The sequence below is a fragment of the Amphibalanus amphitrite genome, unplaced genomic scaffold, assembly GCF_019059575.1.
Source record: "Amphibalanus amphitrite isolate SeventyFive unplaced genomic scaffold, NRLGWU_Aamphi_draft 001623F_arrow, whole genome shotgun sequence".
NCBI classification, from domain to species: domain Eukaryota; kingdom Metazoa; phylum Arthropoda; class Thecostraca; order Balanomorpha; family Balanidae; genus Amphibalanus; species Amphibalanus amphitrite.
In genome coordinates this window covers 25505-97593 of record NW_024883116.1, presented here as the reverse complement: position 1 = coordinate 97593, position 72089 = coordinate 25505, and the positions used below count along the sequence as shown (strand labels likewise).

General features: G+C 47.0%; 1 protein-coding gene and 1 long non-coding RNA gene across 2 annotated transcripts; both read left to right on the top strand.

Annotated features, from left to right (window-relative positions):
• The first annotated feature begins 21801 nt into the window (after nucleotides 1–21801).
• On the top strand, nucleotides 21802–28892 carry LOC122374236. Its single transcript, XR_006255178.1, has 4 exons — nucleotides 21802–21971; nucleotides 23481–23577; nucleotides 25509–25641; nucleotides 28422–28892. It is a non-coding gene; the product is annotated as an uncharacterized LOC122374236 (long non-coding RNA).
• Nucleotides 28893–39641: 10749 nt separating this feature from the next.
• LOC122374235 lies at nucleotides 39642–66913 on the top strand. Its single transcript, XM_043352855.1, has 8 exons — nucleotides 39642–39728; nucleotides 39992–40154; nucleotides 55212–55406; nucleotides 57093–57224; nucleotides 64283–64598; nucleotides 64854–64958; nucleotides 65172–65423; nucleotides 65766–66913. The coding sequence occupies exons 2-8, from the start codon at nucleotides 40026–40028 to the stop codon at nucleotides 65870–65872; spliced, it is 1236 nt and encodes a 411-aa protein (XP_043208790.1). The 5' UTR covers nucleotides 39642–39728; nucleotides 39992–40025; the 3' UTR covers nucleotides 65873–66913.
• Nucleotides 66914–72089: the final 5176 nt, after the last annotated feature.

The window sequence follows — 72089 nt, the reverse complement described above, 5'->3', positions numbered from 1 at the left end:
ACTCGACCAAGGTCAGGTCGGGTCATCAGCGGGGAGCCCGGAGCACGGTACTAATGGTCTCCGCACACCACGCGACTCTCCGCTGTTCGAAGGTCACGGGGATATTTGACCTCCCCAGATCCAGATCGGTGGCCGAAGCCTGGCGAGCGGCAACACGTTGCTATAATTTCCGCGTTGTGCAGGGTTCAGCGGAAAGTCGCATGTCCCGAATGGACCAGGTGTGTGGAGACCTTAACCCAGAGTTGCGCCAGCTCGCAGATCTGCTCCGGAGAACAAACTAAACATATAGACGCAGTGGCGTCGCCACGGATTTTCGACTAGGGGATCTGGTCGGACGGTCAGTCAAAGTAATCCCCACCAAATACTGAAAACTCCTCGGATTTAGACAATTTTATTTTGAGAATGCACCAAAATCGTTTTTAAAATATTTTATTTTATTCTTGATCGATTTTCGTGGCCAAAAGTGTGTGTGTGCGTGGGGGGGAGGGGGGGGGGGCGTCGGACCGGCATATTTTCAAGAATGTGTGTGTGTGTGGGGGGGGGGGGGGTCCGGACCCCTCCGAGCCCCCCCCCCCCCCCGTCGGCGACGCCCCTGCATCGACCAGCGGTCCCCCATTCATTCGGAATCGTACCCCAACCCGAGGATCCATGCTTCCGGCGGATCCTCGGGCCACAAGTGCAACGCCACAAACCCGTCCGTTCGCAAACGGCCTAGGCCATTCGCGAATGGCCGGCCATTCGCAAACGGACTAGTCCGTTTGCGAACGGACCGCCATTCGCAAACGGCCTAGTCCATTCGCGAATGGACTAGTCCGTTCGCAAACGGACTAGCCTTCGCACTTGGCCCGTAACATATATATATATATATATATATATATATATATATATATATATATATATATATATATATATATATATATATATATATATATATATATATATATATATATATATATATATATATTTATATATATATATATATATATATATATATATATATATATATATATATATATATATATAGTTTATAGTATTTTTTTTCCTTGTCATTGCTTCAGTGTTATGCTAGTATCGTATATTAGAGTAGACATATTGTGGTATGACAGTTTGACGTTTGCAAATAATTTGCTCTGCTCTACCTATTTCGTCTCCGTTTTGTATTTTGTGTGTTTTATTTATATATTTGCACACTGACGAAGTAATATCGAAACCGGTTTGTGCAATATATGTGTTCACATTATCGCTTTTCACACATTAGAGTAGACAGTTTGAGGCATTCTACATGATTTGCACTGTCTGAAATGTCACAACTACTCTATCAGCGTACCCACCCGCAACGTTATAACCCCCTTTTTCTAATATAGTTGCATGCTGTAACCTAATTCCCTTAACCCGCGCACCGACGGGGGTCTGTGCCAACTTAGTACCGACGGGGGGGGGCGGATGACCGCCCCCCCCTGAGATCTCGAGAACGAAGCAAGATAGCGACAAGCGGTAAACGGCATCGGATACGCACGGTCAAGATCTACAATTTTTACTAAGGTCATTTTCAGGTCAGGTCAATGATGACGTCACAGGGGTCGAAAAAGTCAAAATGGCGGCGCTAAATATGGAGAGAGTTTTTCTCGAATAACTTTCGAATTAGTCAAGATAGGAACAAACTAAGGGCATCATTGTGATCCTCTCGTCAATCCGCATCGAATGATATATATGTTGACCTCGAAAGGTCAAGGTCAAAGGTTGACCTCAGGTCACGTGACCTCGAGGTCATCATGTATATCATTCGATGCGTCTTGACGAGCTGAACACAATGAGACCATCCACGCGTCTGTATCTTGTTCCTGTACGGAGTTATTGGCCAAAAACCTTTGGTGACCTTTGATGACGTCACATGACCTCACAGCTGCTCAACAGCAAAACAGACCTCAAGGTAGTGAAGGTTGATCGTATATGAAGTCATGTATGGTATATGGGGCCATTCCGACCCGTTTTAGTGGTAAAAACAGGGAGTTGATTTTTCCCCCATTGACTTATAATGGGGAGGTCGCGAAATTGACCTGACCTTAGGTCACCGATATCAAAATTCCGAGATATACAAATTGTAGCTACTAATGACCTAATAACATCCTGCGACTTTCAAAGGCCTCCGACATCTACTGTAGCTCTGGCACGGTGACAAAGTTGCAAAAAAGTGACTTGAGGTTGGGTCATTCAAAGTGACCTGGTGACCTGACCTTTAAAGGTAGGAGGTTCAAACTTGCACACCATGTGTAAAATTGATAAGGGAATAGTCATACCAAATTTCGCGGCGCTACGCGCCGCGGTTTTTCCGCTATTCGCGAAAAACCTCAGGGGGGGCGGATATCCGCCCCCCCCCGTCGGTGCGCGGGTTAATTTCACGAGCGGCCATATATCCCTCATTTAGAACAGCAATCCGACCTCCACTGCAGAATTGCCGCCCACTACACTGACGTGGGCTACCTGGCCCGAAATTGGCCATCGATCCGGACACGATGGGTCCGTTTCCACGTTTCCCGGTCCATTCTGGTGTTCAGTGCTCTGCTGGGAGGCCGGCGGTGGCGGCGCGACTCAAACAGCCCACTCACATCCCTGCCGGCGCGCCACGCGGTGATTCTACGAACCCGCAGCACCGTATCGACTCTGCGGCGGCCCCTCAACGACGCAAGTCCGACCGGCCGCGGCGAATCAGCCCGGAAAACGGTCCGCCGGCTCAGCGCGACACGGCCGCCGCCCTCAGAGCCTGACCGCCGCGCTGAGTGTCCCGCAGAGGAAGGGGGGAGAGAGGCTCGCTGGACTGCAGAGGTTACTGGCGCGAGGGTTTTTGTTGGTGACTCAGAGCTCGGAGAAATGGTAATGGGTGAAACACTTCATATTGCTGATCATGTCTGCCTATAACTCTATAAAACATGCATTTTACTGTGATCTTAAATTTTGCAGATTTTGCGTGGTCGATGTTGTGCTAAAAAAAGTTTTAGTGCAAACACTCGTTTTGATGTTTCCGAAGTCTTGATTCTATGTAGTATATTTGTTGGAAAAAGCTACATCGTACTTTGACCATTGCACATTTGATGAGCATCATTCGAGCAACTGAGCATTCCCTTGCCGTCGATAGACTTTCCCGTACTATTATCCCAGCCATCACTCACGCTTTTGCCGGTTCTGGCCTGCAAACCGCGGCGCTCATCACCGGTTAGTGATCAGCGCTGCAGAGAGAGTGTTCCCGTTCGGCCGGCCATCGCCACTGCTCAAAGTTCCCTGGGCCGGGCCGATGGGAACATTAGGTCGACGAACTGGTGACGACTCTCCTGCCGAGCCGATGACTAGTTCAGAGTGGCAGTGTACCGGTCCCCGACAGATGGTAATTGGCCTCCCGGGTGCCGTCAGACTCGTTTGGATCATCGTTCTCGTAGCTGGCGCAGCTGCAGTTAAAAAGCCGAGCGCTGCTGAGAGACAGATGAAGTTGGAACACATGATCGATGGGAATGTGATTTTGAACTCTGTTCGAGAGCGATGTGTCGAGAAAGCTGCAACGTTGTTTTAGGATGTGATGTTGAAATGCACAGAATATGGAGAGCATACGTGCAACTGTGCATGCACTTCCCGAGGGTAAATGTGGCTCGCATATTAGGTACTGCGCAGTTCTATATTACCCATACAGCTAGTACGTCATTAAATGTAGTTAGGTGCAGAAGCAGGATAAAAATGGCATAGTAGAGTTCATTCTTTATCGGCAATAGTTACATTTTGTAAACAAGCTAACTCGCGGCGGTAAACTGATTTTAACAGTTCAAGAAGCAGTAGGTAAAAAGTTCCGCTCTAACTCGAGTGTGAGGATATATATAGACAAGTGGCGAGCGTTCGTATTTTCCATTAGTTAGTTGCTCTGATCCATTGCACTATAAAATTCAACGGCACAAGATGTAGGGGCGCTCATCGCTACACCGAAGCACAGTGTGCCATTCGACGTCTCTTGCACAGCGCAGCAGTACCCAAACACTGCACTGGATAGGCCATGGTTCACGACACAAAAGCAGGATTTGGTGCGGACTCACACAGTTGCTTCCAATCTATATACGATTAGGCGCACTGACGCCACTGGATGTAGGTATCGTCAGTTCGTCAGTTCGCATCGTCAGTTCGCATGAAGTCTTGCTGTGTTCTCAGAACAGATATGTCGACAATCGTACTTACTTACCAACAACTGGAAGGGACCAGCCTGAACGAACGCTAAGGAATGTATGAATGCTTGTATTTTGCTAATATCTGCAAACCTTAGACTGATTTAGACTAATATGAAGGGACTGGTATGGTGTCAAATTTGGATGCTAGGAAGAGTACTCATATTCAGTCATATGTTCAATCAAGGCTTTGACAAGTCATGCTTACAAATAGGTCGTGTGACGTCAGCCGTGCTTTTACCATAACTAAAAAGGGCCGAATATAAAGTAAAACAAACGGTCCTGGAGCAAACGCTAGACGCTGTTCATTTGTGCAACATCATAAATTCAAAACATGGGCACAATTTCGATACCACTTCATATAAGATATATTACAGATTTTCCATAGATCCTAAAGTGAGAGTAACTAAGTCAAGTTACAAAATTGCGAGCATCCTTCGCATACCAAGAGCAAGCCCATCCAACTTGGTGAACTTGCCAATGTCTGTAATGTGCCTCACGGATTATATCATCACATGGGATTAAAAGGAGGCTTATCATAGCGAAACTAATTATGCTGTGAGTTAGCATCAGCAAGGTTACTTAAGCTATGGAAGCGTGCATTAGCCATTGATGTGTGTCTGTAGACGTTGATCATTTACAATCCAAGCGTAAGGCGAAACGGCTCGGCTGTCTGTGTCAGCAGAGGCTGAGTCTGGAAAACAGTCGCTGCAGCCAATGACCGCCAGGCGTCTCTGCGGGCAGCCGGTTGGGGCGAGTAGGTGACGCTGCCAACAGCCAAAGCTCTGTCGGCGATGGGTTACGGACAAAAGTACGTATCGCTAAAGTACGTAGGACAAAAGTACGTAGGACAAAAGTACGTAAGCAAAAGTACGTAGGATTAAAGTACGTATCACAGAAGTACGTACAGTATAAAGTACGTATGGACAAAAGTACGTCAGGGACAAAAGTACGTATCGCAGAAGTACGTAGGGTATAAAGTACGTATGGACAAAAGTACGTCACGGACAAAAGTACGTATAGCTAATGTACGTAGGGTAAAAAGTACGTATGGACAAAAGTACGTCACGGACAAAAGTACGTATCGCAGAAGTACGTAGGGTATAAAGTACGTATGGACAAAAGTACGTCACGTACAAAAGCCTTCGTATAGCAAATGTACGTACTACGTAGGGTATAAAGTAGGGTAGCCTTGGGCAAGACGCCCCAGATAATTTATTTCGCTACATAGGTACCTTCTTTTGTCTCACATCACCTGGAAGGCCAAATTTGTGCTCAATGTGTTCTTTGGACATTTTACTTTAAATTCCATCCCTCAAATTCATTCACTTATGATCGGACTCCCAGCTAGGAAGTGCTTTGTGAAGCAACTGCAAATGGGGCATTTTGCCCCAACCCCAGGGCAAAACGCCCCAGGCCTGAGGCAAGAAGCCCCATACACTAGATTAACCCTCGCGGGCCCGGGGGGGGCGAAAAAACGCCCCCCCTCCTGGCGAATATTTGCGATAGCTCCCGAACGCATAGGGATAGGAAAGCGAAATTTTCAGTACCTTTTCTTCCATCAATTTGGCATCTTCTGAAATAAAAAAAATGGACCTAGCCCCATTGATGACGTCACAAAGTCGATTTTTCTAGAGCCCTGCACGGCAAACTTCGGTGTCACAGACGCGAACTTCAAATAGCTGCTAAAAATAGAGTTTTAAAGATAAAGACAAATTACGAGCACGGTTGTGTAGCATTTGACCTAGACAAAAATACAAAAATAGTTTTAGTGACCTGAGATCAGAGGTCAGGTCAACGACCCCGAGCTGTGGTTTTAGTTTTTCGCAAATAACTTCGACAAAAATGGTCCTAGAGCTACGGCAGTCACAAAGTCGATTTTTCTAGACCCCTGCACGGCAAACTTCGGTGTCACAGACGCGAACTTCAAATAGCTGCTAAAAATAGAGTTTTAAAGATAAAGACAAATTACGAGCACGGTTGTGTAGCATTTGACCTAGACAAAAATACAAAAATAGTTTTAGTGACCTGAGATCAGAGGTCAGATCAACGACCCCGAGCTGTGGTTTTAGTTTTTCGCAAATAACTTCGACAAAAATGGTCCTAGAGCTACGGCAGTGGTACCATCGCATTTGTCTTGTCAAGCCGCGTCGAATGATATATATTTTGTTTGGAAAAGGGCAAGTTTTATGTTGACCTCATGTGACCTCGAATGACCTTTGGTTGACCTTGACACATCAAAAGTCGCTTATGATGGATTCGTACCCGCTGATCACGAATCTGGCATCTATTTTCCTCTAAGCCTTTATTTAGAGCCTCCGGATGGCAAAATTGTCTTATTTAGTATTACTAACTTGAATCAGTGAAATAGTCTCTAGCAAGGACTCTCTTCTGTGACCTTGACCTTTGAGCAGCCTTGTATCGTAAGATGAACCACAAATAGGGACCTGATAAGCCTCAAAACATTTCAAAACACCTTGGAAGTTGACACACAAGATGTACGAAAAAGTGTAAGTTTGAGGTCAATTTTGAGCATGACCTTGACCTTGACCTTTGATGTTGAGTACATTTTCGGAATTCTCAGATTCTCTTCTTTCGTTTGACACCCAATTTTACCGGTTTTATGCATCCTGCCGTCCTCTAGAACGCTCACTTTGAGATCACTACACATGTGCCGGTTTTCCCCTTGACCTTGACCTCTGACCTTGAAAATTGATCTGAGGTCAAAAATTTTGGGTGCTTTAGAAGCGTCTCGTAAGGACCTTTCGTTTGGTATTGCTTTTGTTTGCGTAGCTCTCTTATTTACGGAGTTAGACAGGGGGCGAAAAACGCCCCTCCCCGGGCTGCGGTGGTTGGAATTACCCCCCGGGCCCGGCCGGGTTAACAGAAGAGAGGATCTTTTCCCAGAACCCTGCCAGTTCCGAGAAACATCGATGAGGCGTTTTACCTCGGCGGGGAGACTTGCCCCGGTCTACCCTACGTGTGGACAAAAGTACGTCACGGACAAAAGTACGTATAGCAAATGTACGTAGGGTATTAAGTACGTACCCCACCCTTGGGTTAAGTTGATCAATGTGTAATACCTTTCTTATTCTTTATTTAATGAGCATTTGTTACAAGGCATAACAAAATTTTTCGATGAGTAAATGGGCGAAATGGAAAGCTATATCATGGATGAGATAATAATGGATTGGTGTCTTCGCAGTTTTTGGCGACATTGAGCTCAGGCCTGCCATCTAGCGGGAGAATTATCGTAAGTTAGGAGCAAGCCGAGTGAACGCCGCTGATTAGCATTGTGACACACGGGAGTGTGGTGTAGTAGCGGGCTTGTTGTGCAATTTTTTCAAAAGGTTACGTCTATATATGTCAGTAAAAGCGAAGAAATTAATAGATTTATGTGCAGCGTCAGTATAAGTAAAGTAATCTTGGCGTCAGTAATAAGATAAGCAGTCCCATGTTATTTCCTCATTAAATCGTGAAACAGGGAGTTATTGGAGACTTCGCCAGCACGTGTCGTTTTCGCTTTTTTTCACGTGAGTCTTTACTTGGCCTAAATCAAACAAATTGCCCGATCAAAGAAAAAAAAAACGAACGTTAAGTACTATCAGTATCTATAAGTCTAATGAAAAAGTTGAACGGAATTGCTAACGTCATTGCCGCTCAATATGTCATTCAAGACGCTCTTTGAAAAGGACCCAACCAGTGCTGCGTAGTCGATGAAATTTCAGTAACTTTGGCTCCAACTTCGATTCCGGTATCAAAATATCGACTCTGACTCCTCCGGGCAGAACTGTCGATTCACACAGACTCCGACTCTGACTCCGACTCTGCAGCCCTGGTAAGTCTGTGGAGTCGATAACTTTTCGGTGACGTTCGACTCATACGATCCGACTACAGCTTTTAAAAATCAACCGACTCCGAGTCGGAACTGAACCGCTGGCTCTGACAACAACTCCGCAGCCCTGGCCCAAGATAGCCGCCTAAAACAACTTTGATGAATGATGTGTGATCTTCTTCGTACGTACATTGTTAATGTTATTTTAAATAAGGGGTGGAAAAAGGAGACGAAGCCTTCACAAACAAGGATCTTCTGTTGCGGATCAATCAGCTGCTGGAACAGAATGGCATAAACACCACGCATCTCATTTCCTCGTTTTCTTTACGACTCTGCACCAATGTAAGCACTGATCAATGCAGTGCGAGCATCGATGTGACATTTGTGTACAAAGTTTGAGTGTTATCCGCCCAGCCGTTCTTGAGATATGGAAGCGGCACCCCACACGTGCGCACGTGCAGTAGCACCCCCATAGTGACACATGGAAATGCATTTGCCACTGGCCCTGGGTGCCTAACTATTGACGAAATTTTACTGTAATGGGCCCAGCCATTGCGGAGTTACTTCATGTGGAACAATTTCGACACCCCTAAGTTGGCACGTGGCACGTGCCGTAACATTAACTAAGATGAAGAAAATCGGGCGAAATTCGGAGAAGGAATAAGCCTACCAAATATGTATGACATATTGTCAAACTGCTGTACCATTGTGAGTAAATGGCCATATAAAAGCTCGTACAAGCCAATGGGACTGGGCGTTTCAATGCACACCGTCTTACGCATTTTATTTTTGTTATTAAGTAAAGGCTGCTTGACGTTTTTGGCTTTCAAGCATTTAAGACATTTTTTGTCGTCTCAGGTCCAGTTAGATTACCTCCAACTCTTGGGAATATGCACTTCGAGCCAACTAACACACCACACCCACGTGTGTCATAATGCTGAGAGATGGCGTTTACTCGGCTTGCTCCTAACTTACGATAATTCTCTCGCTAGATGGCAGGCCTGATCCCAATGTCGCGGATCCCAATGTTAATTTCCACGAGACACCAATCCAGTGTTATATCATCCATGGCTATATTATTTGGTATATGAATTTATCATGAGTTCCCTCTAGTATGGCAACAGAGCAGCAATAAAGAAAAAGTGGCTCAACTTACACTACTATACCCTACTTCTAGCATACGAACTTTATACACTACGTACTTTGGCATACGAACCGTACGTACTTTTGGCATACGTACTTTTTACACTACGTACTTTTGCATACGAACTTTTGCGTACGAACATTTGCGTACGTACTTTTGGTATACGTACTTTATACACTGCGTACTTTTGCATACGTACTTTTGCGTACGAACATTTGCGTACGTACTTTTGGCATACGTACTTTATACACTACGTACTTTTGCATACGAACTTTTTCGTACGAACATTTGCGTACGTACTTTTTTCATACGTACATTTTACACTACGTACTTTTGCATACGTACTTTTGCGTACGAACATTTGCGTACGTACTTTTAGCATACGAACTTTATCCTTCGCCCCAGTGGGGGGGGGGGCATATGTTACCACCCTGTCGCGTTTTTTTCGTATAAATAAAAAACCGCGGCGCGTAGCGCCGCGCCGCTTGGGGTAGCTTTTGGTACATCAATTTTGGACAATGTGTGAAATTTTTGACCCCAGGTCATGTCAGGTCAGGTCACTAGGTCAAGTTAACTGACCAAGCCTAAAAAAAAGTTTGCAATCATGTCCAGCCTGCAGTGTTTGTCAGAGAGGTTTCAAACCTGGTGGATTACATGATGTTATGGGTGCCTACAATTTGTATATCTATGATTTTTTATATGCGTGACCTAAGGTCAGGTCAGTGGCGTGACCTTTCCATTATAAGTCAATGGAGAAAAACGAAAATGCCTCTAGATCCGTGTGTACGCATAGGAACAGTCCAAATATTTCAGGATAACAATGATTTGGACCACCCGTGACGACCAAGATGTCTTTTTTGCTGATAGCCTCTTGAAAGGTCATCCGAGGTCATTTGACGCTACAAACAGTTTTTTGCCAATAACTCTCGATTGGAAAGAGATAGAACGCTGGGGTTGGCAGTCATTGTGTTTGTCTTGCCGAGACGCATCGACTGATATGCAACATGACCTTTTCCGGTCAGGTCATGACCTTGACCTGAGGTCAAATTTTGAAGTTGACCTTTCAAGGTCAAATTATAGTTCATTCGACGCGTCTTGGCGAGAGAAACACGATTCTGGCATTAGAAATGACCTAGCTTTTTTTTAGTCAAAAGTTATTGTCGAAAAACACTTTTCTTAAAAACAGCTATTTTTGGAGTTTTTGCCCTCTGGAGGCTAAACCGTTGACCTGAGGTCATTTTTGATGATGACCTTATCAAAAGAAGAGTTCAAAAGCTATCGATTGCTTTTCCCAGTGTTTTTCTAGCTATCATAGTTCCTGAGATAATGGCATGTTTTCTGAAAAATAAAATGACAATTCGCAAATTTTGACCTTTGATGACCTCTGGTGACCCCAATATTGCTCTAAGATGAAAAATGACCGAAATACTTTCAAACGTACGCATCAAGAGCTATCGACTGCTTTTCACCGCGTCTTTCTAGCCCTCTTAGTTTTTGAGTTAGAGGTGGGTGGTAACATATGCCCCCCCTCACTGGGGCGAAGTTGGCGGAGACCGCCACTGGGGCGCGGGATTTATGCACTACGTACTTTTCCATACGTACTTTTGCGTACGAACATTTGCGTACGTACTTTTGACATACGTATTTTATGCACTACGTACTTTTGCATACGTACTTTTGCGTACGAACATTTGCGTACGTACTTTTGGCATACGAACTTTATCGCCTACGTATATTTGCGTACGAACATTTGCATACGTACTTTTGTCCTACGTACTTTAGTCCTAAAATCGTCGGCGATGACACCGAGGTCAGATGCAACGCATTACAGTCTTACAGACAGGTTACGTTTGCATTAGGTAAGTAATCTGTCTGAAAGCCAATTAGTTGATTCTAGATTCCTTCTCAGTCTATAAATAGTGTAAGAACTTCAAATGAGCAACAGTTTTATTTTTCAATCGATGTTGAAGCTCCAATAGCTTTGAGTCGACTTCTTCAATAATTCGTTGTAACTTTGCCGTTCTGATTTCTCACCGCACCCAAAAATAATTTAAGTTCTCCAATGTTTACACTCTTTCGAAAACTACACTAACCGCTTATCGAAACATGACACGGCCCAGGGGTGAAGTTGGACGTGGGCGCAAAAACGCCCTCCTGACTCTACGTGGGACCCGGACTACCGTTACAGTGCTTTTATATCCGTTAGGTAGGATCTCATTTACCTCCTCTGCCAAAAACGACGCTGACAATTGGAATTACAGTGTGTTGTGATTACTGATAAAAGTGGACTGTATTTGTTACATTTACGTCTTTCGATCAGAACGATGGTGACGACACCAACCGAACGATTTACCTTGATTTTCAAATAACAAGAAATTAACTCAAGTGGATCTGTATTGCATATACAACTGAGCAAACAGATATGACGAGGCTCACAATATGCCTAATTGAAGCGACCCAAACGATGCAAACTAAACCAGCGGACCTTACATCGAGATCAATACAACGTAATATTCAAGTGGGGACATTGATAGTTTAAGTTATTTGCCAGTGTTTAATTTCGCCGACACCGGGGTGCAGTGGACCGGTAGCTAAACCGATTCCGCCCGGAGCCCGAGTTGATACGCCGGCCCTTGCCTCACAGACCGGGGCGGTATCAGTACCGTACCCGCTCGCGAGGAGGTCCAGAGATCAACTGGCCGGCGCTACCTGGCCGGCCCTGACATAAGCTCGGGTCACCGCCCCGGGCCATAGACACAGCACACGGCCCACGGCCCGTACGCGTGCACCCACCGCGCCGGCCGTTCGCCGGCCGGCTGACCGCTACCGCTGAGCGCGTAACAAACTGAACGGCGCTAGGCACAAATCACGACACAGTGCTTCAAATGTCTCTCATATATCTTGCATTATAAGTCTCTACAAAAAATCACTTTATGATCCATGATCTCATTCCTGAATATCTGAACATAAATAAATGATAAAATTGTCATATAACTCCAAGCAATGCTTCGAAAATTTGAATCTGTATCCCGAGGTCCATAAGCTCAGAAATGAAGCTCTCGGATTCATTTCATTCAAATTCATGCACCAATTGCACACTGCACATATCTGCTCTGAGCAGCGTATCCGTTATACTTATTCAGGCTACTGCATTGCGTTGAAATTAGGTCGGCGACCCAGCTAACTACACAGAATGTACGTCGTCAATTAACATGTCGGAATCTCACAAGGAAAGCCGGGCCCGTCCAACAACCAATAAAGTCAACCGCTTCATTGCTACCAGCTCAGCGGGTGGCAGCTCTGAACCAGAAATACAGCGGCAGGCGCCCTAAATGCAGCACATTCCTCAGACACCCTGCGCCGCTGTAATCGCCCTTCCTCAGGAAACGACAGACATACCGGGTGGCCCAGAAAAAACGTTCCCAACTTTAAATCCATATTTCTCAGAAAGTGATAAAGATACAACATTGAAACTTCGAGTAGTCAATGCGGCACACATTTTCAGTAAATTGTGCGATTTTCATGGGGTTCGGTAAATTACTTTTTAAACGGTTCGTGTTTCAAGCATGCCATGTAAAAATTACTTTTTTGCTCCGATGCTTACTAAAAAATGTGAGTGAGCGGGTCACTTTCACCCCGCGGCACCGCGGCCTAGAGCCATGACTTCTACTGGCAGCTAGTCTCATTGATGGTTCGGGTCTCAGGATGACACATTCCCTCAGGCAACCACGATGGCTCTCTGCCAGCGGCATCGGAAGAAGTTTCCAGTTTTCTAACCGTCTTGTGGCTCAAATGCTTTCCTGGCTGACATTCCTGGGAAAAGGTAGCTTTTCAACCAGTTTTTGTTGTCATCTGCTGGCAATGTTGTTTTTCATAAGCTATTCTGTGGTCTTCTGGCACAGGAACCAGTCTGCTTTAGTTTGTTTTCCTTATCTGGTCGATTTACTATTTGATCCACTGAAAGGAGGGTAATCAGCAGTAATCCATGCACCGTGCCACTCCTGCTCGAAACATAATTTGGTGTTGAAACGAATAGCATCCATGAGCACCATTTTGGCTCAGTATTTGAATATTTGGCACATAAGTGTGACAAAAATATTTAAGATAAGAACATACGTGTTGGTTTCATTCACGTGCTCTATTTTTTTATTCTTTTTGTAACATGGGACGTCTAACCCTATTATCACTATCGTTTGGCATGGCAAAAAATGCAAAAACGTCTTCCTTAATTCAACTCAAGATTCCCAGCTTGAAAATGATGGTATAGTGTTATAATTTGGCATACCAATGCGCAAAGAAATGACGCAAACTTGATGAAAATTTTGGCTCGATATTTGTACTCGAATTTGATATATAGGCCTCCAAAGTTCGGAACGTTTTTTCTGGGCCACCCGGTATACCTCCGGCGGTGACCCAACCGTAGCTGACGCAGGATGTTGATGACGTCATAACGCTTATGCATGGACAATTGGTGGCGGTTTGGGAAGCGGCGACCTACTGTGTATGTGCAACATTGGTCTGCAACTGATGCGCGATAAGGTGGGAACTGAGTCGCTGTTTGACCTAGTCTGACCTTTAGCCTGAGACGGTGTGGCCAGGTCTAACCAGGCCATCGCTAATTATACAACTAGGCCATGGGGCAGAGCCGCGGATACCTACCAACCCAAGCAACGGTGCTTTCTGCAATGGCCTTTTAGTGGTAAATAGAGCCACCTTCGGTCAAGAAAGACTATAGCTAAATGTAACCGACGTGACATACTGTGTTGTCATCTTGCCGCCACAGACAGTCACTATGAATCAATCCGTGGGTCTCGGGCGGGTCGCACTCTCCCCCACGAGCCATTTAGTTAGGGCGGTGCCCCCGAGAGCCAGGTGAGCATTGTTTGTCTGCCTCAGCGGGGGACTGCCAGAGGTGGGGGAGGCGGGGCAACCGTCCCCCACCGACTGACGGGCACGGCGTACACACTTCGACTACCGTGCCCTTGTCGTGACCCGGTGACCGCGATCACGGAAGGTGACGGCTGACGGAGGCATGTGTCACGCCAGAGGTCATATGCAGCAGCGAGGTCACCTGGGTCGCAAAGGGGCCACCCTTATAAATTCAGACCACACTACATACAACCTGTTTTGCGTTTGGAAGTAATTGGACAGAGAGCTGCGACAAATCTCACCACTCAAGGTGCCTGATTTGAGACCTCGTGAGTGATATATACTTACCCACATCCGGCATCGTGAAGCTCCACTTAGTTCTGCGGCTTCTGAAGGCTCCATGACAGCTCCCGAAGCTTCAAGAACATCAGCGTCACATGAGCTGCATTACAGTTTGAATGACTTGCAACGTTTTTTAGCATGATTATAATGATGATTGTATAGCAAGAATGAATAACTTTTGCTTTTAACTAAAGGAACCCAAAAATAAATCCAATATATACCTATTTTCGGGGTGGTCCTTCTTCAGTGGAATATAGGGGCGTGGAAGGAGAGCGACAACCGAAGGGGCCGAGAGAATCAACGAAGGGAGTCGGTACCACAATACACACCTAGGGCGAGTACAGTAGCACCCGCCGATGACAGGTGGTGCAGCTATGCCAACTTGGTGTGTGTTTACGCCTCGACTCCCACGCCCCGAACTGCGGGTTTCGTCACCGGATTGTTACAGTATGGATGAGCGCCGCTCCTGAGGAGACCCGCCCGTCTTCGCACACGGAATGGCTGCACCCGAAGCAGTCCGCCCCCAACGCCTGCCTTTCACTTATGAGGACTGGCTAAATATGATGGTGTTTGATGACGTATCAGCTACTTTAGGTCATTGTTATGTGTACTGGTGCTCGATAATATCTGAAGGATAGCTAAAATGCATTCGTAGCGGAATTAGACGTAGTTCTTTGATGAAGACATTCCGAATCAGGTGCAGTCGACCAGCGTTGTTTGTAAACATGAAGCAGTAGTTAGTTGACAAGATCTTTGGAAGATTTTCTCCGCTACTTGTAACAAGAGGTGACTTTTCAGGGAATGGGGACGAAGCTAATTGTGTTTCTATGAACAAGTGATGCCACCCATCAGGCTCATTCATATGTCCAAATCCAATGGCACGCTCGTGCCATAGATGTCTATCGCGCTATTTTAACAGCATACAGATGCGCTGTGCAGTGGCACACCCCCACCATACACAGTCAAGTTAGGCTAATAATCGGACTGAAAAATGTTTACGAAATTGAATACCTCATCTGGACGCACCTACATTGCATGCATGCATTGCACAGACAGCTGAATTCCAACACCGTAAGAGCTCTATTGAACAGCGTTACTTTTCCCTGTGCTATAAAATGGGTCACGTATAGGGTAGTGGGATGCGTCAGTTTCTATATACTGTTTATTGCATAGTTTTTTTTTAACAGGATCTTTTCACTGAGAAAATGTTTTAAACGTATATAAAACATTTTTCTAACAACACATCAACCGAAACAGTTTGTTGTTCGTTCTACATAATAGATGTGAAATAGACTGATTCAAAACCACCAATAAGTTATCGCACTGTGCTTTCTGTGCAATGTGCATTTTGCATCATTGTATCTTGCAGCTAAGCGTCGAGCGCGCTTGCTAGCTTCACAGTTCACTGGATACCAGCTACATCCAATTAGTACTCCCCAAATGGAGAGGCGTGTGGGATGGAATCGAAGCACCTTCGAATGATGGCGAGATAACGGCTGTTCTGATTGGTCGTGACAGCTGGAGTCAAGAGCACCCAGTGTGTCTGATGAACCAATTAGCAGCTGCCTTTTATGGTGAGCTGGTGACGTGACGAATAGGGACAACATTTAACCAGGCAGTGACACAGGGGTGGAGAGTAGGCAAGGAACGAGGGCACCGGGAAACGCGCCCCCTTGAATTTTCGTTGGAGGGTAAGCGTGTATCTAGATCACGAGAAGTGATATCACTGTTGTTATGCCCAGAGTTGTCCCTCTGTTGTAATAGGAAGGAAGAGGCCAGCGTTTGAGAGGCAACTAAAAGCTTACCACTGTTTTATGAGGGTAAAAGACGATGCAAAATGTTTCTCTAGCTGTGAAGGGAGTTGAACAAACTATAAAAGCATTGTGAAAACGGTGTGTTTGTTTCAGATGTCATTCAGCACTCTCCCCTCACATTTTCTCAGTTTCACAAGTTCATCAGCGAGCTGGCGGAAGTCTAAATTAGACGGCTGGAGAGAGATCGACCTACACACGACTGTGGCGGCGCTAATGCGAAGCTTACACGTATGACACCGCACAGCTGACAGTGCGCACACGAAAATAAATAATCATAATTAGAGCGAGTTGCTGTCATTTTCGCACCTACCATTCAGCGGCGATTGCTGACTGAGTCATGGCGTCAGATCTCTAACGGGTGACTAATGCAAATGTGTCGGATTCGGAGCAGAAGCATTTTATCCTTTCCTATGATATGTAGGGTTTTTCGGCTAACGGATAATAATTGCAATGAACTGGCCAATACTTTTTTTACTTTTTACTGACTACATAGATAACCTGAAGTGTGGTAAGTGAAGAGCGTCACATGCCGGGACAGAATTGGGAGAAGCTAGCAAACTGGCTGGGCTAAAGATTTGGTCTAATCTTCAGTGAAACACATCACCGAATTTATACATTTTTAATTATCTGCTCTTGTCAGATCTTTTAAAACTCTAGTTTCATTTCAGAATGGATTTCTTTATCCTCACTCTATTCAGAAATATCAAACATTTTCAAATTTTACTGATTACTGCGACTTTCACTTGCTCAAACCCAATGCTGTTTCCCACCGCCGTCCACCATGGTGCCGATCTTCATTCAAGCAGTCATTGACACTGTCCTTGTACTGGACGCTCCGCTCCTCAGCTGGACCACAGCTGTCGCAGCCGCTGGAGCCTCGACAGCTCACCACTAAGGCCCAATCAGGCTGCCTTCCACTCTGGTGGAGGTCTCCAACACTGTGGATGTGCTCTCATCAGGCGTCGTATACAGCGCAGGGCGGATGAACTGTACCGCTTAGGCGAGAAACCGGCCGGTGAAATTGTCACCCACCGCACGAAACTGTAGCGGCACCTGAACGAAAGTGGATAACGCATGCGACCGAGCGGCTTTAGTGAAACCTTGGATATGTGATCGGGTGGTGATTTATGTCTTGTTTAGAAACTCTAGACGTGTCTTATATAAATGATGTCGTGACTAAATGTAGCCAGGCTAATCGTTGCATGTTATGTTCAAATATGTAAATTTGAACATTTTTTAACAACATATATTTTCAGTTCCGTTTACTAATTACAGAGTAATTACAGAGTAATTACAGAGTTGAAAAGGGTAACATTTCACTGATTCTTCACTGACCAGTATAAAAGTTCTTCCACACCTTTTCGTTCTCAGTCCACGAGATAAGAGCGCGTGCGTCCTCTGATTGGTCGTTAGGTGGCCCCGGTGCGATGTTTGTTACGTCGTTAGGGTAAACTTTGGCGGCAGCTGCGGCACGCAATACCGCGCCGCGGCGACCATTTCGGCGCTACGGCGACGTTATCGGCGCTACGGCGACGTTATCGGCGCTGTGGAGACGTTGGTGACACCGGCGCGGGATGGACGGCAGAGGCGGTGTGGTGCCTTCCATATCGATCGACTGACTGAGAGCAGCGGGTCTCTGGGGTGGTCCACGGAAGTCCGGGGGCTCGAACGGTGGACAATGGTGGCCTATTGGGACGTCCTTTCAGACGAGAGAAACGGCAAACTGGAATTACAGACAAGCAGGATGGTAGGACGAAATGATCTCTCGAGTCAGTAATTTGAGCCGATACGATACATCATAGATGCGTCGTGCTTCAGCAACTCCAAAATTGCAGATGCATATGTGAATCTAACAAACATGTGATACTTAACACGCACTTCATTGTTGCATGCAAGCATTTTCCTAGTAAAATACTCTACGATCCGAGTTTCGGTATCTCCGAACCATACACGAGAGTCACCTCAGTCCAGAATTAGAGCTGCCTCTCGTCAGCCACCACTAGAGCCATATGGGGCACGCTTCCACAATGGCCTGTCAGATTCCGCAACGCCGCCGATAAGTGGATGACTGGCAGATTCCTCGGCGGACCGGGACGGCTCGTGCTGCGCGTGCCATCTCGACAGGCCTCCGTCTGCAGGACGCGACCGACTGCCCGCCATGGCTCCATCTCCTGACCCGTGAGTGGCGCTCGGGGTATTGTCGGACCGCGCTGGGGGTTCTCGGAGATATTGGCCAACTGTCAGTGGTCGTTCAGAGGACAAACAGCGCCCAGGGCAGGCGGGTACCTGCAGATAAACAGCACCCAGGGTGAGATGGGTCCCCGCGGGTTACTATCGCAGGGTGCTATCGGCCGATCGGCCGGATGAACGGACGGGTGGACCTGGACGGTATGCGTGAAATGGGTCGAGAGGATCAAGAGAGGGATGTTCAGACGAAGGGCGCATCCATGAGTATACCTGTCAGGTCAAGCTCACGGCTAGAGTAACAAATTAGATATCTGCAGGGCATGCAACGTAGCGGCTGTTCTCTGAACAATCAAGATCATGATGCGCTTTAGTGGCATTCAAGCCGCTTAAAATGATCCACACTCACAGCGTTTCTCGTAGTTGCACATTTGTGTGATCCGCCCTCGGCATCTTGTATCATCCGGCAAGGGTAAGGCGGATGCCAGAGATGTCCGTTGGGATATCCTGGTAGCGGCGCCCCCATGTCGCTCACCAATTACTAAGCCATTAAGACTGTACTTATACAACTGTATCCAAGGCCCAAGACAACGCTGTGCCTCGGGCTTTGGGATCCGAGTTTGTCGCTGTTTGATGGTATTTTCCTGCGTTAGTTCCGGAATTTCCGCGAAAACCACGTGGAATGTCCTGAATGTAACCCAACAGGAGGGACGCTTAGAGGTGAGGCACAAACCGCTTTCTTTGCTTTAGTGACGTTACAAACGGAAGAATGAAGCAACCCAGTTGTCACTTTCATTCCGAGCTGTCTCTAGATGTTACCTAGCATCTGACCTCGCCTAGAAGGTGGGCGCACGCCGGTCTGAAAGTGAAATTGACCTCTGTAGAAGTCGCTGGGAGCGCTCTCCTATCTCAGCCGAGACCTCTAATTATGACCGTGTCATGGGGTGTAATGGATCGCGACTCCCATGCCCCGCATCGCCCTGGCTCACGCTCCGTGTGTGACAGCTTGTCAGAAGAGTGATGGCTTGAGGAGCGTGCTGGTAGCGAATCAGCTTTGTCTGCGGCGGTGATATTTTTCGTATTCATAGGGAACCTTCACAAGAATTCCGCACGTTTCTGAATCGTGAGGTATTTCTGATTGGTGTCGTAAAGCCTCTGTTCGATCTCACCTGGACCGAATGATTAATTGTTGATGATCGGTTTAACCTTCAGAGCACGCTACTCAACCACATAGGCCGCCGTAAATAACAACAGCCTTTGTTACACAGTCATTCAAGCAATCTACTTTAGCGATCAAAGCCGCTTCACGGCGGCCATCCATCCCAACCACTCATTAAGCGCACTTATCCCGGCCATCCCGATCACTCGGCCACGCCGCCAGTCGCTCGGGGCTCCTCTATCCCACGTCAGACCGTCCTCACCGCCGTGACCCGGGCCGTCCGATCCCGACATCGGCGGCGCCCCGGGTGCTAATTGACGGAGAGGAATTCCTCTCGGTGCTGCCCTGGCATCCGGCCGGCATTCTACCCTCCACGGACGGCCAATGTGGTCCGGTGTGGTCTCGGGTCCGATGGTCCGGCGCCGGTCCGGTGAGGTGAGGTGCTCGAGATCTGGTCCCACCGCGCCGGGACGCGCTCCCAGGGTGTCGGGTAGCCCCGCATTCCACCGGAGCGCCGGAAGGGACCGAGAGATGGTGGCAGCGGTAGGTAAACGATCGAACCTCCCCATGGACGCACCCGCACCCCTGTGTGTGTGGCGAGCGGCGGTAAGATGAGAGCGAGCCCCGAGGAGGCGGTGAGGCTGACTGAAAGGCCGTTCACCGGCGGCCAGGACTAGAGGAGCGCGGGAAAATCACTCCCCTAATCGAGGGGTATGACAAGGGCCGACCGGCACTGATAAAGCCGTCAGTGTAGCAGCATCAGTCTGTAAACCCGAGACACCCGACCCGCTCGCTACTGCGCCTTAGAAGAAGCTCCGATTCCCGGTAGCTGCTGGTGCCTTTTGTCTTGCCCACTACCCTTCGTTAACCGATGTCGGTCGCTCGTGCTGTATGGACATGGCCCGTGCCGTATCGGGCGCTCCAGGTGGTGCTTTATGCTCCCAGGTCGAGCCCATTCTGAGAACATGGCGTGATGTGAACACGGGCAGACACACTCGCGTGATCGGTGCACCCAGATCGGCAGCGCTCGCCCAGTGTCGACCTAAGTGCGGCTGATTATTGCTGATAGCAGCGCACCACCCAAGGAAAGCCTTAGAAGCATCCCATGTGGGTGTACACTGAAAAAAATAATGACACCTAAAAGGGGTGTTTTTTGAAGCGCACTCAAAACTTTTTTACCACCTCCTGGAGGATTCATTTTCACCAAACCCGCAAGATAAGAGTATATTGAAAGGGTACCTCGCTGCTACCATTATGTGCATGGTAACGGTACGTGGTTCAATTGAAGTTATTCGCCAGCAAAGAGTGTTATTACCATGTAAATATCAATATTACTCTCGCAATCCTAGACATGACGAAAACTCTTTCCTCCTGGGTATCGTGCCTCGTGTGCAGGTGGTCGTTTCATGCGTGGATCTTGTTTACCCTCGTGAAGACAATATTTGAAAGAGTATCAATCAGCCAATCAAAAACAAGATCGGCCGTTTGAAGGTTGAAGGCCGCGCGGCGCGCGCGCATCTGTCAGTTTTCCGTCGTTGGTCTCCGAGGGAGGGTGTGAGCAGTGTCGGTGCGGCGCCACGTGGCCGTTGGTGATTGTGCTTGTGTGCTGTTCATCGCCTATAGAGCCTCTGCGGACATTTTATTGTAAGTACCGATGTGATAGAGCATTGCGTGCTGTTGAGTGGTGCTTGTTTGATCTGGCTAACAGAACCCCGTGCACGGCCACGTGGCAGAGTGTTGTAAGTAGGTACATACATTTTGTTGTGATGCATTTTGTTGGCGACTTAGAAAAAGCCATGCACTGTAGTGATGCAGTTTAATTATCCCACGTAGACGGGCGACAATCCAGGAACGCTGCCGTTCACTGAAAACAAATCTACCCATGAGGGGAGAGTAATTCATATTTGACTCGCCATTCATGAGTATATTTGGATGAGTAACTCATGCGTGGAGCGTTAACACTCAAGAGTAAAAGTTTACTCGTTTTGAAAACTCAATTGCCCAAATGCATGACCTTCTCCCTATGAGTTGCCTGACTCATGACGCACAAAACATTGGTATCAAACCTCCCTGTTGAGTCTCGCAAACTCATGTAAGGCGAGTAAGGAATGTACTCACGACCCGTGAGTTAGTGAAACTGAACGTTTGGGTTTAAGAACTCATGAAAAAGAGGACAGGGATTCTTGCTAACTCATTGTTCGTGAGTAATGAGTTCAAAAACCAGTTTGAAATCATTAACTCGTCAAACGCAGCTTAAGGAAACCAATGATGCGCCGGTAAATATGATCAACCGTGAATTATCCATGAGCTGCTTTACACAAGCCTTACGCGTTAATATTACCGCCATGACGCCATCTTGCATGTTTGTGCCGGAAGTGCAGCACGGGACGCGGCGGACGCAGTGAATTGGAGGCTGGAGCGACTGGTGAGTGTTAAATGTTACGTATTTTATTGCCTGTAGGTATGTTTAAGTGCAAAATGCATATTTTCATTGAAAATGTACCTACATGTGCACTCACACAACACTACTGATACCTTGGGTTGTCCTGTGGGTTCGTTGACCCTCCTAGTTATGTATTGTCTATAACATGAAAGCCTTTTTGAGGGGTTCATAATATCTTGAATATGTTTCAACGCTAACTTGAGAGACATTGTAACAAATAGTAAGAAAATTAACCTCACTCTCATTCTATCTAAAAGTAAATTCCGGATTCGAAATAAAACAAACTTTTTGAGAAGCTTTCGGCATTGCGCCATCATCAGCTCTCAATTCCTTAGAGAGCTGATGATGGCGCAATGCCGAAAGCTTCTCAAAAAGTTTGTTTTATTTCGAATCCGGAATTTACTTTTAGATAGAATGAGAGTGAGGTTAATTTTCTTACTATTTGGTTCATAATATCCATCAAAATGTGGAATATCATATCAGTCATGCTCAACATGCCCCTACAGTGAAACCTAACCTGTTATTCTACGGGCAGCTTTGCCTGCGTGAAGCCTAACAGAATAATTAAACATCAAGTATTTTCTTTAAGCCTTTGCCTATAGCATCTATTTCTGCCAGCCCCTAATGCTCAAACCCTGGTGCAAACATCTATAGGTTAGGATAGGCAGGGGCGGATCCAGAAAATCTCCAAGGGAGGGGCCATTAGAAACCAGGAGGCCCCCCCCCATAATCCCACCTGTTGGAGGCCCCATCTTCCCACTTGTTGGCCCCCCCCAAAAAAACTGCGTCTATTGAGCTTATCTAGCTGTTCAGGCAACATCTCAACATCTGTGCAGGCTTGGAGGCCCTCTGTGCAGGTTAGGAGGCCCTGTAAAAGTGGTCATCTCTGTGAGTATAAGAGACCTCCAAGTTATGAAAAGCTTTACCAATCTTCTAACAAAGAAGTCTTCTCAGCTAGTCTTCTAAGAAATAACTAAGTGGGTAGGTTAAAAAAAAAAAACTCATCGGATTTCGGCCACTTTATTTTCAGGAGGCCCCCTTTTCAGCTTTTTAACTTTTTAACTTTTTATTTTATTTTTGAAAAAATCGGCCAAGGGGGGGGCCATGGCCCCCATGGCCCCCCCCCCTTGTATCCGCGCATGAGGATAGGTGGTATATGTGCAAATGAAGTTCGAGTGGTAGGCATGTGGAAGGTTGTATGTTGTAAGATGTAGGCTGGTAGATTGTAGGTACCTATTTAGGTTGTAAGGTCTAGTTAGTAGGTTATAAGGTAAGGCTAGGTCAGCTTTTCATCATGTTTTTCATCTTCCTCGTAGTTCGTCTAGTATTTTTGTAATAAACGACTTGTAATTGAATCATTTGGCCGAATCCTTCTAAAAATGAGCACCCCAAGTGCTTCTTCTAAAAGCCCATCCCTGCACCCCCCAAGAGTGAGATCTAGATACCAGGCATGGTCGAATTGATTCTATCATGATGTTCTCATCTCCTCAGCTGGACGGTGCCATGGAGGCCACTTTCTCAGAGAGGCGACACCTCATCGTCAAGAGGAAAATCCCGATGGCCACCATCCGTCGTCAATGAAAACAAAGTATGTACATTGTCATAGATAACATGAATCATTGTACATGGTCTGATGCGTTGTAAATTAGCGATCCTATGCAGTCAGAGTCAGGTGGTTTGGTGCGTGCAACTGCAGACGCGCCTTCACCGGCTCTCAGAGTCAGTTTTCTTTCTGAAGCTCATCTTGAGTTATTTTGCACCCGCCCTCATGTGTATTTTGTTTCCCCTGCCTTTGTTACCGACAGACTAGGGCCAATATCCGAAAATGATTCGATCCACAGGATCCAAGAGCGCAATTCTTCTATCTGATTACGAGCGAGCGAGCGCAGCGAGCGAAGTGAGTCTTTTCAATATAACGGAAAAATCTCAGTATGAGCGGCCCGGCCCGGCCCGGCCCGGCCCGGCCCGGCCTGTAACGCTTTTGAGAGGCTTATATCTCAGCAACCGCTGGACCGATTGGCCTGCGGTCTTTTTTGTTGGGTAGCCCCATCCCTTCTACCCCGTAATTGACTACTTTTGATACATCTCAGTGACCGTCGTGGCACGTGCCACGTGAAAAGTCAAGGGTGTTCAAGCTGTTTTGCAAAAGTAGTGATTTTGAGAGGCTCATATATCAGCAGCCGCTTGGGCGATTGACTTGCGGTAATTTTTGTAGGGTAGCTGCATCCCTTCTACCAATGGTCGGATACTCTTCATCTATGTGAGTGACCCCCACTGCACGTGCAAAATACAACAATAAGAGGTGCCAAATTTGTTCCCATTTCAGTAACTCGGTAATTACTGGGGCGATTTCGCTGAAACTTGGCATACAGGTAGGCACCCACCAGGCAATGCATTCCCATGTGTTGCGGTTAGGGTGCTACTGCACGTGCGCACGTGCAGGGGGCGTTTCCAGATCTCGAGAACGGCTGGGCCGATTGCGCTCAAATTTGGTACACGGTTGGGGACCAGTTAGTGGGGTGCCGTGCAAAAGTCAGTTTGGACCCCGTTTGCACGTGCGCACGTGCAGAATGCTGCTTCCAGATCTCAGGAAAGGCTGGGCCGATTGCGTTCAAATTTGGCACACCGCTAGCAACCGGTTAGAAGGGTGCTTTGCACAAGCCCGTTGGAAGTACCCTCTCGCCTTTCCGCACGTGCAGGGCTCACTATCTCGCTCGCTCGTTCTTCGCCCAAAAGGCGTTTTACTGGTTATAAATTCATCAATACTTTTTGGAGACCCTGCTGGTCCTTGATCCAACATGTTTCTTTCGTCGATGAATACCGGCGATCTTGAATCTTACATTTTTGCTCTGTGGATTGATTCTGGGGATCTTGTATCCTACATTTAGTCTCTGAGAACACATTTTTCTTGCTAAATTTCAAAATGCTTTGCATTAGCGAGGCGTACAAGGTTGTTTAAGAAGTCTTTGTGCACAACCTGCTTCGCTGGCCCTAAAGTTCAAACTTAACGCTTAATTTTATGTCTACAGACATGACATTTACGTTGGATCCAGGAAATTTGAACTCTGGCATTTCGTTCTCGCGTGGGGTCCGGAATCCTAAAGCGTTATTTATACGTGCGATCCAGGGGATCTTGGATCCTAAAATTATATTATATTTTTCAATGAGATCAAGGAGATCCAGTATTCTGAAATCCTGGCATTGCATGGGATCTTGCGGATCTTGGATCTTGATTTTTGGCTGAGGCACAAGTCTGTACTTATACCGACAATGCATGCATAACCCCAGAGTCATGTCCGCCGCACGGTAGGGATTGCGAGAGTTACTAATGCTACTGTAAAACAGATGTGCTTGTGTGACATCGCATTTGCATGACCACCGATAACGGAACTGGATTGGCAGTTAATTTTCAGACGCTGCAGTAAGAAGTAGAAGAATTTAAGCCGGCCATGCGAATATTGATGGCGTCTTACTAGTATAGTCGTCCTTCAGCATGCGTCATTAATCCTTTGTTTTCAGGTCTGGAAAGAGCTGAGTCGGATAAAAAATGCCGACTTGCAGGACACCAACGAGTTGGAACTCTCCCGGGAAGCCATGACCCCGATTGTGGCCAATGGCGAAGGTGAAAGAGCAGCTGGATGCCTCACAGATGGTAAGTTAACAACATTTTACCCGGAAATGTTGGAACCGTAACCGAATAGGTACCAAAAGCTCATGTATTTATGAACGTCCTATTAAAGGGACTATCCCACCTTTAACCCTCGCATGTGTGCGGCGTTTTCCAGCTTCTAATGTGTAGGGGGGGGTCGGTTGGACCCCCCCCCCCTTGCCGTTTGGCCCCTGATCGAGCTAGAGCTTCGCGGAAAAACGAGCGTGTTGCCCGTGACGAGAGGAAGCCGATGATACCCAATTTTAAGGTCCTAGGTCATTGGTTGACCTTCCAGGTCAGGTCAATGACCCAAAGCCGGGAAAATCGGGACCTATTAGAAAGTCGTAAAGTGTGGCTGCTAATGGGTTTTTCGGGGTGCTGATCACGAATATCGTATTAGTTTTGATCACAGATGATGTCTTTAAGCATTTAGACCAGGTCGGGTCAGGTCAGGTCAGGTCAATCAGTAGGCGTCGTGACGGGTATTCGTAGTACGTGTCAACCGCCTCTGACAGCTTCGTAACATGTTACGAAGGCACCAAAACTACTTCGTAAATGTTCAAATGGTTGCTAAATTCGAATTCAGCTCCAAAAACTAGCCTAGAAACATGTAAAACTCGAAAAAGTGAACCGAGGTCACCCGAGGTCACCAAAGGTCAATGACCTGACCTGACCTTCAGGTGACCTTGACACCCGCCCTAATGCATGGGAGCAACATCAAATCACATGTTTGAACGTTTGAAACCACGAAAAGCTTGCAAACGCGCGGCTAATGCGAGCCGACGTACGCCGAATCGCGATTCCGGCCAAACATGGTCTCGGAAAAGAGGTCACAGGTCAAAGGTCATTTGGGTCAGGGTCATGAAATTTTCAGGGTAGGTGTCAAATTGATCAATGCGAGGGTACTGAAAGTTTCGTCGCGATCGGCCGCTTTTTACGCGAGTTATTCGCGAAAAACCATGGGGGGGGGTCCATCCGACCCCCCCCCCCTACACATGCGAGGGTTAACATGGGGTTTGAGTTGAGATAGCCAAGTTTGCGGCGAGGTTCAGAAACCACTGTCTATCTAGGTTGCAACCCCCGCGGCCTCTTGGTGTTGAAGAAATTCGTTCCCTTCATTTGAAAATGGGCCTTGTACAAGGCCCTATCTTCAACATGGAGCGACCGTTAGTGTGACGTCACCTCGTTTAGTCATTCTGATTTAAATGGGTTTGTTCGTTGAAAAATCGCTTAAAACTTGGTCTGAACTTTGTTGTGGTGCCTACAGAGTAAAAAGAATCAGCTTTATGACAGTAATGTGGCCTGGGGAAGGAGGTAATTTTGGGCTGTGACGTCACATATTTGAAAGTTTGTGTTTGGAATATGGGAAGCCTAAGATGTTTAATGAAAAATAAATGCCAGAACCGTGTTCCTGGTCATCCAATCTATAAAGTCGGGCACAATTTAACTGGTTTTAACAACATTTTAGAAGGTGGGATAGTCCCTTTAACAGTTTGATATACTCGTATACACTTACACGGAAAGTATTTAAAAAAGAGTAGAAAAATGTAAAATTTCATTCGTGCTTCTTATAAGAGATCATAGAAGTTCATCGTTATATCCACTGTAGTAAACTACAGTGGATACTCAATACCTATAGGCATTGAGTGTGATTAACACATTTTTATCGTCAATTTGAAAGTAATATATGCGAGCACTATTTACTCTAAACATATTTTAATGTTATGCTCACAAGCATCTTCTAACCCGCACCCCGCGGGAGTTCCTGGATTTCCAGGCCCTGCTGGGGGGGGGGAGGAAACGTTTGAACCCCCCTTTTAACTTAGCTCCTGGGCCATGTAGCGATACGGCGAAGGCGGCGTTCGAAAGGACGTCAAAAATAAGGAAGAAATTATTTCGGTCACTTTTTTGGTCAGGTCAAAGGTCAGGTCACAAGAGGTCATTGAATGCAAAAGTTCACCGATTTCCAGGTTAAATTTTGATAATTTTCAATTTTTGACAACATTCAAATTTTGGTCAGATCAACGCATAGCTCGGAAACTAATAGAGCTACAAAACCACATAAAAGCGCCTTTGATAGCCCATTAACGCTCTTTCTGATTAATTCTCTCAGATTTGACCTGCCGTCAGTGGTTTTGCATGCGGGGGAGGGGTAAAAACTGCCAAAATAGATATATTTTTTTTTTCTGAAAGTTTTTCAGCAAAAACTTTTGACTTAAGCCTTTCACGTGCTTTCTTTTACCGGAATCGTGTTTCTCTCGGCAAGACGCATTGAATAAACTATTATGTGACCTTGAAAGGTTAACTTAAAAATTTGACCTCAGTTCAAGGTAGTTCAAGGTAGTTCAAGGTAGGTAGTTCTCAGTAGCGAACCTGACCGATAAAGGTCAGGTTGCACATCAGTTGATCCGTTCGTCGAGATGAACACAACGAAGGTGTTTTCATCGTTCTATGCCTCTATCAAAAGTTCTTCGCGAAAAACTGTCAGATACCATTCGTGACCTGAGATGTCATCAGGGGCATAAAACGGGATCACGGGTGCCATTTTCATGTTAAGTGTGGTTGCACTAATTGCTTATATGCCTGCTTTACCATATCATCAGAGAGTATCATCGATGAAAACACTGAAATAAATTCATAAAATACAGATATTTGCTGTAAAAGAGATTAGGTGCAGATTTGGCCAAATTAGACGTGGGTTAAAATTGCGAGAGGCATACTGTACCAAATTAAAGTTTGCAGTTCGTGGCCTTGATTTCTGAAGGTAAATTTTTCCGTCGCAGACGATGCGATCGACCATCTTCTCTGCACCGTGCTAAAGAGCACCAAGTTGTGTTCACATCGGCGCCGCAGCCACGGCCTCATGTGGCGGACGACTTCCACGCCATAGAGGGCGTGCCAGCAGTGCAGTTTAAGGAGCTAACGGCAAAGGTGAACAAGCTGCTGACGTGGGGGGCCGCGTTCACAGTGTTTGCGCAGTCGTTCAACCGCCCAGCCATCCGTCTGGCCGGCTACCTGATGTGTGCCGTGATCCTGAAGACCGATGTGTCGCCGCCCCCAAAGCAGTGGGCGGCGATGACCGGCTGCGTTTAGGAGTGCACGGGGAGGGACATGAGGCAGCACTTTAGGGACTTTCTGTCTCTTTTTGTGTTTGCATGTTTCTGCCGGGTATAGTTTTGCAAAGAAATGGCGTTAACGCCTTTTCATGCGTGTAGGCCAAGTTCATGTCTGGAAGGGCATGAGCGTCGTGCTGTGTTCATCACCCTTGTTCATATGATCAATGATGTAATAGTCGTGGTTTATTTGCATGCTATGCATTGTTTTAATAAACCTTATGTTTTAATGTTATGACTCTCATCTCATGGGTGAGGCTGACCGCCAGGGGATGAGTCGACAGAGTGGAAAAACCGGCGGCAGAGCGATCTAATAGGTGTGTTCACTTGACCATCATGTTATGAGTTACATTTAACTCGCGTATCAATCGTTTCATGGCATGAGTTACTAGCAATGCTTGAATTCGTCACAAACGGTAAACTCATGTGGTATGAGTGAGGGAACGAGAGTTAACCCGCAACTCATTGGTGATGTGACCGCTACAGGGCTAGTAACATTTACTAGCGCCTCATGTAGTCAAACGTGTGGTGTCTTCATTAACGGTGTAATATGAGTAAGCCTATACTCGCATATCATGAGTAATCAAAATGAGTTACCAAGAGTACATGAGTTTTTCACAATCGGTTAACTCATAATACACGAGTGAAGAGACATGAGTTAACGCACAATTGAGAGGTGGAATGACCGGTGCAGGCCTAGTTACATTACCGGCGCCTCGAGCAGTCAAATAGGTTGTTTAAAATTACCGCCGGTTCATGAGTTTACTCATCACCCATGGGTAATTTTGTTTTCAGTGTTCACTTCAAATGTTGTGCGCTGTGCCTTATCCAATTCGAGGGAGCTTTATTATTATTTATATTCAAGTATTCATTTAAAGTGTTCATATTTAAGTTGTATTCAAGTTGTATCGTAATGTTTATTTACCGCGTGTGCATCGCTAAACGCTTTGTTCACTGAAAACTTTTTTTCCATTTCCTGAAGGGGAAACCCGCCATAGCATGGTATGCTTGACACACAGACGTTTTTTACCACCCTCCAGATGGTTAATTTTACTCTTTCATGAAGAGTAAACTCGTCAGTGAGGGGTAACGTGACACACAGACGTTTTTTATCATCTTCTGTATGGTAAACTCTTTTGATTTACTTTCGTCTAGAGGGTAACATTTCCGAAGTTACACGCCGTGGAAGGGTCACTCTTTAACTGACCCTCCTCTTAAGAGTAGCATGCCATCTACTCTGTGATTTACCCTCTTGCAGAGAGTATACCCTTTTGGCTTACCCTCAGTCAAATGGTAATGCTTACTCTTCCCCAAAGAATTTACCCCCCAGAGGATGGTAGCTTGACACACAGACGTTTTTTAGCACCTTCCAGATGGTAAATTTTACTCTCTCATGGAGAGTTAACTCGTCAGGGAGGGGTAACGTGACACACAGACGTTTTTTACCATCTTCTGTATGGTAAACTCTTTTGATTTACTCTCGTCTAGAAGGTAACATTTTCGAAGTAACACGCTGTGGAAGGGTAACTATTTAACGTGACCCTCCTCTAAAGAGTAGCATGCCATCTACTCTGTGCTTTACCCTCTTACATAGAGTATATCCTTCTGGCTTACCCTTAGTCACATGGTGATTTTACTCTTTCCTTTAGTGTAAACCCCCCCAGAGGATGGTAACGGGCCCACAGACGCTTTCTTCAGAAGCTTCGCGAAGCTTCTGATAACCGGAGCTAATCAGCATGCTTCAAGAGCAACACTATATATTTGGCATTCCGTACAAACAATACGAGGGGTTCACCAGCCATGAACATTGTGAGACTCTCCACTTATTCATACGGAGTTATAACTCCGTATGATTAAGTGGAGAGTCTCACAATGTTCATGGCTGGTAAATCCCCCCGTATTGTTTGTACGGCATGCCAAATATATTGTTGCTCTGGAATCATGTTTTTAGTTGATGAACTCCGGTTAACAGAAGCTTCGCGAAGCTTCTGAAGAAAGCGTCTGTGGGTCCGTTACCATCCTCTGGGGGATTTACACTAAAGGAAAGAGTAAACATTACCATGTGACTAAGGGTAAGCCAGAAGGATATACTCTATGTAAGAGGGTAAAGCACAGAGTAGATGGCATGCTACTCTTTAGAGGAGGGTCACGTTAAAGAGTTACCCTTCCACAGCGTGTAACTTTGAAAAATGTTACCCTCTAGACGAGAGTAAATCAAAAGAGTTTACCATACAGAAGATGATAAAAAACGTCTGTGTGTCACGTTACCCCTCCCTGACGAGTTTACTCTCCATGAGAGAGTAAAATTTACCATCTGGAAGGTGGTAAAAAACGTCTGTGTGTCAAGCTACCATCCTCTGGAGGGTAAACTCTTTGGGGAAGAGTAAGCATTACCATATGACTGAGGGTAAGCCAGAAGGGTATACTCTCTGTAAGAGGGTTAATCACAGAGTAGATGGCATGCTACTCTTTAGAGGAGGGTCACATTAAAGAGATACCCTTCCACAGAGCGTAACTTCCGAAAATGTTACCCTCTAGACGAGAGTAAATCAAAAGAGTTTACCATACAGAAGATGGTAAAAAACGTCTGGGTGTCACGTTACCCCTCCCTGACGAGTTTACTCTCCATGAAAGAGTAAAATGTACCATCTGGAAGGTGGTAAAAAACGTCTGTGTGTCAAGCTACCATGCTATGGCGGGTTTACCCCCTAGGAAATGGTAAAAAAGTTTTCAGTGCGTACCAAAAACGCGCAGTTTTCTGGAGTCCGATTACACCCGGAATCAGACACTTTCTAGGGTATTATGACACTGGTTGAGGGTGTATTTTTATACCGTACGGCGTCAAATGATTCCCGGAATCATACGCCTTATGGAATAAAAATACACCCCAAATCAGAGTCATAATAGTCTGATTCCGGGTGTAATCTGACTCCTGGAAACTGCGCGTTTTTGGTACGCTTCAAAAAACACCCCTTTCAGGTGTCACTTCAGGGAGCAATCGGATTTTGAGGGTGTATTTTGATCCCACACGGTGTATGATTCCGGGAATCTTTTGACGACATGTGGTATAAAATACACTCCCAACCAGAGACAGATTACCTCGGGGGGTGTCTGATTCCGGGTGTAATCGGACTCCTGGAAACTGCGCGTTTTTGGTACGCCTAAAAAAACACCCCTCTTAGGTGTCACCTCAACGGTGTCAAATGACTCTTGGGATGGTTTTTCTATACCGGCTCAGAGCCTGTTCCTGTTAGCGTCATACATTGCAGCTAATGTCAATATTACCGGTACTATTGGTCTCCTATATAAGAAATACCGGTAATATTCGAGTGCAGGGATTCGGTTGTGTGGGGTGAGGGATGCACTCGAACCGAGCTGCGGCGATGGTATAAAGGGTATATTCATCGCATCAGAAAAACAGGTCGCCTGGGCCCTTATCTTGAGACCAATAGTATGGTACAACTAACCAACATACCCATGGGTATGTTCTGCTTCTGAAGCTTATAGGAACGATTAGCCAGACTGCAACGAGACTTAAAATGTAGCTTGCATGTGTCTTCACCCTTGCAGCTACAATTTTATCTATTGACGATGACGTCTTCTTTTCAATCAGTCCTTATACCAGATATTGTCAAATGATTCTCGGAATCATACACCTTATGGGATCAAAATACACTCTCCAACAGAGTCATAATTGCAGTTGTTAACCACGTGACGTAAATTAACAATACATGCATGTCATTCTTTATTTTATATGCAACAATAAATTCCAAAACATTTGGGCACGAAATGTATGGCGAAATCTAATGAAAACTTATCGTAAGGCTCATGGGTCCGTGACTCCATTCACCGTAAGGAATTACTCACATTTCAACAATGTTCCATCAACCGGTGATTATTGCTACTTAGGTACTTAGGTAGAGTTATTCTGCAGCTTAATGACATAAAAACTTACCTCCGTCTCCATGGTGCGTTGCTATCTTGTCCTACTTCAGAATTTCAATTTCGCCGAGTGCAGGGCGCCTCGTTGTTTAAATACGCATGTTGAGCAAACTACAAATAATATCTGAAGTTTATCGTTAAAGCACTATTACTTGAAGTAAATCTACACTTTAAACAACGTTTGGCGACATTACAAGCGCGTTAATTCAAATAAGTTCCTCTCCCCGCTCACACCACACGCACCCACGTGGGCACACTTCCGGCAACTGAAGTCAACGGCTTTCCTAACGGTTTTCTTGCAAGGTCGAGCTATTTCATCTTCGTGGCGGACCGGCATGGCTAGAACACAAATGACGTCACACGACAATGCAGCTTGCTGATTGGCCGGGCATTGACTCAAACCACTGGACCTGAGCTGTGGTTCGCACCAGGGTTACAGTTACAGTTACAGTTACAGTTACAGTTACAGTTACAGTTACAGTTACAGAGTCAGAGTCAGAGTCGGGTGGAGTTGACAGTTGTGGCCTGAGTCAGAGTCGGAGTCGACGGCGACTTTGGAAGCCGGAGCTGGAGTCGGAGTCTGGGTCACCGAAAATCAATTGACACCGCAGCGTATCCGGACAAATCTTTGCATGGCATTTCTTCGTCGCGCAATTCTTCGTCCGCAAAACTTCGTCCGCTCATTTCTTCGTCCGCGCATTTCTTCGTCTCCGCCTTTCTTCGTCGTGCATTTCTTCGTCTCGCATTTCTTCGTCTCGCATTTCTTCGTCCGAGCATTTCTTCGTCTCCGCATTTCTTCGTCCGCGCATTTCTTTGTCTCGCATTTCTTCGTCTCGCATTTCTTCGTTTCGCTTTTCTTCGTCTCGCATTTCTTCGTCTCGCATTTCTTCGTCTCGCATTTCTTCGTCTCGCATTTCTTCGCCTCGCATGTCTTCGTCTTGCATGTCTTCGTCTCGCATTTCTTCGTCTCGCATTTCTTCGTCTCCGTATTTTTTTGTCTCGCATTTCTTCGTCCGCACATTTCTTTGTCTCCGCATTTCTTCGTCTCGCATTTTTTTCCGCAAATCTTCGTCCGCTAAGTGACAGTGCAGCCTGCTGATTGGGCTTTTGCCTATTTCATCTTCGTAGCGGACCAGCCATGGCTAGCTCACACATGACGTCACTCGGGGCATTGATTCAAATCACTGAACCTACACCAGGGTTACGGATTCAGAGTCGGAGTCCGTTGGAGTCGACAGTTCTGGCCGTAGTCGGAGTCGGTTGGAAACGACAGTTCTGGCCGTAGTCGGAGTCGGAGTCGATATTGGAAGCCGGAGCTGGATTCGGAGTCTGATTCACTGAAAATCTCTTGACTCTGCAGTGTAGCACTGCAGAGTCAAGGGATGGTGGTATACCACCAGTGACGTTAAAACAATTTCTGTAATAATTTAGTGTTTTTTTGATACCATCATGTGGAGTTTTTGAACCCTATAGGTGTCATTTCACTCAGTGAAGCGTTTTCGTAATCCGTGACTCGCTTATTAGGTGTAATTTGACCCTCAGTGGTGCCATAATATTCCGGTGTCATTTGAACCCAATGGGGCTCAAATGACACCGGAATATTATGACACTACCGAGGGTCAAATTACACTTAATAAGTCATTTGAACGGAATATTATGACACCACTGAGGATCAAATTACACCTAATAAGGGAGTCACGGATTGCGAAAACACTCAACTGTGTGAAATGACACCTATAGGATATAAAAACTCCTCATGATAGCGTCAAAAACGCTTAGATGTGTTATTTTACACTGACACCGTGCAGGATCTTTTGACACGACACCTAAAATGGGAGTCAAAATTTTGGGAGTCAAATGACCCTTGGGTATGTGATTCTGATCGAGATCAATTTACACTAAAAAACGGTGTATGGACACTGTTTTTCAGAATCGGATTACACCATGGGTGTCAGTTGATTCCCAAATAGGGGATCGTGATTCCCGGGGGGAGTAATCATTTTTCTCCGTGTAGCTGCCACTTCAGAGTCAAACGGGTATAAAACGTGAGTTTTTGGAAAGATGTGCACTAAATCATCCGTTGATATGGCATTTGCATGTCAAACATTTGACAGATACACAGGATTTATTGTGCCGTTTTGTCATTTCGAATATGGTTTACATATAAAACAGGCTTTTACTGTGTCATATGACACCTGCTATGTGACGCGCGCTGATTCGTCAGTTGAATGACTTTTTCACATATGTGAGCATCTTTTCGCAGCTCCTATATGGGGAGCTGCTCCGACATGAAGAGCTGCGAAAAAAAACCATTTCGAAGCAGATCTCGAACAGAGAGCGAATGTCTCTAAGCCAAACCAGGAGGCCCAATTTGGGGTTTATATAATTCCCTCCACCTAACAGGCGGAGGGCACTTGCCTCACCAAATGCTGCTAAAATACTACCCCAGCACTCAGAAAAGTGCCTCTAAGTGCCCGGAACGGTGAAAAAGACCGGCCTTGAAGCTCAATCGCACCGAATCATTATCCATCACACCCTATTGTAAGCTCGAAATGAACACTGCACCTGGAGAGCGCCACGTCATAGTGCAATCACGATACGTACGAGTATACCGCAGCAACATGTTTACTAGGCAGGTGACAGAGACCGCTGGGCACGTCATGATAGCCACGTGCAGGGGCGCGGTGGTGAGCGCTCCGTGTTTCGGCCGAGGCGCGCCTCTGTTTTGGAGCCGAAGCGAGCAGCTGCGGCGCGATTGACGTGGGCTGGGCGACAGGTCAGAGCGGGGCATCGAGCAGGACGGTCCAGGTCCGTGACCGAGAATGGTGCGCTGATGTCACCGTGACAGTATCGCCACGGAGGAGGACATGCCCGTCACCTGGGCGCGCGTCAGCGGCCTGGTCGGCCGGAACACACGCTGACATTCTGTAAATGCTAATTGAAACTCGACACTTCACTGCGTTGAGCTGCGTTTCAACAATCTGGAATACGTTAACCCGCGCACCGACGGGGGGTCTGCGCCAACTTCGCACCGACGGGGGGGGGGGCGGATGACCGCCCCCCCCTGAGATCTCGAGAACGAAGCAAGATAGCGACAAGCGGTAAACGGCATCGGATACGCACGGTTAAGATCTACAATTTTTACTAAGGTCATTTTCAGGTCAGGTCAAAGATGACGTCACAGGGGTCGAAAAAGTCAAAATGGCGGCGCTAGATATGGAGAGTTTTTCTCGAATAACTTTCGAATTAGTCAAGATAGGAACAAACTAAGGGCATCATCGTGATCCTCTCGTCAATCCGCATCGAATGATATATATGTTGACCTCGAAAGGTCAAGGTCAAAGGTTGACCTCAGGTCACGTGACCTCGAGGTCATCATGTATATCATTCGATGCGTCTTGACGAGCTGAACACAATGAGACCATCCACGCGTCTGTATCTTGTTCCTGTACGGAGTTATTGGCCAAAAACCTTTGGTGACCTTTGATGACGTCACATGACCTCACAGCTGCCCAACAGCAAAACAGACCTCAAGGTAGTGAAGGTTGATCGTATATGAAGTCATGTATGGTATATGGGGCCATTCCGACCCGTTTTAGTGGTAAAAACAGGGAGTTGATTTTTCCCCCATTGACTTATAATGGGGAGGTCGCGAAATTGACCTGACCTTAGGTCACCGATATCAAAATTCCGAGATATACAAATTGTAGCTACTAATGACCTTATAACATCCTGCGACTTTCAAAGGCCTCCGACATCTACTGTAGCTCTGGCACGGTGACAAAGTTGCAAAAAAGTGACTTGAGGTTGGGTCATTCAAAGTGACCTGGTGACCTGACCTTAAAAGGTAGGAGGTTCAAACTTGCACACCATGTGTAAAATTGATGAGGTTATAGTCATACCAAATTTCGCGGCGCTACGCGCCGCGGTTTTCCCGCTATCCGCGAAAAACCTCAGGGGGGGGCGGATATCCGCCCCCCCCGTCGGTGCGCGGGTTAAACATGTGATGGACCCCGTAATTGTAAAAGGCCAAACATTCCTCTTGATTTTTAGCGATATCAACTATGACAACAAGCAGTAAAAATGCATACAACATTATTGCGCTGCAGTCTGCTGGAAATATACATACGTCGTCATAAAAGCGAGCAGCACCAATGCATGATGCATCTTCAATGATACCCACATCCTGGAGCCTCCTCAAAAATCCTGGTGCGGAGCTGCTCAATTGCGTCACTCCTCACAACAGTCAATACCGATTCATCTCCGGATTCAGCATCCGAAATATCATAGCCTTCAAAACTTTGCATCTTTGCGACGGCTCCATCCATTTCGCTCTGCTACCTGGGAGCGGCTCTGGCCGGTTGGGCTAGGTCGTCACGACTTCTGAGCGCGCGACGGCCGCCCTTCAGGCGTGCCTCGGCGCCTGATCACCGTTGTTTTGCACGCTGCATTGGGCAGAGGAAGCTGCAGGCTTTAGACTATCGTCTTTAGAATCGGTGCAAGCTGTGAGCAGACGCGGGATGAAGCGGTACGGGGCGGCGGCAGATGGTGATGGACAGGAACACCTGGGGTGATGGCCAGAGACAGAGGGCGGAACGGCAACGGGACACGAAACGCAGCTAATAGAGAGGATTTGGAACGGTGGACGGTGGCAGATGCTCTCAGCTCTCTGTCAGTGGTTCTTATTCTTTGAGTGCAAACTAGAACGCAGCTTGGCTCAACCCTAACCAAAAAAGTGGACCACGATTCAGATTGTTCAGACAGAGAGACATGTCAGTAATATTATCATGAAAAGGACATGAAAACGTTACATTTCTGTTACAGGCAAGACAGTGAGTGCAAGACTGGTGTGGTTCTGCTTAGTCCTCGCCACTTGGCTATTGTCTGCACAGTCGTTCATTATCCATTTTGACTAGACTGTTTCACTTGCTTGCATCGACGCCCGGCGGGTCCATATAAAATGTTGACCATGATACAAGAATGATATGAATTCATATTTCTTCAATTTTATCACGGACACCGCAGTAAGATAGAATAAACGTCTGTGGGGTGTATAAAGAACAATTTGCTCCGGCTCAGACAGTGTTCACAACTCATGTACACATGCCAAGGACGTTTCACACCTATAACGCAACGCTTCCAAATACGAGCCGCAAGTGACCTAACCGTCACTGACGCGCCACCGTTGGCGTTTAGATGGACAAACAGGTATAGGATTCTTTCACGGTCGACATGCCAGCCTGGAATGCGTGTGGGCTGACACTAGTTGTGTCGTCACCAGTCGCCTGTCCTTTTAGGTAGCAGTGACACGCGGCATACCGGGGCTAATTAATACCGGCGTAACGTCATCACGGGCCAAATTAGCGCCCTCAGCGGCGGCGCGTTATCAGTCCCGTTACGGGACTAAGTGCCGACAACTGCCGATCTAGAGACGTGATATGTTTATTCAAATCACACGGCAGCATTTTGGATGCGTCATGAGCGCCAAGCGTGAAGTGATGGTTGATAATGATTTAAACATCGGCATTGTATGCAATTCCACTTTGTGTAGCGTGTCCCAAAATGGTGAATGATTTTTTTATGCAACATAGCCGTTATAAATTTACATCAAAGCTGCAAAATGGAACTTGGAAGTAACAAGAAATGTAACTATTCGTTACGTGATAGACACAAAAAAGCACTATTCCATTCTCACTCTAATCGATCACGATTCTCACGCTCCTACGCCAAACCAAATGCTATTGCACCAGTTCGGTTTCAGGTCACTCTCAGGTCACCCTAAGGTCACCTTCGAGTCACCTCAGATCCCCACTCGGCTCACGCCTGCCTAAACTAACTGGCCGTGCGTGGCTGCGGCACTCCCTGGCGGCACTCCCAGCTCCCGGCTGCGTCTGCGGCGTCACCGATCACCTTCCAGCACCTTCTGAATATGGATCCCGCCGCCGAGAGGTCGCCGTCGAGGTCCGATCGTGTCGACCGGAACCCGTTGGTGTGGACCACACCCACGACGAGGCACGGGGGCACACAAACAGAGGTTCTGACAGCGTGGAGGAAGCTAGCGCGGCTTTTGAACGCAGCTGCGGGGACAGTTAGTGGCGCACTTGCGGGCAGTTTATATCGGCCGCTGATCGTAAAAGTGGTCGCGTTCGGCCTTACCTCGACGGGTGACTGGAGTTGGGTTCGGTCTTGTTAGAATTTGTCCGGATTCTTACGTGAAATGCGATGGAGATTATAATTCAGGGACTATCTTGGTCATTCTTGACCTAGCAAAGCAATCGTGATAAACGAATATCACTAACGTGTCAGGCAATTGATTCGCAATTTAAAGGCATACAAAATACAAATACAAAACCATCAAAGATAAACCATTCCAGGTTTTCTTGAGCAAACCGGTTTCTGTACCTAAAACGCATCCGAACAGCCTTTGCATGCATCGGCATGTGCACATAACATAGCAAACATAAATAGTTGTGTTTAAGTACGAATTTACGTCCAAATTTTGAGCCGGACCTCTTCCCTAAGATCATCAGAATGTGCCGAATTAGACGACCATTACAGCTCCGCCGACAAACAATTGTGTAGCCGGAGGTCAGACGCCACGGGAGCAGTGGCACGTGGCGCAACGGCCTCCGTGGCTCCTCGTGGTGGTTCGTGAGGTAACCGTCTCGCCGGGGTGCCGGCCCAGCCACCGCTCATGACTGCGATTACGCCGCGGTTGGCATCGAGTGCGCCGCCTCTGTCGCCCAACAGTGTGGGAAGCGATTTCGCACTCTTAATTGCTCCACATTTGAGCGCACTTTCACTGGTCGTTACTGTTGGGGTTGCGAGGGGCGTGGGATAGGTGATGGGGGCGGGCGCGCATCCTCCACCCTGGGCCGGTAGTTGGTCGGTTCCCCGCCAGGCGGCGCGCAGGTCGGCGGTCGTTCCAGGACCGGTCGACCGGCCGACTCAGTCGGTGCCGGTGCTGGTGTGGTGGTGACGTGTGGTCGAGGTGGAGTGGTGTTGGTGCCGTTGACTTATTCCAGTGGATTATTGGTGAGTCGGACTGGCTAGTTGAATCGGGATTATTTTCATGGTTTGCCAAGCAGGCACGTCTCTCATGCGTAAATTGTTAAATATTATGACAATTGTATGGTTAATTGTACTTTTCACATTTTCACTGTCATTCACAATATAGCACACCTTATCCCTATCCCTTCCATTGTCATCAGATCGCCAATCGAAACCTGTGTGCCCGAGTTATGTCTTTGCCCTCTGTTCGACCCTTGAGTTTCGACCACACGTTGCCATGGTTACAGATCAGCTGACCGGGCCAGCGCCGACCTCTGAAGGATGCTGGTGGACAAGAGTCGCCAGGGCCGCCGGGCAGGCCCGGCGCCTATGAACCTGACCAGCTATAGTCAACTGATGGCCCAATCAGAGCGGGGACGGAGTCAGGTCGCCGCGGGTCGACAGACACAGGTAGGTTACCGGATCAGGATGCCTGAGTTCCTCCAGTACAACGAAGGGAATCAGATTACTAACCGGGGCTCCTATGCTCCCAGGGCGGGTCTGTGAAATAACTACGTCCTACCAGTCTCCCAGATATGTTCGCTCATAGACAACGTCAGCTGTAAACAGCTCTTGGTCGGCATGTTTCCAAATGGTCCCCACAGTGTCAGAGGCATGTGCGGTTTCATCCGGTTTACGAAAACCATCAAAGCAATTCAAAGCTTTACGTTGCATGTTCACAAATAAACATCGATCGTTCTAGCTAAAATCATTCGAAACGATAAGCACAACTGTAAGACGGTAAAGTCAAAATGTATAAAGTGTAATAGCCCTAAATGGTATACGGGACTCCATGCGTGATGCGAATCTTATTTATTAGCTTCTGGCAATGCATTTAAATTTATGTAAGTACTGCAACGTATGTACATCGGTGGCTCTATAGCGTAAACCAAAGGACACGGGATGGTCCAATGCGGACGAAATGCCAAAATCTGAAACAAAGACAAAGGCTGGCCCGTTATCTCACGGGGGCGGAACGCCATGTAATTTTTCCTGTGGGGTCATCTCAAGTCATGTATATGTCTTGGATTTTCCGAGTTCCTGACGGACATTTTTTCTTTATTAGGCTTCACCAGCTTCCGTGATGAGACATTCAAGTTTCAACCATGAATTCTTTTGACTATGCACGATTTTAATTTTTCGTGTTTCATATATTCGCATCCAAGGGCTCAAAAGGTCATCATTTGACCATAAATCCCGAGAACCAGATTGACGGTGGTCGATCCGAACTGCATCGTTTGATTTGTTTGGAAGATACCGATCGAAAAATGGTCAGTTCAGCCTCTATGGAGCTCTGCTGTTCTGCTTAATTAAGTCACTGTATGCACATGGAAATAACCGTTCAAATTGTTTTGACTTTCACGTGTCAGTTTGACGAATGATTTATTAGTATCGCTGATACCAAAATTCATAAATGAGCCTTTTGAATTATGTTTTTATAAGGAAAGGCCCTTGTGATAACAAAGCTACTGTAACTATTGCATTCATATATCATTGATATTCGACACTATACCCACCACTTTTAATCGAAGCACATCAAAGCACGCGCCTCACGTTGTCCATTTCGTGCCGCCTTTACATATACTGGCTCATGACTCGTGCAGTAGACCGTTACCCCGAGTCTCCGGGGCCACTGAGCCCACAGTGGCCGTGATCCATTAGCCGCGGCACGGTCCATCTTTCCTGGTTCCGTTTCTGTTGATAACTGCTCGTGGGTGGCGGTGAACTGCATTGGAATGTGCTGTAGAGCCTAGCTCGAGGCCTGACAGTGATAATTATCTCACATATTGGCTCGTAAAACCTGCTGTTAGTGAGCGATTGAACATGGCTGATGCTATTGTTCTCTAAGCCGATATGAATTACCGTGACAGCGGGCAGGCTCACGGCGAAGAAGCTATAGATTATGTCAAGCGATCTTCAGATGCTTGCGATATAATAAAAGGTTACCTGAGCGCGTTCACCAGCTCACCCGGCCTGAAAGATTTTAGTCGTCAGTGAATTCCAATAGAAATACTGTTATGTCTTTCGTTGAAAACAACTCACGACAAATTAAACGGAAGCATAAGCATTCCCAGAGTATATCACGAGCAGGATGCTGTGCATATTTTATGCCATGATTTGGAGAAAATTGTTGCCCAGTTGGAACGAAAGGAAATAATAACATGCTGACATTTCACGCGTTTCAATCGCGTGGATGGCAAAAATATTTCCATGCTTATCTACGTGCATGTTGATCGCTTTCCCCCATAGTTCCACTGCTAACAATCCTTGATATCTTTTCTCTTATCACTTGCGAGATTTTGCCGAAGAAGCGCCATTCGCATTCGTCTTTCTGATCTCTCCCTTCAATTTTCCATTTGTCATCACTCTGAAGAGCGCCTTCGAGCACCTCTGACCTGCCACCGGTAGCCGGCGGCCCGCCCTCCCATAACACACTTGGACGACTGCGAAAGGCGGCGGCACCCTTTCACCTATTCCCGGCCACTGGGCTGGCTGACTGACTGATCCGAGGGCTTATTGGGGACAGTGGGCTCTGGTGAGGCGTGACCGAGCCAGTCGCCTCGCATAATGAACTTCATTTTCGGGCTCGCTGGATCGGCACTGGCCAGGACGAAGTGATGATTTTGAAACCTTTTTATCAAATGATTTTTGCTCAAAATATATGGCTTATGGCATACATAGCAGTCCTAAATATAGGACTGAATTATAGGTGCAGTGCTTTCTGCATGAAAGAAATGCGCATGTACTATAAAGATGTATTTTTATTTTTGACGTTTTGAAGAGGACCTGTCATTCATAAGAGGCACATTGTTGAATTTCGTTTCTATTACCACCACAGCACCACCCACAGGGGCTCGTCACCGCCGTGGCGCCACGCGGGCAGCCAGACACCCGCTTCTTTGGACACCCGCACCCGTGCCGGTCATGCACGCCCCCCCTCCACATGGTCTGTGGAATGTGCGGGCAGGTGTGGCACGTGACGCCCCCCCCCCATCCTGACGTAGCACCGACTCGACCGGTTCAAATTCAAACCGATCGGCTGGCTCGGCTCTGCAGGACGCGCGCGTGCTGTCCGCTGCGGGCGGGCTGTCCGATTGATGTACGAACAGGCGCAAAGGTCACGTGCTGACCGGAGCGGATGTATCGCTCACACGCCCCGGGGCCGGCCGGCGGCACGGCTTTGATCCTGCGACGGTGAACCGCGCTTTGATCAGGCTTTCGTGCATGACGTGGCTTTCTATTGCGGTGGAGTCTTGGTCATGAACAGACTTGTTTAGTGTCATCGTCCGGTGGGGAAAGAGCACACTCGCAGCAGGTCCTCATATTGACTCTAAATTCGTTAGATACCTGATCATGCGGTCAAGCATAATTTTCAAAATATTATGAACCGGTTCACCATCTAGGGACGTTTTGAAAACTTATGTCTTATCGCGATTGGCAAATATCATCAAAGCCAAATGTATATTTTTTCACAATGACCAGGCAGAAATAATTGGTACTGACGCTTGCGATTTTAACCCGGCACCGCCTGGGCTATTTCCGTATACGGAAATAGCCCCCAGGCTGTCGTGGGTATACCCACGACAGCCTGGGGGGAGGGGGGGGGTCGGACCCGACCCCCCCTGTTATCTCAAGAACCAATGGTCGTATCGAGCCCCGCAAGGCGGCGTTCGAAAGGTCTCTACGAGACCTTCCCAAAGCACTCTTAAGATTTTAAGGTTGAGGTCAACTTTCCGGTCAAGGTCAGGTCAAAGGTCAAATTCTGGGGTTTTGCATGATTAGGCTTACGGACAGCGGAATCGATAGCTGCTGCTCGAAACTCACCAAAAATGACCTCAAAGACCTAGTGAAAGTACCATGAACGTATAGGGGTCATACTAAGTACGGGTCAAGGTCAGGTCAGGTCACGAAAGGTCACGGTTTTCACTTTCTGCTACATGGGCGTGCGACACATGTTTTATGGCTTGTTTTTCACGCCGAATCCGATGGTAATGGTTATATTATATGTGACCCCAAGTCACTGTGCTGGTGATAAGTGTGCATTGAAAGCATAGAAAATCGTTTATACCATACATAACTAAACGAGGGCTAAGAAGAAAAAAATCAATTTTTCAACTTTTTATTTTTGACATAAAAATGCCTTTTTCTAGACGAGCTTTGTCCCAGAATCTAGTGGTGCCATTTGTTTTCACATGCGATGTTCAGAAGTGCCTCTAATTCACGAAAATGCTTATGACGTCACCATGCCCTATGCATGTTGGAGCTATATTTTACAATTTGGGGGTCAAAAATCAAGATAGGAAGTTGAACTTTGGGACATCTAATGTTCTAACAGAGCTCTATAACATACATTCTGTTTTTTGGAAATTCCCAAAGTTCTGGATTTTATTAGCTGTTTTCCAAAAAAATATAGTTTTTTATTTTTCAGGGGTGAAAAACGCATGTTATGGAACATCCAAGATAGCCATTTTAAAGAAATCGTTGAGCTGCGTCTATTCATGTCCTTTATTTGCAATTTGCTTTAAACCTCGATTTTTGGCGATTTTTTAAACATTTACCACTTTTTGACTAAAAACGCCATGTAATTACATCACTAAAATCGAAATATCTCAAACATTTTTGGAAAATTTTCTTAAAAATTACACAGGAGACGTCAAATTGATATGGGAGAGAAGGTATGCCAAGTTTCAAGTTGGGCATAAGCGGTTCATGAGTTATTTAAAAAAACGGAGAGGGGGGAGGGGGTCGGATCCGACCCCCCCCCCCCCCCCAGGCGGTCGCGGGTTAATCAAGTAAAAATCATTGCCGGCAGACCCACGAATATCTTTCGGCCCGTGAACTCGGTAGTTGAGAGTCGGAAGGCGTCCCGCTGCCGCCAGTGGTGTCATTTCCTTGACCGCTCACGTCCTCCGGAGCAGAAATATTGGAAATGTGGAGCCATTAAACGGGATTTGACCCCCGTTTTGCCGAACCGTTGACGTCAGGATGGTGACCACGAACATTGGGGAACACTCTCTCTAACCGAGACCCAAGTCGATTGCAAAGGAATCGCAGTGTGGTCGTGGAAGACGCCAGCTCTGTGGACGTCTAATGGAGTTTGGGTGGTCCGGTAGATGCATGTGAAGGAGGTCTTATTGACTGGTGCCGTAGTTCCTATGGAGGGCACTTTCGATAAATCAACGTCACCTTTAGGCAACAAGTATAGGCATAGGGGTCGGAGTTTGGTTGATATGCGTTCCGTCCTTGTAAAAGCTACTGTCTTTCTGACCTCCCAATAACTGATTCCGTTATTCGATTTATTCGATAGCAGGAAATCGCGCTCTGTCATCTTAAGTTTTCCTTTGTATGAGTGCAGATTCGGATACGTAACGTTATGTTAGCGCTGATCAAATATGGTTAAACTATGCTGCGCCCAGGAATCAGGAAAAGTTACTGCTACCGGACAACGCAGCTTTACCGATAACAATCGATGATGTGAACGGGTAGCAGGCCCGACCAGGCAACTTACACATGTCTTGCAAGATCCTGCCAGTCATTTGTATTCAATTTTACCGGTGACTGTTGGCAGTCCATTAATTTTGTGGCCCCTTGGCTGGCAAAATGACCAGCTATTTTATGCCAACATGTAGTTTGACAAGAAATATGTTCAATTAACACTTCATGATGCTGCAGCTTAAAGACGTTAATTATTTTGGAATAAGTGTCTTGTCACCGCTGCAACAGCGAGTTAGTTTTTGTCTTCCCTGGCTATTTTCTGTCATCTTCTTTGCGATGCTCGCTATAATTACGGAAGTTTCACGATGACCTTTTGACCTCAGTCATTTCAACGTCTCATAGTCACTGATAATACGCTGAGATAGTTGAACGTCCAGAAATCAGCGTCTGCCAGAGTCTCAGCCGGCTGGCTGGCGTCAGTCGGTTCAAAGTCAACCCTCACTCGTGCCCGGCGCCGCGCCTCGCCGCGGGTTACCCTTTGATCGGTGGTTTCTGTCACCTGACCTGGGGATGTGGTACGGACCAAGGCTATAGAGTACGGACGTCGCGCCGCTGTCATCACCAGAACCGATGTCGTTTGCACTGTTGGTGTCTCCGTCACATCCTGTGGCGCCAACCGCGGTCAGCCAGTCAGTGACGCCGGTGACCCGCGCTGACCCCTCGCCCACCTGCGCCGGCGGCCGCCGTGACCCCGCTGACCCCGGCTGCCGGCGGGTCGCCGCGCCGACACTCCCGTGGCCCCGGAGGCGCCGGCTGGGTCGGGCGGCTGGGAGCGGGTCGGCCTGTGTCGGCTCATTAGTGACCCGGTTCGTGCGGCGCTGCCGGATACCGAAACACCAACCGGGCCTGCACAGAGGGAAGTAGGGATCATTTCGCAGCGCCGAAATGGCCGATAACTCTGGTACGGTTTGCTGGTTCGGTGCCAAAAGGGTTACTGGAACGTGTCTGTTTTGCTAGCACGACCGTGCGTCTCAAATTCGTATATGTAAGGTTAGTGCGAGACTCATATTAGACCGAGGTGGCTGAAATTCTATGAGTGATTGCTCGTAATGATTTCATCGAAATTTATGTTCGCATCGGAGACTCAGACCACAGGGGTGGATGAGTAACAGATTATGATGGATGGCCACCAGCATTCGTCATCTTGTGTGTGTATCTCTGGAGCTTCTCAGATGACGGTGAACAGAAGTGTGGTATGTGGGGTCATTCCGGTGAGGTCGGTGATTCACCTCCGCTGGAGACCGGTTGTGTAATCAGCCAGCAGAACGTGACTGTTTACCGAGAGCTTCCGTGGTGAGATCTCCGGTTGGCATTTCATAAACGAACCCATGATCAAGGTGTATCGAACGTTGCAACCCTGACTCAGACCCCGTAACTCTAAAAAAAAACTAGCGGATACAAAAACTCTCGATCATAAATATAGTACTTCTCCCTACATGGCGTTCTCAGAAGCTAATCTGATAATATGTCCACTACTCGTACTCAACTAAGCCTGGCGGCGGGCAGAGACCATTGCAGCAATAAATCAGCGGCAAATGGACAATTACAACCTTCCACCGGCTGCGGTCGACTGCTTCCACCCTTTCAGTTAATCGTTCATCTCTTCTCGCGGGGCCACCGCCGAGTGCGGTGGCCTCCTATCTCTTGTACGATCTGACGGCAGCAAAGGACACAGTCGAGGCGAGACGACTTCGAGGTTCGCGCCGCGCCGAGCGCCTATAATGCATCGCGTGATCACCCGCAGCTAGGCACTGGGGTGTGAAACAAAGCGACGATGCATGTCCGATGAGAGTCTGCCGTTTGTAAATATGCACTGCCGGGTGGAAATTAAAATTGCTCACGCTGGTATGCGGCTGAGCTTGGGCTGAGATTCATGTGATGTAATGTGCCCTTTTTAGGGCTTCTGCTTGGATAACTTCATGATTCCTTATTGCGCTTTTTGTGGTATGAAATATCATCCTGACCCAAAATGTAATACCCAATCATTTGCACATATCATTTACGGTCGAGGTATAGGTAACCATTTTGGCAAACACGGACAGGGAATACACTCCATGCTCCGACAAACAATGTGCTGTTACAATGAGAATGTAATAACTTTGCTATTCAAACTTGGTCAAACAACGTGGCAGTGAGAGGATGTTGCCTCATCCATTAGGCAAATCCCTCTTACTGCAGCCTGCAATGTGACTATTTCCTTCAGCCCGTCACGGTTCCAGCCTCCTGCGAAAGCCTTGGGTTGTGCAGTCCTAACTCGAGCAGAACGGTAGCTCCGATGGTCACATGGCGGTGAGTGGACTATCGCAATCATGCAATAACGCTTTTACCATCGTTAACATGCATGTCGTTATCAATAAAAGTGCAATCGTTCTGTCTGGTACACCTTGATGAATTGTTTCCTGCAATTCATTCGTCAATCACATCGTAATTGAAATATGCGCCAAATAACCTAAAAGATATGAAGAATATGAGGTCAATCAACAATTCCAATCTAAATCATCTTCTCTTGACAATAGCTTTTGCATAAGATCCGCAATTGAAATACCTACATATGTAATGTATCTGTATATTCCTGTGTATCCCACATCGCGTGTTCCGTTCGCGCAATCATTGCTTCCGACAGCAGAGCGCGCTGACGTGTCACCGGAAGGATATATGTAACTTGTAACATGCAACATTTTTAGGCTTGTCTAGCTTACAAAACATGCACGACTGCATGTCGTGAATATTGTTTACCGGTTTTAGGAAAATGCTCTTTTGGGCAGCTCACCAATGTTCTGTGCTATGTGTGAATTGAATAAGAAAGGTAAATGTGAGATACCCATATAAGCGCAGCTAGTAAAAAGGATTTCTTAAGCAAACCATATTTGAAGCTAAAGGTGCATGCATTTTGCGTAATGTTATGGCATTTGGGGGATGTTGTGCTGTGTGAGCTTCCACGCTGATCAACAAAGCGCATGGCAAAGCATTCCTGGCGTCCGTCATACCTTAGGAAGGAAACGGTTTCCCGGAAATGTAAATGTTTTCAAATGCCAGAGAACCATCCGATCTAAAACTACAGCACGTAATGTATCCTGCAAACCACATTAGCCCAGGTCAACAGCATCATTACAATGCCTGCAGAGTCGCGCTCTCCGAGCTTTGCTTTCTATTCACGCATGCATACATCTGTGCAGTATGCAATGTGCAATGTACATGTTGCAAATCGAGCTGCGCGGCGTGCGCCTCTCGCTGCTTCCTCCCTGATTCGAATGTCACAGCAGGTCCTTTCGATAATCCATCAAAGATCAAAGTACAGCACGTTCACCCTCAGCAGCATCGTCCTTGACTCTCAACTGACCTTGACTCTGGACTGTGTCCGACCGAGCTGTGGGTTTTCACAAGTGAAATCGCTCCCGCCCGGCTTGGTAAGGCGGTGATGGACGCACACAGGACTCAGTTGCGGTGTATAGAGACGTCGTGCGGTTAAGGGGCCCGGGATTTGGTCGCGCTGGAGACATTCCTGGATGACAGCTGCGGAGGCGAGCTCCGCCGACAGCTGCAGAGTACGTAAAACAGCTGTCAGTGCCAAACAGCAGCTGCAGATCCTTCCTGATGAGCAGATAGAACTGGTGTGAACAAGCTGGGGCTTAGGTATAGTTTTAGTATTTACCCTCTACCAATGCTTTTTTTTACTTGACGTTTAAATGCTCTACTACAAAAAAAGAAAGAAAATGCTCTACTACATTATTCTGTTTCAAAAGTTGTGTGTTTTTAAAGAAAACGTCCTGCCTATTCCTTCCTGAAGATACGCTTCAAAATTCCGTCACGGGGCTGTCTTCTCTAATTAATCAAAGAATCTAAGCTGGACAGCAGCGAATACGGATACCTACACAGCAATTCATCACTATCGGCCATCAACTTTGTCCTGCACGTCTTGCACAGTGGACGCTGCTTCCTCGTACCACATCCTCGGTGGTACTTACCACATCCTGCTCTGCATCGGCATCTGAGGCACGCCGCAATAAATCCACCGTGCGGCTATCATCTCTGCCCCGGTCCGACCCCCGCCCTGCACTCAGCGGCCACTTGACTCGCTCGGAACCTTGCCGGCGGCTCTTCCAGCGTGCACAGACGTGTTGGAACAATGGGAATGTCTGGTGTCGTTCGGCGAGCTTGCTTGCAGGAATGCGGGGAGGGGATTCTTTCACAATGGCGATGAAGATAATGATAAAGATGAGGTAGTTGCACTTGCTGCTTATGGAATAAAGTAAAATACAATAAGGTGGAATAAATTATAAATGTCAAGAATTAGCGCATTAGGAATCATTATTTCATTTATTTATTTTTCATTCACTCGCTACCCGCTGGCATTAAATTCAGCCCATATATAGGTCACATTGGTCGTTTGTTCGACTCCTTTCTCGCCCTCTGCTGGCAACAGACCATCGACGGGTAACAAAAGGTGCGCACCAGACCATTGCTCTTTGTATCATCCCACGCGGCTGTCTGTGAAACTGAGGGCGTTTGTTTTATTCTGGTCTGTTTTTAGGCCCGTTTTTCTCAACCCGTAGATAGTCGCTGATTCTGTCTGTCCTCATGTCGGCCTGGTGTGTGTTTGGAGCCTTATGTGGGCCGGACTGATGATAGATTTCCATCGCCCCGCCAGGCGGGTGGTGTTATCACCACTTTGGCGTGGGTTATTTCGGGCTCGTTTCGTTGATTGAGTGGCTAGTTCATCTTAATTCCATGTCTGATCTATTGGTTGAGATGTTGGTAAACATACGGTAATTATATGGCGTGCCAGTATCGATAAATGGGTATTTCATGTTTTGTCATTTTATTATCTAACCGTTACGTCCAACCAAAAATGCACAGATACAACATGCCTTACAGCTACACTTAAGTAACCCTGAGGCGGGATTTAACCCGCGCCCTGGTGGGGGGGGGGGCTATTTTTTGCCCCCCCCCCCCTCCAGACTTTTCGATATATCTCCAGAACCGCTGCGCCGATCGCCACCAAACTTTCAGTACCCTCTCGGACATCAATTTTACACATCGTGACCAAAAATTTTTCCAAAGGCTATGATAGGTTGGCTGGAAATGACGTCAGAGTGACGTCATGTTCTGCCGTTTTCGACCAAAAAAAGGGTTTCGCGGGAAGAGCTGTCAGGCCTATAGCTTTGCAAATACAGAAAAACGATAAAGACATAAAAGATGTAAAATTGACAGGGCTACAAAACTGCTATCTCGGATTTTTGAAGTTTTTTGGATTTTGACCCCCAAAAATCAAAAAATAATTTTTTTAAATATAATAACCGAAAAATCCAAAAAGTTTTTGGAGTTTCGCAAAAACCGGAATATAAATGATAGTCCTTACCGCCTTCTATCTACATACCAAATTTGAGATTGATACCTCATTTTTTGGCGAAGTTATAGCGAAAAAACTGTTCAAAATTGATGACGTCAAATTTTCAAACTCAATTTTTAGCAATTCTAGACCCCGTAGCGCAAAACAAAGACCACCATTAGACTCCCCGTGACGAGCTGCATCGAATCAATACCCATTTTATGCAAAACTATCAACTTTAAAATTTGACCTTTCTTGACCTGACCTTGACCTGACCTTCACCAGAAAGTGACCTAAGCCGTACCTGATAGTCTTATAACCAACACCATTGAGTTAGAAATGAAAAATTGGCCATAAAACATGCATCGCACAACCTAAGTACCTAATGTTAGGTTCATGTGACCTGACCTCTGGGCTCTGACCCTTGGTGACCTGACCTGTGACCTGACCTGGTATTGTCAGTGACCTCTTATAGCAACATATGTACTAGGCAACTGACGCCCTATCGCTGATTCTCGACAAAATGCGTTTTCTTCGGTGTTATAGCGCATTCCCTAGATGACCCGTGAACGGTGAAACATGTCATCTTTGACCTGACCTGTCTGTGACGTCATCGGTGACCCCGAGGTCAATGAAATTTGGTTTCCCTCGACAAATTTGACAGGCCTTTCGAACGCCGTTTGAATTTTGAGGATCCGTCAAGTAGTTTCGGAGATACGAGGGGGGCAAAAAATAGCCCCCCCCCCACCAGGTCGCGTTATAAACAGACCCCACCAGGGCGCGGGTTAATATAATTTGACTTTTTCAAAAGATAATTAGTTTTATTTGTTGACATTGTATACTGACTTTTCTCGTCACAGATGGCATCTGCTCAAACTGTCAAACACGTATCGGTCATTGGGCTTTTCTCTGTGCTTGTTTATATCTGTTTCATATTTCGACTGGTTGCTGGCTGACCCATGCTCCACATGCAGCCAGACAGTATTAGTTGTCTTTTTATCTGCATAATTCTCAGAGGCATGTCGTCACATTTCGTATTTATGGCCTTTGATATTTACCGTGTCCTTTGAACATGTATTGCCGATTTGGTGATGTTGCCAAGTCTCCAATAAAACGTTTTATCCTTTTAAAAATGGCCGAATCCCATGTTCCAACTGTGCTCCTTTGATATTTTTCGTCGGCAAGCCAGGACCATATGAACGTCCGATTATTAAGTACTACACATTTATACATTTCAGTTAATTGCAGTTAACACTAGAACGCCTAGGGGGGGGAGGGTTGTATCAACCCCCCCCCCCCCCTGAGGTTTTTTCGAAGTGCACGCTAAACGGCTTGTCGTAGCGGGCTGAAATTTTCAATACCCTCTGGGGCAACCTTTGCGCATCTTTTGCCGAAAAAAATTGATCGGGTCATGTCAGGTCACGGAGTTATGACGTCATAAGAGGTACAGCCTCCGGCCGACAGTTACCAAACGTGTGCGCCGAATCCCTAGGTTTTCTGCCGGTGATACCCACATTGTTTGATGGATCATGATGAAACTTCCCATGCATGTTGGGGCAAACATTGGCTATCGTGTGGTGCAAGAAAATTGACCGGGTCAGGTCAGGTCACGGAGTTATGACGTCATAAGAGGTACAGCCTCCGGCCGGATTTTCACGAAGTGTGTACCGAGTCCCGAGGTTTTCTGCTGATGCTATCCACATATCTTTTCTGAGTCGTTACCTACAGTATTTATAGCGGAGCAGTGGTCAACAGCCGACGAATCGGGACAAACACCGGAGGGTGATGTGACACCATATCACTCATCAGCAATAGGCCTCTTACTTTTATAGGGTAAATACACCAAAAACACCATATATGATGCAGAATTGAGTGGGGAATACGTTGTTGAAGGTTTGAAGTTATTATCTCTCACCGTTTTGCCGCAATCGTTGCGCAAAGTTGAAAAAGTTTGATTTTTTCGGAAAATTTGACCTTTGACCGGTCATAAGTAGGTCAAATGTTGACCTAGGACCAAAAAATATACCACCAATCGCGAGATCTCGTTGAGAGCAATCCGTTGGTTTTTTCCGCTAAGCTCTACGACCTTCCGTTTCGAAACGCCAGGGGGGGGGGTCGTAACAACCGGGTGCACGTCAGAATAGCTAGTGACATTTGAGCTAGTGACTTTTCAGCTAGTGCAAAACAGCTAGTGCCTCAAAACAGCTAGTGACAAAATCGCTAGCGTCAAAATAGCTAGTGAAACAAAATAGCTAGTGCTTCAAAACAGCTAGTGACAAAATCACTAGAGTCGAAATAGCTAGTGAAGCAAAATAGCTAGTGGATCAAGATCGCTAGTGGCAGAATAGCTCGAGTCAAATGAAAAAATCCCTCTACTGAGATGGTAGGAAAGACATCGCGGAGGGCCCTAGGTTGGCCAAATTCAAAGTCAATTATGCACGTGCGTTGTCGTACATGACTTAGTTTCGTAGATTTTCGGTACCTATATGTTGCCAAAGGTTTTTCCCAGAAGACGTAAACGTATATCCCTCTGATACCACCTGCGCCCCTCTAAAGCACCGCTTACAACCACGTTAATCTTGCATATTTGACTGAAACTGAAAGTCACTGGTCAGATTTTTGTCAGATCAGTAACTTTCATGTTAGATCAGACTTCTTACCTTTGAGCATCCATGCATTTTTCTTCACCAATTCGTCAAACATCTGATCGGTCGCAAAAGTATGATTCGGTCATTAGGTCGTACTTACAACTGCTTCTCCTAGCCTAACAATTCTATTTTTCTGGTGTTTGGATTCCTGCTCTAGTAACCGGTTCTGGTGCATAGCCTTCGAGCCGCCTTCTTCTTTTCCTTTGAAGCCTTAAATAAATGTTCGTGCATTTTGGCGCCATGGTCTGCACCTCAATGCCAACGTTCATGTCACAATCTTCTTAAAGGACCCGTCGTTAAAGAATTCACACTAGCTGCTCGCAGTTCGTAGGCACTAGCTGTTTTGCTTCACTAGCTATTTTGACGCTAGCGATTATAGCACCAGCTGTTTTGAAGCACTAGCTATTTTGTTTCACTAGCTATTTTGACGCTAGCGATTTTGTCGCTGGCTGTTTTGAGGCACTAGCTTATTTGTACTAGCTTAAAAGTCACTAGCTCAAATGTCACTAGCTGTTTTGACGTGGACCCGTCAACCCCCCCCCCCCCTGGTCGTTTGTGTTATGAGAAATGGCCTGGTCGTGCGAGGGTTAATGGATTGGATATCATCATGATCAATAATGTGCAGCTGTCGAGTCTCTTACATTATGCACTTCTAATGCGTATCTAAATGACAAAAACCCGTGTAATATATCACTTAAAATAGACTTTGAGCGGCGCTTTCGGAGCGGCCAATGACATGGATAAGCAAGCATTTCCGATCAACCCATTTCGACAGCGCCCGGGTTGACCAAATACGTCATCGGGTGGACGGACCTCGTGAAGGACCGGCAGCTCGCTGTTCCGAACGCTCACGTGACCGGCGTCGATTAACCGCGCCTTTTAGGGTCGGTTCGAATGGTGTTCGGCTGCTAAGCCTGTCGCCGCATTCCAGCCCAAGCCGACTCAGTTGCAGCTAATTACGGAAAGCAATGGACAATCGATGTACTGGGCTGGCACCACGTGATCGGTTTCTATTGGTGGTCCAATGACGATTGCTGACTTAGCACGTGATGCTGTTGCCGGGTGTAATTAAGAGTTTTGAGATGTTTAGACCTGGTGCGCAATGCTTAGTGGTTCATGACTGAGTGCCCAACAAGTTTGCAAAAAAAATTGTTATCGTGCGATGCGTATTCATGCATTTGATATGCTTCCAAGTTCTGCTGGAATCATTTTAGGACTAGAAAAAAACACACTGTTCTCCAAGTACCTAATTGGTTACTTATCTCCCCTTCTGAAATTTATCGACAAGCCTCAACGCCACATTTTTAATGTTCACTTTGCTTTTTTCTGATATACCGTGGCCAGTGAACTTGACAACTTCACTATTGTTAGGAAATCTATCATCTCGTAAAAGCAGAATGGGTTGGAATGTCTATTGAACATACTTTCAAGCTGCAACAAACCATCGTATTTCATCCGTGGCAGAATTGCTTGAGAAAGAGTGCATCGAAACTTTTCAAGTACCTATTTAGATGCTCGTCTAATGCAACGTCTCTGTAATCCTATTTGACACTGGTAAGCCGCATAATTCCTTCACACTGAGCTCTGCAGACCAATGTTTGCAGCTGTCGCCACAAACGAATTATCGCATTCCTTCTGGGACGTGAGTTTTTGAGGTTGTTATATCGGCTTTGGACGCGCTTTCCCCCTGTATCGAAATGATCAAGAGGGGACAGGAACTACTGCATGTGCACGACGAATGAACGCAATTTGTGTATACTGTTCCGTGATTGCGTTCTATACGAGTCTTCTGGCATTATTGCGAATCCGCTGATCTTTATAATCACTAACCTGGCGGAAGCTCACGTACTTTTTTGTCTTAAAGCAGGGTCTCTTTGCTCCCTTTCTTTTTCCATGGAGTTATACAACATCTCAGCGACCCCATAGGTACACTTACTGCTCGGCTATTCGCGCCTGTCAACCCACGCTCTGACGATCACCTGTGGCCTGTTTCAGATGTCTCCCGGTCGGGACACCTCCGCTAGTGAGGAGGACTGCACCCTGAGGAAGGGCGTGCTCTGGTACTGCCGCGACACCCTGCTCAGTCGCTGGAATTGGAAGGAGCGCTACTTCATCCTAACCGACGACTACCTCTCTTGCTTCAAGAAGGCCAAGGGACAATACTCGGACATGGGGGCGTTCCTTTTCAAGGTAGGTGTGCGAGAGAGAGAGGGGGAGAGAGAGAGAGAGAGAGAGAGAGAGAGAGAGAGAGAGAGAGAGAGAGAGAGAGAGAGAGAGAGAGAGAGAGAGAGAGAGAGAGAGAGAGAGAGAGAGAGAGAGAGAGAGAGAGAGAGAGAGAGAGAGAGACGTGGCTGCTGGAAGGCATGAGCAGAGGAACACTTTTTACCATTCACATTGCCGCTTTTTGTAATAGCATGTGTTGACTGGCGTGCATTCGCATAAACATGAAGAAACATTCATGGAACTATAAGGAAGTTAGTTTCCGAAGCTCATCGTCACTTCCTTAACAAAAAGACGTGTCCAAAGGTCCTTCAGATGAAATAGCCGCTATGAATCACCATCACCCGAATGCGTGCGTGTGTGTACGTACCTTGGCGGCGCGTCCTTCCGCCCTCGGCCCTGTTGTCTCTCCCCACGCGTACAGTGTAAATACACCTCTGCCGTGACCTTGACCCGTCATTACTGGGCGGCGCCGTGCTTCGAGCGTTCCGTGGGGGGGACATGACGCCGCCCGAGAACCACCTGCCCCGGCCGCACAGCCCCGTGGGAGTCCTCGCCACGGGCGCAGCTGGAATTGCTTTATAGCGCAACAGGCTCATCGCTCTTCCATATTAGAGAACACCGGTGCCTACCATCTGCTTGGGTTGGGCAAGCTCGTTTAATTAGGAATATGATGGTAATGGGGAATTGTTGAAATCTGGGACAATGCCAAACGCCATCGATTATTCTCATAAAATACCAATTGCCGAAGAAAGGCTATCTAAAATGATTGCAACACAATAGTTCATCTAAACGACGCAGCTGTAATAATGTTCAATCATTACTGTCTCATTCACCTGTCATCAAAATATTGATCGATCGATTTCATTTATTTCATGGATTAGTTGAAAATAAGCAACTCTATAACCGTCGTTTCAGCAGTGTCCGATATTTTTCCATTGTCATCTTCACGGGACTATTTTGTCGCGTCTCTCTTCTCGCAACAATTCATACCAAGCATAAAACTCGACAATAAATATCTCGTATGCATTGGGCCTGGGGCCTAGAAACTCAGTTTTCTGTAATGTGACAGCCTTTCGTAGCTAGAGCTGACCTTTACCCAACGTATCCTGAGCTTGCCCGACCTGTCCTGAGTTGAACCTACATAACTTGACCTGACCTGATCTGATCTGACCTATTCTGACCTATTCTGACCTGACCTGACCTCGCCGTGTCTCTCCCCCAGCTGCCGCTGGCCTCTCTAACCGGTATGGAGTGGCAGATACTTTTTAGTTTTTACCTCACCTTTTTACCTCACCTGACCTGACCTGACCTGACCTGACCTCGCCGTATCTCTCCCACAGATGCCTCTCGCTTCTCTATAAACTGGTGTTGAGTGGCAGAGACTGCGCGACCAGGCTGCCGTGGCCCTTGACCTTACCTGATATGACCTGATTTGACCTGACCTGACCTAGTCTGACCTGAACTGACCTGACCTCGCCGTATCTCTTCCACAACTGCTGCTGGCCTCTCTATAAACTGGTGTTGAGTGGCAGAGACTGCGCGACCAGGCTGCCGTGGCCCTTGACCTTACCTGTTATGACCTGCTTTGAGCTGACCTGACCTAATCTGACCTATTCTGACCTGACCTGACCTCGCCGTGTCTCTCTTCCACAGCTGCCGCTGGCCTCCCTGACCGGCGTGGAGTGGCAGAGACTGCGCGGTCAGGCCGCCGTGGCCGTCTCAGACCCGCGGGAGGGCCGGCTGCTGTTCAGGGCACCGCAGGACGTCCTGGACCAGTGGTACAAGGTCAGTGAACCAATGGGGAGTAATGATACGAGGGCAGTGGACCAATGGGGCACCGATGGTACAAGATCAGTGGCTCCGTTGTACAGACTTGCTGTCGGTAAAGGCAATCTGTGCGACACATCTTTGAGATGCATCCAGAGCGACTGAGCTTTTAGTTTTGTGTCACGAATAAGATCACACTCATCTGAACTGTGTTTTCTTTGTTTTGTTCTTTGGTTCCTCGACCTAACTATATTTAGACACTTCAGTAAGTGTCTCATTAATAAGCGTATGAAAGTCATGTCAACATCGGGCCTCCACGAACACTGCGCAGCGTTTAGTACCCACCAGCGTGGGCTTATCTCTGCTTCCTACACCGGGTATACCCGAACACCAACACACTTTGTTTGCAGGCCAGCCGCCAGACCGGATCCAGTTAGAAATTAGTCTCAAATTATCGACCAGTATGGGTGGCGTTCGTCCATTCGCGTATTTATGTATTTGTTGGTTTGCCATCAGTTGCTAGGTCGATGTCAGGGAGGAAAAGTTATGTTTCCTTGCAATGTGACAGATACGAGCAAATGCCCAATAGAGACGCTGCGCTCAGGTAGTTTATCAACAATAGAGAGACGTTGAACAACCGTCTGATTAGTGATAAGACCCATTTAGACCTGTATGGCAGGCAACATCAAATAAATCGCAAGCAATCTAAACCATGTTGGACTAGGATAATATTGCAAAGACGGAACTCGTCCTTTGCAAGACTTTTGCTCGTTATGATCTTACACAGATCTTATTTCACAGTGGCAGTGGTCCGTTGCAGCAGTGCGCATTGTGCATGGCTTGTGTAAAACTGCAACGCTATCTATCCAATGATCTGCTTCTAATGGATCAGCAATACCCTGCTACCTTGCAAAGAACTCGATGTGTGAAAATTTCAGCAGTACATCCTACTGCCGAGGCGGGGTAAATGTCAGCGATAGCCGCTCAATAGATCATGGTCGATGATTTACGAATGGCTCGCGGCACAGGCCATCACTCGGTGCATTTACCTACAACGGTGAATGTGAATGACCACAAATCATATGCTGCAGACATCGGCCATGGTTAAAGGTAGTGTGCCACCTTTGAAAGATTTCCCATTTTATTTTTCCTAGGATAAGAAGCTTCTGTTTTTACCTAATATCGCAAAAAAAAAAAAATCAAAAATGGGCCTGGAATAGTGCCTTTTTCGCCTAAAAGTTTTTCGGTTTTTAGATATGTATAACAACTGTAGTGGGCTCACCTGCAAACAGGCGTCGGGCAACAATCGCGAATGCGGCGCACTTGTGACAATAAGCAAAGGTCATTATAGTGTTACGACCATACGACGTACGGGAATGAGTTATCAGCTGTCTAATCGTAGACAACACAATGTCGAGCCTTAAACTGTAAGCCCGTATTGGTATTGTTTCTTTTATTTGGCTGTCGAACATTATTTATGGTTTGAAATATGATTTTATGTAAAATAATTGATATGAAAAAGCCGTCTTATAAGTTATGACCCCATTTCACCACACGCAAGTGGCAGAAATGACAATGATCAGCTGACGCATTTTTCTTGGCCGAAGTCAGAGCGCGCGGCCCGACGCACCACGCGTATTTGGAAATTCCGACCTCGACGAGCATCAGAAGCCACCTAACAGGCGTGTTCGAAACCGCAGGAGATGATGATGAACGGGTTTATCGAAACTTGATTGGATGAGCATATCGGTAATAGCGATTTCAGTGTGTGCATTTATTGTTCATAGTGGTGTGAAATGTGGTTGGGGTACGACCGACAACCCGTCGGGGCGAATTTCGCACTGGGGTACTCAAAATTTGAAGAATTTAAGACGTTTCCATGAGTTTTGAAGGTATGGATAAGTTCTAAAAATCCGGTTCTCCTTATCTGGGCCATTAACTCCATACGGTCCAAGAAAGCTGGCACACTACCTTTAAAGTGTTATTAAACCTGTCATTTTGATATAGGTTATTGACTTATGAATGAAGAACACCTTATTCAACTGGCATCTAGTTCTCCTATAGCTGTCAAGGGAGCATCTTTGCTTGACGAACTGCGAATAACGCGCTCAGAACGATATGATAATGACAGGAAAGAAGTGAACTGGCGCTGGTATTTGAAGCAAACCCATAAACGGCGGGGCACACCCCTCACTGATGGACGGAACGGTTTTACCGAGGCCGCCGCACGCCATTCACGCGATATCAATGAAGGGAGTTTGCAACGGATGTGGTATTGTGTTTGTTCACGGAGAGGTCAATTCGTCATTCAACTTCCTTGAATGAGCAGTATTGGGAATCTCATACAGCTCTGGCTGCCGTATCCACACCGCTTCCATCGCTTTGATGTTTGATTATGCCAATGTTTTTATTTCTGGAACCAGGATGCCGTCGAGGTAGAGGCGTTTTCTGTGTTGCCACTTGACGAATGCATCACTGAAATGCAGCAAGATAATTTATGAACCTGTGAAAATGCATCCTCTCGTCACTTCTACGAACTCAGACCCCAGCCTGGACCCAGTGACCTTTACCTGAGGTGCTCCTCGGAATGTGTTAGGCCATTCATAGTGGCCACGATCTAGGGCATGCAACAGCATGCATCATGTCATAATTTAGATTTCTCCGTCTGCAGGGAACTCCCTCCCAGCAACACGAGCAGCGCGATTTAACGCTGAAACTTGCAGTCATCCGGAAACACCCAGTCATAAAGGGACGCCATTTAATTGCGTCCCAGAAAAGCTATTTCTGGCACCTAAAAGCTGACTCGCCCCAAAATTGGTCCTCAGCACCTATTTGGTGGATACCAGCACCAATCATGGAAAATGACCTTAATTAGCTGTTTCTGGCACCTATTCATCGGTACGCCTTACTCTTTTTTCTGAATCTGGCACCTAAATGCTGAGCGTAGCACCAATCTAGTAGAAAAATGAACTACTGGCTGGTAGAATCATGTTGTTCTGGTATAATGACCCCTGGAGTCTAGCCTAAAGGTTGCCAGTGCAGCTACACTCTAAGACAGCCCCGTAGTGATCTCAGCATTGTATATGACGTTTTAAGTAAGCAAATAATATTGATTTGTTTGAAAAAAACAATGTCATTTAAATATTTAAAAGTATTTATTTGTAATGCTTAAAGGGAAACATTTTTGTGAGTAATTGTCTCCATTTTGACCATTAAAACGGGTATTGTATTTTTTTTGACGTCATCAAATAGCTCCAAAAAAGAAATGTAATGTTTTCATTCCGTTCAAGGCCGCTGAAGAAACGCGGGATCTTGCGTGGGACATTATCCGTTGTTTGCCGCGCAGAGTTGTGCCGTGGTTGTGCCTTTTTCATCCGTTTCTTACTTATGTCATATGTGTGCATGAAGCTTTGATTTTGTTTTTGGTTATTGTGTGGCCGGTCAGTCAAACGCCCCTGTAGAAACCGGATGCTGCGTTTGATCGAGATGGAGTCAGACGATGATTGCAGAAAGCTAATAATATTGAAAAGAGGGCCGGTTGCGTGGCATGTCTGTTCAGAGTTGAGATTTTGCTTTACTCCAGTTTATGACCTGAGAGCCTGGCTGGAAGTGACGGATCCAAACTTTTCACGTTAAAATGGCTGAGGGTGCAATAATCTCGAGTCTCTACATAGCGGGCTGGTATAGGAGCGTCTTGCTATGCTGCACCATAGCTGGCTAGTGATTCTCTTTTGGCTAGAAATGGCATTAACCATTATCTCCACTGGCGAAAATGTCACTTGACACCACCGAATGCAACGTTCATGTTGTTAGGATACATAAAATCAGGAAGATTACGCGAATTTGGTAGGCAAACGTGGAATAAAATAGGTGCTGGATGTTTTGGTTTTGGTGCTGAATCAGCAAACAGCAAATACGGAGTTCAACTAGACGATCTGGCAACTTTAGGCTGTGTGGAAGCAATTAGGTGCCAGATTCAGATATTAGAGTTGAATAAGCATTTTGGGGCTGATCAGCAATTAGGTGCCAGAAACAGCTTTTAGGGACCAGAAACAAATATTCCCCGTCATAAAGAACCATTCAAACAATGCTTCTAAGGTAAACTAAATCCCCTGTGATCGCCATCCGTCTGAAGTTCGCGGTGCTCCTATGTATCCAGAGCGGCGTGAGGTGTGCTCCGGGTGTTCCCGACTTCCGTGACGTCACGATGACGTCACGGTATCTGGCGGCCGGAAGCCGTGGGTCGCGGCCGAGCCGCACCACGGCTGAATAATGTTGGGCCCGCGGGAGCCCACGCAGTATGATGGTCCAGTCATCAGAAGCGTCGAGCCTTATACAAACGGTACCGGGATGGAATAGTTCTGGGATGTGCGATGCCGTTAGAAGTGGACCATGCAGTGATGGAGGAATGCAGTATATTCAGCGAAATTGGCCTTCTACGTAACTCTTTTGACTAATTGAAATACATAAGGTCAGTGGTAGCCGTTGCCATTTGTAATGCTTAATTAATGGTTTGCTAAAAGGTAGCTCGAAACTACATACCTATATAGCGTGCTATAGTGTATGCGCATTGCGCATTGCACAATATCCAACGCATTATCCCAAAAGTGTCAACTATTAAGTCACGATTCAAATTGCCCATCGGCTGACCAATTGGCCATGACTGCAGTCATGCCAGTACATACATGTGTTTCTATCACTACCGAAACTATTTCAAAAGTCTGTAGACACACTCGACATCGCACCGTCCTTTACGCCGGAACCGGGGCTAGCCGATACCATCAGTGGTCTAAAAATGTGCGTCAGATCTGATCCCCTGTCACTGCTGACCTTCGCAGTGCCACTGTTAGCGGCAAAATGCCGTTAGAAGGTGGGAAACGGACCGACAGTTAGGTGAAGGCTCAGGGCTACCATGCTAGATCATATCGTATCCCTTTGTGTGTGGAAATTGCTTTTTAGCCTAAGGCGTGTTAAAAACCTCGTAAGGCTGTTTTACTATATTGTACCAGCTAGTTCTAGCTTACGCAATTATTGAGACATTGATAAATCGGCGCGCAAAGCAAAGTTAACAGAGGTAACTTTGCTAAGGCAAAGCTAACTTTGCGCGCCGATTTATCAATATAACTAAATCGGAGAGCAATGAGCTGTATAATATCATTGAAGCATAGGACTGCTGCAGCCAACCGGTATAACGTTTGTACCCGGACCTGCTCCCTGTGGAGTTCTAGGGGAGAGTGGGGCACATTCGTGCAAAAAATGGATAAACCCATATATCTGTTCTTTGGTTAGTGCAATGGCAAAATTGTTGATTGTAGTATGGAAAGGAACTATTGCAGATAGTTTTCCTCTTTAAAAGTTATCCTCTAAAATTATTGCTTCCATGAGAAAAAATGACTTTTAATAACTCTGAACATTTGCACGAAACTGCCCCACCTATGGGGCACATTCGTTCAAGAGGTGGGGCACTTCCGTTCACCCTGCAAAGTTCGAGAAATTACCGGGCATTACCAGAAATTTACCAAAGGAAATTGGCAGGGGGTCATTTCACTTGATTCCTTTCGACAAGAATGCATTGCACAACATATGTAGAAATAATGGGCTGGCCAACAAGAATGTGCCAACTGCCGGCCTCCGTGACCTCGCCAAGTTCGCGTGAATTGCTCGTCACGACGTCGCAAGCAGTCGAGACTGAGTCAGGCGAACGTCATTAGAGAAACCTACTACAGATAAAGTCATAAATCGCAAAAAAACTAAAAAAAATATGCACGAATGTGCCCCCAGGCAGTGCGTACACGAACCTGCCCCACAACGTTATTAGTAATACATATATTTCAAAATTTCTTTTTGAAAAATTGACACTTTTTCAACAAACAAGTTTGCAGCAGTTCCGTGAATAGAGTGAGCTTCTTCACCCCCAATTTTGAAAAGCTGAACCACATTTCCGAGTCAGGATCACGAAAATGGATGATATGAGAAAAGTTTGGAAAGCTCACGAATGTTACGAATTTGCGTTTTATCAAGCATGACAGCAAGTACAGTGTTGTCTTCGTACGGTGAACGAAGGGCGGCAATGATAGACATATTTCCATAATTTACCTTGAGCTCGTGCAGTCACTCGTGTTCCCATAAACTGCTGAAAACGAATGTGCCCCATGCACGAATGTGCCCCACTCTCCCCTATAGCCTTGGCTCCCTGTATGTCTCCGCACACACCGGTAGCGTCTTTGTCCTCCCACCAGCCGCGTCCTTCACCTGCGAGCTATTTCGGAGCGTCGCCGGCCGACGGCGCCGTCCCGCCGGTGTCGTTCCTATGCCGCTCAGAGCCGCCGTCATTCTGAATGCAGTTGTCTGCGGGAGTGCAGCCGCGTCGCAGAATAGATAGACGAAGAACGAGGAATTCAGATTAGATAACATTGAGCATAAGGTTTTATTGAGGTACCAAGGTCGGGAGGACACGGTGGGATCTCTTGGGTATTCACTGGCGGAAACGCTGTGATTGCCATTTCTACTTCTGCTGGAGTTGTTTTTATTTGTCTTTTTGTGGACATCCGACAGGCTTTTTGAAGAGTTAACGTCGTTTGAAAAGCTTTATGTTAGGGTGTTAAAGCCTGTTGTTATCCCGGTCTGGTCGTTGACCCTCAAATGCTTTTAATGATTTTTTTAACTAGGCGATTAAGTGTTTTAAACAGCCTGCTCTGAATCAAAATCGTTAAACAAGTCATAAGTGGCCGGAGAAAGGGTAAAGGCATTCTTTGTCTCTGTAAAGAAAACATGAAGACAAACTAAAAGAAAAACAGAAAATGTGTATACCGTTGGTCTGTTGATCTTTCATCAACATGCGATGTAAAAAGGCCTCGACTTCCGAGACAGATCTGCAATCTCTCATCTGCCCCGTCGTGGCAAGAAGTTAACGTACTGCTCACCGTATCGTTCAGTCGTATAGTCGTGACTGGCATACACCCGTACATAACACATTCAGTAACACGGGCTTGACTAGAGAACGTTCAACTGACTGTCCTTTGCCAATCGCATTACGAATTGTTGTTTTTTCTCACCCATATCTCTTTTCATCACAGGTGTTGAAGCGGGCTGCTGAGTGCAGCCGCGAGCGTCGTCGCTTCCTGCGTCTGTCCAGCTCCAACCTCTCGACACTGGGCTTGGGTCCGGTGGGGGCGCCTGGGGCGCCGGGCGCCCCCAGCAGGGCGCCCCTGAGCGACTCCAGCCCGGCCATCGACCGGCTCTGTGAGCGTGTCGAGCGCGAGGTGTGGGGAGGAGGCGCCGGCGGCTCGGCCGGCCGCCTCATGAGGCGACAGAAGAGCGAGTTAGATGCTGGAGTGGTGCTCAGGAGACAGATGCACTACGCCAGTCAGAAACGGCTCAACAGGCATAGCAGTGAGTGGGCAAGGGCAGGGGTGTACGCGACTTTGATCATGCTACTCATGCTACCTTCGTGTATGACCTTGCAGGTATTGATCGTGAAAAGGTCGGTTGATTGGGCGCTAGTTTGTTGACGACCAGCAATAATTGTGGATAGAAGGTGTCCGGTACTATCCCACGCCATGTCAGTATGATTACATTTTGGGATGATAAATCAGACCACATTTAGCATTTCCCTCGATGTTCACCTGCACTTTTGTTTCGTTTCAGTGATGCCCGAAATCGACCTGTACGACTCCATGCAACGGCCTGCTAACGACGTTGTACGACGCAGTCAGATACTCCGCAGGCACAACGACTCACTGGACTCTGCCGGTAAGAGAAAGAGCCACATATTTATTGGAACTGTGACACTGTCTCCAATAAGGATTTCTGGTGAATAGTGATACCTACAATGAATGAAACCGTGTCATTGCTCATCCAGTATTTATGTCTGGCAATTTGTTGTGCCTCCTGCGGTACTGAGGACCTGTTTGTGTGTCACTCGCTAACTTATATCATGAACTGTCCCTTTTTGTTTGTTTTCAGGCCACTCTCCCTCCACCACGCCGTCCAAATCGTCGGTGAGCAGCTCCGAAGGAGCGGCCATGCAGCTGCGCGGTGGTCCAGGCGGCGCTGGCGGCAGCCGCGCCTGTGGCCTAGATGGCAGCACCGACCAGCGGATCAGCTCGGTCCGTCGCCGCAGCCGGGGCCATCTGTCCCACCTGGAGCAGGGGCGACCGCAGAGCATGATCTACGACGGTCCCTCACACCCCGTAGAGGTGGTCCTTCGAACAAAAGGTGGGCAGCAGGATAGTGCTTTGACAGTGATACCAATCAAAAGAATACTTTACAATAAAAGAACGATAAAATAAGACGGGTTTTACGAATTACGTGCGGCGACTGTTAACATGTTCTGTTTTTTTTTTTTTGCTGCCTGATACTTGCTTTTTATGTTTACTACATAAAAAAGCATTAGCGTTATTCTATGAGCGTTATGATTCAATCCAGTGTCTTTCTTTTCGACCTTTTGAAGATAGCAACACAAGCATTTTCTCTGGCAAACGTCTAATATTCTAGTGCCTCTCTCCACCCTCGGCCTCGAGTACCGCTCTTCTTACGGCCCGCTCGCCCTGTCGACAGAGCGCAGCAACCAGCTGCGGCACGAGCAGCGCGTGCAGCACCGGCGCAGCTGTGACGTCACGCTGCTGAACCGTCGGACGGCGTACCTGGCGCAGTACGAGCACTGAGCGGCGTACTTTGCGCAGTACGACCCCAAGTGGCGTACCGAGTCGGTACAGATGGCGCTGCGGTACAGACTAGAGAACACCAGGCCGCAACTATCCATCGCCTGAGAGACACCGGTGCTGCCTGACGATAGGAAATGGATCATTAAGCATCGATGATAGCTGTGCGAGTCTTCACTAGCTTGTGTGTTTTGTTTGTGTTGAGTGAGAAACGGATTCTGTTGATAAATGCGTGAATTCTACGTAACTACTAGTTCCATGTGTATTTCACCACCGGACTATAAAATAAGATGATACAATACTGGAGCTTTAGCTGTCTGAGGCTAGAGCAGCCCCATTAGCGGTTTTCCTCTCCTGGTAGAGAGCAGCGCTCATGGGATGTCCTTGGATGAGAACTTGAATGCTAGAAGTGTCCTTTTCAGTGAAAGGAATCGTAGCAAAGCAATGATCCCAGCTATCCCAGTCTCCTAGTATGCCTCTGTGGTGTGACTTATAATTAGAGGTGAAGACATGTGAGTGTGACCCTGATGTAAGTGTGACCCTGATTTGAGCACTGAGATCACCTGAGATCACCTTATAGCTCAGGATATTTATAGTCAAAGTCTCGAACACGCGTGAAGAAAATCGGATCTGTGTAGAAGTTGTATGAACTTCTGTAAAATTACAAATGAAACTCATGATTTAGTTCAACGCTGACGAAATATCGATTGCATGTGATGGCATATGATATAATAAAATATGTTCTTAGGCGTCTCGAGCAAACTATGGCCATTGGCCACTATCCATTCGTCCGGGCGAAAAGTGCGAACTAAACTATGGCCATTGGCCACTATCCATTCGTCCGGGCGAAAAATCTGTTTCACTTGTCCCCCAAATGGGTGTATTTAGGAAAGGAGTGACATAATGAGTTTAGCTATCTCCTTTATCAGTAGGAGTGCAGTATAGCAGATGCTCCCCGCTTCGCCCTGATAAACCTCTGAAAGTAGTGAGGCGAGCCAAATGATGTGATATGTGTTTGATGTGACAAATAAATGGAAACGATTTGATGATGTTTGGAAGACGGAATTTGCAGTTACACCATGGGAGCTGGGGTTCAACCCGTGACGAAGGTGAAATCCTCGGTTGCCATGAATTTCATCCAACGTGGGCTGTATGGGGAGATAGGAGTGAATTGACAAAAGAAGTGAATAACTCCTTCAGGGGCACCCAGTGGCCAGTACCCAAAGCAACTGAATGCAAAGATGATCGGAGACATTCGAAACCAATCTAAAATGATCAATGGCAATACCCTTATAGCCTCTTTTGCCGAGTCAAATGCAAATTAGATTTACGCTTATGCCCTCAGCAGACTCTTGCACAATTATTTGAACGTAGCTTTGCTGTATTCAGAATTCAAATAAGGTATCTTGTTGATACGATACGAATGGTAGAAAATACAATTCAAATAAAAAAGCATGTCCATTTTTTGGGTGAGCTGAAAAAGATAAAGCTTGGCACATATGATTCGCCGCAAACGGAGACGGGGACGGACACTTCGGGTGTCACACGGGCAGGACAGTGTAGGAGGGGCAGGGGCAGAGGTAGGGACGGGGCAGGGGCAGGGGTGGGGACGGGGCAGGGGCAGGGGTAGGGACGGGGCAGGGGCAGGACAGGGCAGGACAGGGGTAGGGTCTGTCATCTTGTTCGTGGACGTGGAGAGGTGGGGTAAGGCAGGGGTAGAGGGGCATGGGCAGGGTAGGCTAGGGACAGGGGCAGGGTAGGACAGGGCAGGCCTGGGTAGAATGGCAGGACAGGACAGGGCGGGGCAGTGGCAGTGGCATAGACAGCGACACAGGCAGGACAGCGCATGCTCGGCGGGACAGGAACAAGGAACAGACAAGGCAGGATCCTGGTAAGCGATAAAGAGTGATCGAAATGTTTAGACCATTTAGCTCTGTATACCGTGTACGGCATACGAATAACAAGGGCTGACGATTGTACTGTACACTGTGCAGTGTGCTGTGCGCACTGAAAGTTGCCACGGAGCGACTCTCTGCGACGTCGTCTGGGACGCCTGGCGCCGGCCCGCCACGCCAGAGTGAAGTGTAGGTGTCGCTGCCTCTACATGGGGCTGTGGAGCCCCACTGCCTTGCTAGCCTAGCTTGGAAATATTATTTGATCTACTCTCACTTTCAGGTCTCATGTTTTTTTTTATTGTTGACCAATTTCTCTTGTTCTTTGCGCTGGACGGGCTCCCGTGATCATGAAGGGGCAAATATTAGTAATCTTCTGGGATTATTGCTATCGCGGCTGAATGGTCGGTAAGTCGGGGTTGACCCAAGAGACCTGAGGCAGCTAAACCGTAAACGGTGGTCGCCATAGATCATTTTCGGTGCTACTCCATATTCATCTTATGAATCTGCAATGGTATTGTGACACCGAATGCCAAGCGATTTAAAAAAAAAACAAATATCTATATATAAATATTTAACTGATTGTCAAGGCACCCACCCATTGGGACCCATCAAATGATATCGCACACCAGTAGCGGCGGAACACCTTCAATAAGGGGGGGGGGGGAGGCACTGCCGACTTTTGGTCCCATTCTTTCCATGCAACGCCCATAGGGCTAATGCTAAAATGCCAATATCAAAGGGGGGCACAGTGCCCCGGTGCCCTCCCCTTTCCGCCGCCTATGTCGCACACTAAATGTTTGTTTTAGATTTTGTTGTAAGAGGCAAGAGGCATTTCCTTGGTTTAATTTGGCACTTTCCGCTTCCATTCAAACCCAGGCAGAGAAAGCAACATCAAACTGTGATAATCAAATGACAATGAGAAAAATAAAAATCGATCTCAGAGGCTGTTTTAAACGGGTTGCAGCAAAGTAGCCCATGCGGCTCTGCTTCAATGCACAAATAGCACGTCCTGACTGGTCATGCTGGCCCATCCGGTCGATTGCTGCCTCTAAATAAAGCCACTGCCTCATCATTATCAGGTGGGGACTCACGAACTCGTTTGGCTCGATCACGATTAGAGCCACGTCAAATGCCATCCACGTCACGACCATTCACGGAAGAGGGAAAACCCGTGACCTCAGTGTACGAGGCCTATTTAGACACTCCTTCACGCCATCCGGTTTGTAAATCATAAACATGATATGTACGTGTGTTAGTTATTGATTTGACTGGTGACCATGACATGTAATATGTAAGGTTAATCTGACGTCATCACTATCCTTCTAACCACAGCATGACGGCTTTCCCCGAGGCACAAGTGGCTAGCAATGATGTAGTTCCAATGCCATTTACACCTTTTTGTGCCCAATTTAGGCGGCAGTGCTCATATTTCAGTAATAGTGCAGATGATTTCGACAGTACAGCATAGTCTGTCTAGGGTGAACTGTCGAAAGCGGTTGCACTATTACTGAACTGTGGGCACTTTGTCTATATTTCGCTGTAAAAAGGTGTAAACAATCTGACCACCATTTGGCCACAAGTCCACACTGAAAACAATTTAACCCAAGGCCCGCGAGTAAACCGGTGTTTTACGGGTACCCCTATCCGCAACCATTTTTAACCACCCTCCCAGGAGTACAGTAAGGTCCCATTGCAGTGTAGTCGTCCCTGCTCTCAGCGGACTTATTCGCTGACAGCGGTTATATCCGCTCAGAGCAAGTACGACTACACCGCAATGGGACCTAGCACTACTCCTGGGAGGGTGGTTAAAAATGGTTGCGGATAGGGGTACCCGTAAAACACCGGTTTACTCGCCAGCCTTGGGTTAAATTGTTTTCAGTGCACACCCATTCCTCGTGTCAGATCTCCGAGAACCGTCTGTCAACCCATCACATCTCAACGTGACCTGTCACGTCCCATCCGATAACCCGTCACGCCGCCCACACGGTGACCTGTCACGCATCCTGTGCCCTGACCTGTCACGCCCCATCCGATGACATGCCACTTTTCCGGCCCGGTGACCTGTCACGCCGCCGTCGGCGAGCATCGGATGGCCTGTCATCCGGACCGTGCGCCGGCTGTCTCAGGGAGAGCCGCTTTTTCCCCTGCCGACGACAGACCGGTCGTGCACATCGGCTGGCGCAACGGAGGGCCGTTTTTCACCGGTGCGCCAGCGCTCCTAGGACGTGTGCGGAGAGCGGCCGTCCGACCGTCCGTCCGTCCGTCCGTCCGTCCGTCGGACCGGCGCGGCCCGCGGCGACTCGCCCGGTCGAGTCGGGTCGACCGCGCCGGCCCGTGCCGACCCGTTCGGACGGTCGACGGCGGGCCGCCGCGCGCCCCTTCACATTCCCGGAGACTCATCGCGTGGGGTTGGGGAGGGGAGAGGGTGAGAGGGGTCGGAGCTTCGGCGGCAGGCCCGGCGCCACCGCAGCCCCGCGGCCATGGCACCAGACGCGGGTCACGTGCTCTTCTAGGAAGCGAGGCTATAGAGACTTTCCTGGAAACGGAGACCATGGTTGACCATGACCCGGGGATGTGCCATCATCCTTCAGCCTGACAGTGTCAAAAGTGCGTTGGCAAATGAAAGCGACAGGAGCTTGAGCTAGGCTGACTGCCCGTTTGGTTACTTACTACTTAGGCATGCGGCTTCAAAGCAAAGGTCGTTGAGAATGACACCACCCAACCCACCGTAAATGTTATATGTATTCCACATTTTCCTCCACCTCCAACAGCGGCTCACTTCATGGTGGTATAACATTAGCGCGACGTGTCCTCCCAGGTTCATCGCAGTTCGCCAGTTGCAGCTTGAACTTTGAAGCAATACCTATTCTCATCAAGCGATGTACAGGGACCCGCAGTTGCTACTGTACACATATATTACCAATTTAGAATTGCGCTATTATTTGCTAAGTGCTGGCCATTGGAGAAAGGAAATGTAGTGCAAAGTATGGAGGAATAACACATGTTTGCTCCTAGGACGTATGTTTTGTATAATTCCTCTTACCGCAACAGATATTCTTCCAAAACTACAATCGTGCTATTTTTCCGCGCCGGCTGCCTCCCCAGAGCCCGTCCTTGGTATCGCCTATACGCTACGTGAATGAAAGTCACGTGACTACTACAGGTTTGCGCTCAGTACTAACACACCTAGCCCGAGGGCCGGTCCGTAGCGGGGAGGGGTAGAACGCCAGAGCTCCAGCGCAGTGGAGGTGGTGGTGGTCCGTATCATAAAGAGGCAACCGTAAGCAGAATTACAATTGCCGCAGTATAAGATTATGATCAAGTTTTCTTTAGATGTATTGATTGACAAGAAAGTGCAATGCTTATCCGATATAATAAAACGGTGTCCAAGGCCTTGGAAGAACTATAAAACATATTCAGCAACGTATAAATTTATGATACAGGCCATGACCTTTCACCTTGCCTCCGGGGAGGACCACTCAGGAAGCCACATACCGAACGAATCGAGGCCTCGCAGCGCGGCGGCAGAGGAGGTGGATAAACCATCGCCAGATCTTTCGGTTGCTTATGTTGAAGAAGGGGGGGGGGGGTGGAGGGTGAGGGCTGTTTTCAACCCACTCACCAATCCTTTCCTTATTAACTTATAGCTTACCGAAAAATGCAACACAATGGTGGCCGTCACGAGATGTAGCGAAGCGTGCCTCAGCCACACCGGTTTTGAGTTAACTTTAAGCATTGGAATTCAGGCCAGTGATCCTGAAGCATTATTTTATTTTTGTCGTGCATAAGCTGGGATGACGTGGTTCAAGTTAATTGCGAAGGAACGGTTTTAGTTTCGGAACATTTATGAGGCTAGTCGCGCCAAATAGTATACGTTTGTTGCAAAACGTCAAATAGAATGTTGACGTGCTATCCAGATGATGGAACTTATTTGACACAAGAAGTCAAAAAGTGGCATCGTTAGTCATCCTGCATACCTATAAATCGATTCGTCGCCTTGGTTCGAGCTCAATAGTTCTTTTCGCGGATGATCGGTTTCGTTTTCTTTCTTTCTTTCTTTTTTTTTGGGGGGGGGGGCACATATTATGAGCCAGTAACCACCCTCCCCAGTCCCCCAAACAACAATTGTTGACAAATACTGTGATGGCCTAAAAAATGCCCTCAATTATGTTACGTAGGGGAGAATGAGGTAAGTTGAGCCGCTTTTTGTTTTTCGTAAGCTACAGGCTAACTTACTGATCATTTTTCTGCGTTTACGGGTTGGACGGACAGAGTGGTGATTTGCGCATGTAATGGTGGCCAGAAATGTTTAATACCGCTCATTT

Coding starts and splice junctions, on each gene's coding strand:
- LOC122374235 (XM_043352855.1), top strand. CDS start 40,026: ATGCTGGTGGACAAGAGTCGCCAGGGCCGCCGGGCAGGCCCGGCGCCT. Junction 55,407..57,092: donor TGGGGGCGTTCCTTTTCAAG/GTAGGTGTGCGA, acceptor TCTCTTCCACAG/CTGCCGCTGGCCTCCCTGAC. Junction 64,959..65,171: donor CGACTCACTGGACTCTGCCG/GTAAGAGAAAGA, acceptor GTTTGTTTTCAG/GCCACTCTCCCTCCACCACG.